This window comes from Marmota flaviventris, chromosome 3 (assembly GCF_047511675.1).
Source record: "Marmota flaviventris isolate mMarFla1 chromosome 3, mMarFla1.hap1, whole genome shotgun sequence".
Classification (NCBI taxonomy): domain Eukaryota; kingdom Metazoa; phylum Chordata; class Mammalia; order Rodentia; family Sciuridae; genus Marmota; species Marmota flaviventris.
Window position 1 is genome coordinate 55,437,525 of NC_092500.1, and position 72,089 is coordinate 55,509,613.

The 72,089-nt window shown below is 32.7% G+C and overlaps 1 pseudogene; it reads left to right on the forward strand.

Annotated features, from left to right (window-relative positions):
* Positions 1 to 17,274: 17,274 nt before the first annotated feature.
* On the forward strand, positions 17,275 to 18,981 carry LOC114088083 (glycerophosphocholine phosphodiesterase GPCPD1 pseudogene; annotated as a pseudogene).
* Positions 18,982 to 72,089: the final 53,108 nt, after the last annotated feature.

The window sequence follows — 72,089 nt, forward strand, 5'->3', positions numbered from 1 at the left end:
ATTTATGTACATACTGAATTTAGGGTTCTGTGGAATGTACAAGTGAAAAATATCTTTTAGACTGCTAGCATTGAGAGTAAAGACATAGATGTTAAGTGGATATAGTGGAATTAATATCATTGCATAGAAATGTATCATATCAAGACAGACTTAGACCACACATTTACATGTAATAGGTAGAGAAGAATGAATTTGTCCAAAAAGGAACAGCTAGAAAGGTGGAATGAAGATCAGGAGGGTTTATTACAATTTAAGAAAGGTGGGTAGTTAAAAATGCAGAATTAGTTAACAGGATTAAATATTGCTGAAAATTTAGTGAATTTAAAAGCTATTAATTTGGCTTTGTGACATGGAAGTAATGATTTTTTTCCAGAATAGTTTGAGTAAACTTTTAATGTCAAATTTATTACCCCATGTAATGAGAATTTGAGATAATGAACGTAGATTCTCCTTTTGAGAAATTTGTTCAGGAAGGATGGCTGGGGGAGTTGACATGGTTAGACTAAGCCAGTATGCACATTTTTGCCAAGGATGTACGATACCTAATTGTTTTGGATAGAGAGAGGGGAAAAAAAAGAGGGGTTGAGGATACAGGGGAGAAAGTAATTAATCAAAGAAATGCAACCCTTTGTAGATGAAAGGGATTGTATCCATAGCACAAGTAGAAGATTTGAGTTTAGATTAGATATGGGACCTCTGTTCAAATGAAAATAACAAAGGGTAAAGGATTATTTCAGATCCATATAGATTTGAAGGTTTTCTGTTGAGAAGGTGAGCCAATTTTCTTCTAATGGAATTACTCCATCTACTCCCAGGGAAGTAAGAGATGCAGTCAGATGCCAAGAATAATTGTTCTTTGTTCTGTACTTATGTTTTTCTAGTGTTTACTGGACATTTAATTTATTCATGCATTTTTTTTATTGTTAACATGCCAGGTATGTAATAAGTTTCATGAACAGCTCTCTAAGCAATAGATACCATTCACTTCAAATTTCATAGTTTGTTAGAAGTTAAATTTTGGAGACTATCATAAAACATAGAATGTAGTGATAGTGTTATAAGCTCTGTTTTATGGAAAGGCATATAATCCATCCTAGGCAGGATCAGAAATGAAAAGAAATGAGAATTGAGCAATATGGTGGTTAGGAATGAGTAGGTGACTATAAAAGTGTTATGGATTAAATTATGTTCCCTCAAATTCACATGTTGAATTCTTCCCCCACCACAACTTTAGAATGTGACTGTATTTGAAAATAGGGTCTTTAAAGAATTTATTAAGTCTCAAATTATCAATTCAGATGATAATATAATTCAATTATTTTTTTAAATTGACCATAAGTGGTGTATTTATTACTCAATTGAAATTGTCTAGTCCACAACTGGGATGAAGAGACAACATGGGTTAACTTAAAATGATTCCCTTAAGGTGGGGTCTCAGTCCAATGTGAATGCTGTTTGTGGAAATAGGAAGAGATGCTAGAGATGCCTACACATAGACGAATGGCCATGAGAAGGTGGCTGTCTGCAAGGAGTGAGGCCTCATGACAAACCAGATCTTCTGACATCTTGATCCTGTGCTTCTATCTCCTAGAATAGTAAGAAAATAAATTTATGTTGTTTAAGTCAGCTATGGCAGATGGTCTTGCAGTGTAACATAGGAGGGAAAGCTCATTACATGTAGAAAAGCAGCTTAAGCAATGGTATGTGCTTCTGAAACTTAGAAGTCGCCTGGAAATCATATTAAAATGCAGATTTTGAATCAGCACATCACAGGTAGAGCCTAAATTCTGCATTTCTTGCAGGTCATGCCAAAGTTACTGCTTTAATGACCACTTTAAGTAGCAATGTCATCCTTGTTATTAATAAATTAATCTCTAATTGCAGGTGACTAATGAGTACTTTAATGATCGTGAGTCTGAATTCAATGTAGTGTAATTATAAAATACATTCCAGATTTTGGAGACTCTAAATGAAAAAGGATAAAATATTTCATTTAGAATTTATTTTTATTGATCACATATTTAACAGATAACATTCTTAGGTGTATTGAACTAAACAAAGTGTATTACTCAAATTAATTCCCATTTTTATTCTTCCAACTTTAATGTGGCCATTAGAAAACTTTATAATATATATTGTACTCATATAGTATTCCTATTGGATGATATGTTAATCTAAGGAAACAAACTTTCTATTTTTGTTGACTTTATTATTATTTAACATTTTGTAATGCTGTTTATCCTGGTCCATTGCCTCACTTTAAAAATATAAAACTAATTTGATTCTTTTGGAAAGTATAATTTTATTTCCTTTCTAGTTTCCTTAGTTCATTCACCATGATGTTGTGCAATCTTCCTTATTTTATGCACCACTAGTTAGTTCAGACATTTTGTGTGTGAAAGAGACGTGGCACATAAAAAGCTTCTTTTTTTTCCCAACCTGTTTTCTTTACCTTCTGAGGCAATTTCAATATTTTCTTTGCTATTTCTCCCATTGAAAGATGGATCCTAATTCCTTCTATATCATGTTGATCTTAATGACTTGCTTGATCCATGGAATGAAGCAGAAGTGACTTTCTTGGATATTTGCCACTAGGTCATAAGGAGTCCTGCAACTCCCTATTGAATCTCTAGAACCACTTGTCTTGGATCCCTAGCCTTACAAGTAGAGTGTAGACTCCTCATGGGAAGAAAATCTTAGTTCAGCCAAGCCATACAAATATTCCTTTGGAAGAGCATATATATACATATACCCATGTATACATAAACACACTCTAGACCCCTGAATAGATCAGCTACTACCTGAACAGCATGGAATGACTTCCAGTTGACATCACAAGAGGCCAAAGAATCACCATGCCAAACCTTTTTGGATATGTTGACTTACATGATGTATAATTAAATGGCTATTATTTTAACCAGAAAATATTAAAACAGTTACTCATATAACAATAGCAAAACCAGAGCTTCATTTTCTAAGGAGACTGTTATACTTAGCTAGTATGTTTTTATTTCATTAGATAGCACAGTATGTGAATAAACAGAACTCAAGTAGTGAGAGATGTTGTCTTTTTTATATGAGAAAATGTAAGAGAGAAATACTCAGAGAGGCATGGAAGGAGCAAGTAGATACTGAAGAAAGGGCAAGAAAATATGTGGTTGTGTGAGCAGGGAAGATGGAATGGGAGGAAGATTTAAGAGGCTGTCATGATGAGTGGAACTTGGATGAGAAAAAGTAATGTTCAATGATATGTGTGAAGAAGTTATGTTGTGTGCTGTGCTATACCATTGTTTTCTTAGTGTCCTGACAAAACACCAGTGAAGATTTCTATAGCTTTTCAATGATTTTTGACTTCAGTGCTATATCGATGTGAAGATATGCTCAGGCCAGATTTAACACATGTGTGAGAAGATGATTTTATTTGTGTTATATTTAACATTGTAAGTCAGGATTATAAATAATCAGAAATTCACTCTTATAGAACACAGAATTGTACTAGAACTAACAGTTTTAACTGAGGGTTGGAAGGTATGGACTTAAAACAACTGTTATTTACATTTCCTTGATTCATCTGAAGTGCTTGATTACTGCCATACATATGTGGGAAAATGAAATGTAGAACATATTTATCCATCCATTATGTGCATATATTTTACATATTTCTGTATGTACATTACAGAAACACACACCTTTTACGTTTTTTCTGTAAATTCTTTTCTGTCTCTACTTATGTTCCTACTAAGATTTTAATTATAATTTTAAGCAGAATAATAATTATATTGTAATAAGCTTTACGTTTTAAGATGTGTCTTTAGCTTGATAACGTCTGTGTCTTTTACTATATTTTTAGCACCACTCTTGCTTTCCCTTGGACCTAGTTCACTTTTGGCTGCTGTTTTCCTTCTTATTGTGTGCATATAAAGCTCATCACGGCATTTGAGCAGAGGGGAATAGATTCCTCCTAGTATTGCACTGGTTAAAATGCTGCTCATGTCCCCTGTTCAGCTGTCGCAGCCCATCCTTTTCCTAACATGCATTCATCGCTGCCAACTTATCTCCCACAGCACCTTAACCCTCCTTATCTCACCTACAAACCTTGTCTTTGGGCTTTGCTCCCTCACCTATCCCATTTAGCTACATGTCGAATTATAAGGTAGGCTTTAGATTTAAACAATTTTTTTAATGAATAAGTGAATCACATATACATTCAATCTACTAGGTAGCTTTATCCATAGGAATTATGAAGAGAACACACACACACACACACACACACACAGCGATGTACACATTCTGCACATTGCTTTTTTTTCATTTACAATTCTCTGGATTGTAGCCTCCTCCAGTTTTAAAATTTGGATGTCTGCGTGGATGGCCTTTTATCTCAACCTATTTACTCACCAAAATAGGAATAGAGTGCTTCTGCAATAGGAGTAGTTCACTGCCTTCTTCACTGTGAATAGATTAAGATTTTTACTTTGAGGATAAGAGGATTTGTTGAGGATTTCTGTAGAAATAAATAAAAGTCTGTACAAGAATATTTTTGAGATTTCTGTTAGAAAAATCATAATTTATGAAGTCTAAATGATACCACAATGTCATCTATTACTAGTGCTATTTCCCTGGCAAGGAGATTATTCATGCATATCTCAAATATATGTAAAATCCTGTACCAGAAAATTATCTTGAGGGTCTATTTCCTTAGGGTACTTCTGGTACCAATGACTGTTTCAATCAAGATCCAGGCAGGTTCGAAAATGGAAAAGACTGCTTGGCAGAGGTGTGCTTAAGTTGAAGAAAGCAGCAAGAGTATGAAAGGCTTTGGGATGCCCAGGATTGAAAGAACAAAAGGAGAAAACTGTACAGAAGAGCACTGAGAGCTGCAGGAGTAGAAAGGGGGATGTCTGGTGGAAATTGAAGTTCTTATCGAAAATAGCTACTTTGAGAAAAGCACTTAAACAGTTGTGTTGAGATTTTAAATTTTTTTTCATTTCATCCCTCATAAATTGAGTTACGAAGTCCATGGAGGAATACTTTGTAACTAGCTTTATTTAAAATATATAATTTATTGAGCTATATGACATAGTTGGATTCAAGTCAGATATTGACTTTGGTTTCACTGATCATTTCATGTAATTCATGAACAGACCTATAAAAACATAAATTAGTAAAGGAGATTTTGTTTTGTTTTGTGTTATTTTTTGTTTTTGTTTTCCCTTTCCTGGAAAATATTGGTAAAAAGAATTTTAAAATATTCATTATTTTAGGCTGTAACAAGATTGTCCTAATTTTATCAAAACATTTAAAAAAGAAAATGGGATTATATTTTGACATGTCAAAGAAATGTATTTTGCAGATTATCTTTGTATTGATTTCCAAAAATCATTAATGATTAGGAAGGGTACAAACATTCTTTCATTCCCTTGAAATGGAAGACTTTACAATGAAGATTGAAAGAGCTGTCCCTATCACCCTTTTCTTTTCTCCTTTGAAACACAATAGATACATGAAAGAAGAAATAATAAATACTCCGAGTAGGTCAAACAAAAGTTTGTAATTTGCCTTGCCTTTCAAAATTCAAACTTTATGATAATCATACTGCTTCCTCATACTTCTTTAAAATGTGGGGTCTTTAAACATGTTTTCATTATATAAATCAAAAAAGAAAATTTTTTCTTTCAAGCTGTGAAATAAATATATAATATGTTCTAGGAAACCAGTATTGATCTTGGAAAAGGCTAAGTTGAATTTTAGTTCACTTAACTTATTTAGCTCATTTAAAGATGAGAAGAAAACACAACTATTTTAGTCAATAAGCAGACTTGCTTAATAGAGAAAAACATGCAAATTGATAAATTGGAGACAAATGATACCTACCCAATCTTAAAAATTGTTTCTTACTAATTATTTTATTTTTTATATCACCCATCCCCCAACACACAAAACTTCTTTCTTTTATTTTTGTCCAGGGATTGAACTCTGGGATGCCTAAGCGCTTGGAAACATCCCCAACCCTTTTTAATTTTGAGACAGGGTTTCCAAAGTTGCTTAGGTCCTTACTAAATTGCTAAGGCTGGCTTTGAACTTGTGATCCTCCTACCTTAGTCTCCAGAGTTGCTAGAATTACAGGCATGCACCACCACAACACCACACACACAAACTTTAACTCACATTTTATTAATTCTGTTTATATTCAATAAATAACAAATAATTTGTTTAATATTTTACATCAAAGACAAAGATTATACTGATCTTACTAACAAATATTTTATATACCACGAACTAAGGACTGGACTGGTTACCAAGGGATAAATTCTATCAGTACAGAATTTAGCAGAATTATCATAAAATTAAGTTGGGTTTGTGGGTGTACTGTCTCTAGAATATTAAATTTTGTGAATCATCATTTTCTTATTTGCACTTGTTCTTCTGCTAATCCATGTACATTTCCATAAATCATCTATATGTCAAGGTACCTTTACTGATACTCATGTTTACTAATAGAAATCTGGACAAAACAGAGCTTTCAGATCAGTACACTTCTGTAAGAAATTTTCTTATACCAGCATCTTAGCAGGTCTGAGAGTCAGGAGTAAAATTGTGTTGATTTCTCATTCTTTCCTTTGACTTTGACATCCAGTACATCACTCTCTGTCACTTTGCCCTTTGGGACACTGCTGATGTGAACTCATTATTCACACTGCCACAGTCTTTATCTAGGATTCATTTACCTTGTGCCAGGCCTTCTGGGACAGCATTCAAGGTAGAGCCCTATCTTCAACCTCTCTTCTTTCCAATTTATTCAAACCTTGGCACTGAGAATCATTTCTCTCAAAACAAAACAACCTTGTTTCTCATTATCCTCAGGTAGTTGCCAGTTGTGTTTCTTCTCAAGTCTAATCTTTTGATCCTTGCCTTCAAGGTCCTTGGTTATTAAGTCCACTACCAATTTTTCACGTTTACTTATATAGTCAGCTTTGTTAGGACGGACTGATGTGCTAACATCTAGGCACCCACTCAACTTAGTAAGGTATTTTGGTATTAGGAATTGGTTCCTAACAATTAAACTTTGTCATCTCTTTTTATTTCAAAATTCTTCTCTGGGCTCATCTTCTTCATGTTTTTCCCTCCAAAAGACTTGTATAGTTTAATAATTTATTCTTTGTTCAAATTTCTATTTCATGTATCTTGAAGATTACTGAGTTCATTTTACATTTACACACACTGAAGAAATATTTCAACTAATGGAATTAAAACCAGCATGGAAAATTTAAACAGGTTTGTTGAATTCTGAACAGCTATCCATCTTGCCCATCAATGATTTATAATGTCCTATCTATCTCTAATGTGGGTCTGTATCCTAATATCAATTCAGTACTCTCTTAATCGGAGCTTTCCTCTTCTATCCATTGCTTGTAAAGCTTTAATTTTAGGACTTTATTACCTAGCAATATTTATATATCTTGGTAGTTGTAACATTTTGAATTCCTTTGTTTGGGTACTAAGTTCCAGACACAAAGTCTACATTTTGGATGTAAGTATATGAAATAGCATCTTTCATCCATGTAGTGGTGTTTTTCAAGGATGGCACATGTATGGAAGATACACAAAGCTTCCTGGGCCTACTTTTTCTGTCTATTTTTATGTACCAATTCTTATGTGCTGGGTTAAATTCAGATTCTCTAAAACTGCTATGATTCAAGTTAGATGTTGAAAGAAAGTCTTGTATAGTTGGAGGGTCTTATTTGGCAACCCATCATTCCCTCGCCTTGACCTCTGCTGTTGTTACTAAAGCAGCCTAGAAATTGAATAGAACCTTTCATTTTCTCTATAGTTTAAGGTGATCATGTGGTATGAAGCAAAATTTGAGAAATATTCTTCTGGAATTGTATGTTACATCTGGCTGTGAGTAGCTGAGTAAGGTGTTTTAAATAATAATGATGCTGATGATAAGAAGAATAATTACCATTGATCACTCACTTTCTATACAAGGCTCGACCTCCCATAGAGAGTTTTACAATGAAGGTTTCTGGCATTGCACTATTTACTTTGCACAGATTATAACATTTAATCCTTATGAAACTTCTAATGAGACCATTTAACAGGTAAAGAAACAGAAGTGCTGAAAGGTTAAGTAACTTAGAAAAGATTACAATGTAAGTGCTTAAACCAGGTTTATCTGATTCCAAACCCTGGTTCATAATAGGCATATTAGAAAGCCAAAATATTGCTCTTCTCTGGACATGATGATTTATGCTGAGAACAGGGAAAATTATTAGAATTTTTTGCTACTGGATATTCTAAGCACTTGGTAACAGTATCCGGAGAGCATAGCAATAAATATTCCATATGGACAAAATTATAACAAATCTAGTTTTGTAGATTTAAATTGCCTTTATTTGCAATTTTAGAATTAGGCAACAGTCTGGACCAGAAATGGTTCATCATGCTCTGAGCCCACTAAATGCACATGCTATATTTATAACCAGAGAAAGGGAAGGACAAAAAAAAAGAAAGAAAGAAAGATACAAAGACAGCTCCACTGGTTACAACTTGCATCTGCCTATTTGAACATGGTTGAACAGCTAGCTGGCTGTTTGTGATTGGCTAATATCCAGATACTTGTTATGAGAGTAGGTTGCAGTCTGTTTACACATCAAATGAGGTTATGGTTTACTACGTACAGAGAAACCTTTAGGCCAACATTAAACTACATAAGGAAACAGCAATAGGCCAAATTTAATATAGTTTAACAGAGAATAATTGCAGATGTGACAGAGGGAGAAAACAGCAGAACAAAATAAAACTAAGTGTAAAAGCTCATCTTTTTAAAAATGAGACATTTATATTAATATCTTTACACAGACATGACCAACAAAATTTATGAGGTTCCTATAATAAAGAATGCATGTTACTTTCATGAATGTAGTGATGTGTATTTCTTCTTTGGAATAATGGGTATTATGTAAACCACATAATGAATATTTGGCTATACTCTGCAAATATTTGACTAATTTCTAAAAATATTATACAGAATATGAGAATTTTCTATATCCAGGTCGGTGAGCATTTTGCTAAATATTTGCTGCCAATAGATGCTGATGGCATAATCTTGTGTTCTGAATCATTTGGAAGACTGCATGTTAAGATTTTTACGAAAACCACCATGAAAAATAAGCATCTCCCAGGAATGACTTAGTGGAATTGAATGAAAAAAATGAGTAAAAATATTTATCCCAGAGTTACTTTTTATATCCTGTAATAAGAAATGAAACTAACCATTAAATTTAATTAGCAGTCACTCTAATGTAATCTACAAGAGTTAATTATGATGTGACCTATGTACAAGTAGAGCACAACTTCTATGTTTCATTCTCTTATGACAAACTTTTTAAATGAACCAAAACCCATAAATGCAGAATCAGTGATTCTGTGTTCTTTGACTCTGAAGCTTAGAGGTGATGTAGGACAAGATATTCACAAGCTTGTAATGGTAATCATTTCTCTGAGTACTCCCTCATACATGGACATAAAGCATTTTTAGATATTCAAAGCTTATCTCATGTATTATAGTAATAGAACTTGAGTTAGTTTTATATTGCTTGATTGGTGTATTTCTGGCTAATTGAATAAGAAGTTCTCAAGGGCTTTTTGTTTGTTTGTTTGTTTTGGTACCAGGGATTGAACCTACGAGCACTTAACCACTGAGCCACATCTCCAGCCCTTTTTATTTTATTTATTTTTTTTATTTTGAGACAAGTTCTTGCTAAGTTGCTTAGGGCCATGCTAAGTTGGTGAGTATTGCTAAGTTGGTGAGAATGGCTTGAATTTGTTATCTGCCTTAGCCTCCCAAGTCATTGGGATTACTGGTGTGAGCAACCATGGTAGACTAAGTTCTCCAGTTGTAATGGATATAACTCCTTTTTAAATTCCTGGATAAAACAAACATACCCATTATAATAAAAATCTCTCCTATGTTTCTCTATCATTATTTCTGTCCATTTCTTTATGTTGGTGTCTGTGTATATGTATTTGCCATCTATGTAGTCAAATTAGAACAAATCTATATGCTGCAGTTATTTTTTTTAAAGGCATTTCTTAAAGTAAGTAATTTTAAAAATCTCACAATATCAGCTGGGGTAGGATGAAGGAACATGGGGGAGCCAACTGAATAAGTCAAAGAGAATTATTTGAGCCAAAAAATTAGTGCAATAATATTGAATTATAACTCATAAAATAAAATATAAAAAAATTATAACCCATAATATAAAATATAAAATAAATTCATATGTTTATGATTGAATTAATTAATAAAGGTGGACAAAAGACAAATCTCCAGTGTAAATTAATTCTAAATAAAGTATGTAGATATAACATCTTAATTGAATGGGAATATAATTCTTACTTTTTAAGTGTGGGGCACTGTAAATACTGTAATTACTGACATATTTACAAAGAGTACAAAATGGAAAGGTAGGGGAAATAACTTTAAAGTGGAAATGGACAACTATTACTTTAGCCAGATCTCAAGGTCAATATCAATATTCATAAGTCATCTTGATAGTAGACGTACACTTGACTCATGATGAAAACGGCGCTATATCTTTGTGATATTCTTACCCCAAACCCATATTCCCAGCCTAATAATAATAATAATAATAATAATAATAATAATAATATATCAGGCAAATTCTAATAGGGGGTCTTGTATAACGTTACCCAACAAGAGTATATTAATAATCAAGGTCATCAAAAGCAAAGACAGTTTGACAAATTATGACAGTTAAGAGCATAAAGCAAGATAACTAGATGTGATATACAGTGTCCTGAATGCTGGATTTAAAGGAAATATGAATAAACTACAAACCTTAGTAAATATATAAATATTGGTTAATTAATGATAAAAAGCACCATATTTATATAAACTGTTATAAATGAGGGAAAGTGGATGTGGGAAAAAAGATATTTGGAAATTCTGTACTATGTGCCCATTTTTTCTGTAAATATTAGTTCCTACTACATGTCCTTGGCTGATTTTTAAAAAAATTTGTTGATCTATAAATTGTTATAAACTACTTAGTAACCAGTGTCCTATAATTTGCTTTCATAGTTTTCTTAAATGAGTTCTTAACTAACTTGAGCTTGAATAAAAGCACTAAATATACCAAAGTAAATCATAGAACTTATGAATCTTTCCAGGCATTGTAAATTAGTGTGGAAATAATATTTTTTGACAACGGACCTAGATATTCTCTTATTTAGAAGATATTTAGTGATAGTAAATGTCATTGATAAGCCTCCTTTGGGTTGGATGCAAGTATGAAAAATTAGATTTTTTTACTCCCTCCAAGGACATTGACTTGAAGGGAGTAAATAAACAAAGATAGAAATATTGGAGTTGAAAGATTAAACAGCAAAATGGGAAAAATGAAAAAGTCACGTAAGCACAAGAAGAAGATTGAAAGCAAGAGAGAAACTCACATCCTGGGCTATAGGCTACTTTTAATGCTAAACAACAAATTTTCTGAGCAAGATTGACAAAAATTTATCAAGAAAGGCAACAAAGTAATACTATTTGAAATGCCCTGGAAAATACCTTCTATTTTCATGAATCTTTAGTGCAAGTCGACCATTTTGGCAAATGCAGACACTGGAATTTTGGTCTAGGAGCAGGCAATCTGTAATGACAAATTCCACAAGCCATATTCTGTAACTGTAATTACCCAATGGCACACAACCTATTGTATCTATTAGATATTCTTTTAAAATTCATCTCATTTTAATAGTATATATAAAAGATAAGTACCAAATCTGTACATTTAAATGTGTTTGTGTGTGTGTATGAACAGATGTTTCATTGAAATCAAGTTCTACAAGAATATCATATGATCCCAAATATATATGTGTTTCTGTGGCTTTCATATGTCTGATTGTATAACTTCAGTTAGTTTTATGACCATTTCTCTGCATTAAGATGCCTGTAAACTTTATGAAGTCCACAGTGCCACACTGTTAGACTTCTCTTGATTTAACTGCATCATTTGCATGTTAAGTTCACTTTTGTTCTTTCTTTATTTTACCATAACAATTAACAATATTGCATTGTGGTCTTAAATTATTTTTTCAGGATCATTATCAAAATGATAAGTAAAAAAAGAAAAAGGAAAATTAAAATGGGAACTAACCAAACACTTGAAAATAATCTTTAGAAATTTATCTCTTTATCTCAATCTTGAGTGATGACACTACTCATATAATTAAAAAGATTTTCCCCTAGCTGTTCTCATTCATATTTAATTATAAAATTATGTTTATGAGAATTTTTGTATATTTTGACTTATGGTAATTAGTGCATTAATTTAATCTTGAACAACACTAGTCTTCCATTTAAAAACCACTAAGATAGTCCATGATGAAAAACTTCTTCAATGACCTTAGTTTTGTTCAGACTTGTCTTTTTACAAATGCAGTGGGCTAGTACTTCCTTAAAAGCTTGTAGGTTTTATTTTGGGAAAGGTAATTGAAATAACTTCTATGAAATAAAAGATTGGGAAAAAGTATAATTTTCTTTACATAATTTAATTGTGATTCCACACAAAAAAAAACTGGAAATAAAGTGATTAAATATCTTACGTTGGAAGACAAAGTTATATTCTATTAACATAATCATGCAATGTCATGCAATATGCTTTTATTTGTTAGACATTCTTTTAAAATGTGATACATTTGAATAATATATGTTGAAGATAACTATAGAAATTTTCAGAGTATATATTATTCATTCTTTCTCATGGAGTAGATTAATACATTTTCTTACATATAATCAAACCTCATTATATTTGTTGTTGTCTCATGTACACCCCAGTTGTGCCAGGACAGTGGGGTATGTTGTGGGGAAGTCAAATAAATTGCCTGAGGATGGCACATGAGACCTATGGTTATTGGGGAAAGCTTATAAGAAATCCATGACTGCTCCCAGCAGTGTTCAGTGGTGATAGACTGAACAATAGACCCTCGATCCCCCATTGTGTATTGTCTAGTAACACCCAGCTGGATGAGTGACACTTACCCTTTCCTTCAGTTCCACACTCATCCAAACTCAGAAAGGGTTTCATGTGTTAGGCTGAAGAAGCAGTGATATCATCAGCATTATTTTGCTTAGTTTGCTTGTTTGACCAGAAACCCAAGGAGCATCTGTACAAGAGTACATGCAAGAAAACGCCTTTCAACACATAACACTAACTTACCTTCTTTCCTAGTGTGCATAAGAGAAAGCTGATGTCCTCCATGATAATATGTATCTGGATTTTTCTGGCCAAGCCTTCTCTTATTTTTCCCTTAACTTAGCAAGATTTGTGGGAACAGAAAAGGGATATTCAGGGAGATGATGTTTTACAGTTCCCTTTTTCTTTAGGAATGATACCTTTGCTATCGTTTAAGACTTAAGATTCTTGTTGTTAATACACTTGAAATTTTTTTAAAAATGTTTGTAAAAAGAACAAATGTTAATCTTTTTTTCTGATTATATACTGATACTTTTTTTAGAATTTTACATGACATTCAGAAACTCAGAGAGTAGGGAATCAAAAAAAGGGCAAGGGGACAACTTGATTCTCCTTTCTCAGAATTTTCTCTCATTTTGACCTTTTCATAAAAGAACATGGAACAATCTCTAATGACGTATCCATTTCAAATGCTGTAACTCTGATCAGGATTTGTTGTAAAAATATAGGAAGTTCAGCATGCTCTTTATGGGAGAAGAAAATGTATGCTAATGTTAGGTTCCCTTGTCTTAGTCTGTATTATTTTTTCTACCAGAATCTAAACTATTATTCTAAAACTTTGAAATTGAAAACATTTAGTTTATATTTAAATGATGAAAATAATTAGACCATTCTTTATGAGTCCTCTGTAATAAACAAATTAATAGAAAACAGTAGTAATATAAATTTCAATAAATTACTTTTGATTTATAAAAATTTTAGGGTAAAATTTGATCCATTAGTATCAAAATTCCATTTAGTGTCTCTGAATTGTAACATGGTACAAAGTGTAAGTTTCTAGTAAACCTGTTTCTGAAGGCATATTCAAAGGTACACAAGCTTATGCAGAAATCTCATAAATTAGCTGAATGGCACAAAGACATAAGGCCTTAGTCATTCCTTTAGTTATCAAACAAGCAAAGTCTTGTCTTACATCTTTAATATAATTGTTTAACAACCTAAAACCTGATGTTTTGCAAAATCCTAGTGCAGTATTTAATTTTGTTGAGTAAATAATTTGTTTTCCTTATATATTTTTCTGAATTTTTAATTTATGTGAATTTAGTTTATTTGAAATCTAATTCTTTTTAAAATAGTGATAAGCTATATACAGAAATGTGCAGTTAATAAATATAGAGGTTGATGAATGTTCTTATATCAAAGACATAGGCATAACACCAATCCAATATATCAAACACTCAACCCCCAGAACTTTAATCTGAAGACATTTACTAAATCTTCAAGGGTTGAAGATCAGGACACAAACAAAAAATAGCATCAAATAATAAAGTGTAAGGTAAATATATTTTTTTAAACCCGGAAGTACGAAAATACCTCATAGTAAGTATAAAATGAAATAGAGCAAGAAGAGATCATTAATCATTCCACAAGTCAAAAATCCCCAGGAACACATCCATCTTAATAAACACACTCCAGGTGACATAAAAATTAGACACGGCAAAGAAAGAAAACAGAGTGTATATGCTACAGGAACAGAGCAAAACAAAACCTTCTACTCCAATGAAAATAAGGCTTTTGAACTAAAATACTCAGAATTTAATTCAAATTTTGGGGGAATATGAGTAAGATTAAATAAAATGAGGACTATTTTTCTGCTTTCTAATCCTACTAATTATTTATGATAAAAGCCTTTAATACAACTGAATAATGAATTTTAAAAATTAAATATTGAGCTTTTTTTATTTGAATAGAATTTTATCATAAAAACTTAATGACTCTGAAAAGTCATGCAAACTCAAAAGCAGAAAACATGACTTTTATTATTTAGAAAAATAAACTATCTTCATAATATTTTATTTTATTCATTTTCAAAGTGCTTTCATCCTAGGAGCCCTTTCACTATGTAACAGAAACCATATTATCATGTTTTGGTACTTATGATAATCTTTGTGTCCTCTCTAGTATCATTTTGTGCACACACATACATACATATATAATATGGCATTATAAAAATTATAATAGCACAATTTTTGTCAGATAGGAATCAGCTAATAAAAATGACCTATCGATTATACTTTACCTATAGTCAGACTTCCAGATGTACACAGACACACTACTCAAATTCTGGGGTATTTTGAAGAAAGAAGAGAATAGTTCCTATGTTAAAACTAAATTTGTAGAAGACAGGTTATGCCTTACTAGCTTCTCAGCATTCTATGCAGTTTTATACCTGACATAAATACATACCTATGTAACAGATATTATTTACCAAATTGATTTCTGAGAGCACCAATTTTTATCTACTCATTATTTATTTATTTTGGTGGTACTGGGGATTGAACCCAGGGCACTCAACCACTGAGCTACGTCTCCAGACCTTTTTACTTTTTACTTTGAAACAGTATCTTGCTAAATAGCTCAGATTGGCCTGTAATTTGCAAACCTTTACCTCAGTCTCCTGAGTTTCTGGGATTACAGGTGTGCATTACCATGCCCACTCCAAGAATCAATTCATGTTATTTGGCAGCAGGAGTTTATGAGTAAGATGTAAAGTTAATTCATTTATAGACATAGTAGACAGATATAGATAGCAGCCACTTTATTTTTAGTGTTAGATGTAAGTTATAAACAGAAGTAAGTTTAAGGATTCAAAATAACGACAATATTTTCTTAAAAATATAAATAACCTCATATTCTATATATTATATAATCCCTGTTTTACCCCTAACAAGTGTATTTGATCATTATCCACAATATTTCTAAGGCAAAGAAAGGCATTATGATTGAAATAAGAGAATAATAATCTTTAAAATATTGAAAAAATATAAATATATGGAAAAAGTCTCATAGATTTCAATATGGTAAAAGGTGGAATAATTTTCTCTTTAAAGTTCACTCATTCTCTCTTTCTCTACCTCTCTCTCTCCCTCTCTCTCTCACACACACATACCACAAGAACAAGAATTAATCAATCAGTTAATAATGTGTGGGGATTCTTTAATTTTCTGTGTTATTGAGGAAGTGATCATCTCAATTCTTGCTTTTTCTTCTTCCTACTCGTGTATGTTTAGTTACAATTCCTTACCCTTTCCATCTCATATATGCTTTATGTTTCATAGCACTATCAGAGGAGGCCCTCCAGAGGAAAACTAATCATGGTACATCATTGCCTAAGTTTCCTCTGTAGTTTCACAAATTTTATGAATTAAATTCCAGAACTTTTAATGCTAGGTGCAGGGCTATCCATAATTTGTAAGAAAACATTATCTACCACAGTGATTTTCTCCCCAAATTGCAGTCTTTGGCCTCCTAAAAACAGGTAAACTCATAGGCAAAGTCTTAGAAGTTCCCAAGATCTAGGCCAGTTACGAATCTTCTAGATGACAACTTAACACTATCAATGGACTAGAAAATCCTTCTATCCGTGAGCTAGGGAATATAGCAACTGAATAAATCAAGGTTGATGAAAATATTTGGGAGCACAAGTCTTGAACTGAAATTTTAGATTTCAGGGGTCAAAAGTTACTTTTGGAAAAATCATATTTAAGGGGTAATAAAAAATGTAGGAACTAGCTAGGAATAACAGGGAAATGATGATATGATGGAGCATGTTCTAAGAAATATAAAACATTTTTATGAGTAATAATTTGCTATTTATGTATGTGGGCAGGTTGTTTTTATACTTGCCTTTGTAAACTTTTCACCTTATAATAATTCATATTACTCTTGCATAATTTGGATTAAAAGCTCAAAATTCCTTAGCAGATGGAAGCTTGGTTCTTCTTAAACAGGTGATGATTGCTGCTGTGATCTCCTGAGAACATTAGACTCTAGTTCCTTCACTCTTCCAAAGTAGACTCTGCCAGTGGTTCTTCAGGGACTTTTCAGAAGCCTTTAGTCTCAGACTGGGGTAGCATCATTGATTCTTCTTGATCTGAGGTTCAACATCTTGGACTGTGCCATTGCTGGTTCCTCCAGCTCTCCAGACTGCAGAAAGCCATTGCGGAGTATCCAGCCTCTGTTTGTCAAGACATCATAAAACAAATCCATCAAAATGACACCTTCTCAAGTTACCTCTGAAATAAGAAGAAATCTTTTACCAGGCAAAGTTTTTTGTGATATGTGGAAGTTATGATGCTTTGGGAAACTGGAATCCACAAAATGCTGTGGCTCTTCTTCCAGAGAACAAGACTGGTGAAAGAAAATGAAATTATTATTGATGATCGTCAATTTGGAATCCACAGTGGTGTTGAAACTCTGAATTCTGGGTGGCTGACGTGACTGAAATAACATTACATTTGCATTATTCTGAAAAACCTTCAATCTCAATAACCAAGAAAAAATTTAAAAAGTCTAGATTTAGGGTAAAGCTTACACTAGAGGGTCCATAGGAAGATGATAATGATAGGATGTCTCCCACTGTTCTTCACAAAATGTCCAATACCTTGGAGATATCTTTAATGAGTGACAATGAGTTCAAGTGCAGGCATTCACACCCAGAGTGTGGTTATGGCTTACAGCCTAATCTCTGGACAGACTATAGCATGCAGACAATGGAACCAGATAACCTGGAATAAATCTTTGACTTTTGGGGGTAAGATCTCAGTGAACATGTAGTTCAGGGTGATGCCCTTCCTGGACATGTGGGTACAGCCTGTCTCTTATCATCCACCATTATAGAGAGTGGGAAGAGTGCTGGAATTCTTACTCTTCCCATCATGAGCACAAATTCCAGGAAGACAATAGGCAAAGTGAGAGTTGACTTTATCATTATTAAGCCATTACCAGGATACAACTGTGACATGAAATCTTCATTTTCCAAGTATTAGAAGCCAAGAATACCACGGAATGTTGGACACAGAGATTCAGGGAATTCAAAAACAACTTCCCAGCTGGCTAAAGTTCAAGAAAATACTATTGCTTCTTTAAGAAATGCTGCTAGTCATGGTGCAACCTTTGTAGAATTTAATGTTTGTCTTTCAAAAGACGTTGTGCCTGTGGTATATCGTGATCCACCTATTGTTTGACCATGAAGAAGAGGTTTGATGCTGATCCAGTTGAATTATCTGAAATCCCAATAAAGGAACTAACATTTGACCAACTCCAGTTGTTAAAGCTCGCCCATGTGACTGCATTAAAATCTAAAGATCAACAAGAATCTGTGATTGAGGAAGAAAATTCCTTTTCTGAAAATCAGCTATTTCCTTCTCTTAAGATGGTTTTAGAATCTTTCCCGGAAGATGTAGGGTTTAACATAGAAATAAAATGGATCTGCCAACAAAGGGATGGAATGTGGGATGCTAACTTATCAACATATTTTGACATGAATATGTTTTTGGATATAATTTTAAAAACTGTTTTAGAAAACTTTGGAAAGAGGAGAATAGTCTTTTCTTCATTTGATGCAGATATTTGTACAATGGTTCAACAGAAGCAGAACAAATATCCCATATTATTTTTGACTCAAGGAAAATCTGACATTTACCCTAAACTTATGGATCTCAGATCTCGGACGATCCTCATCTCAATGAGCTTTGCACAGTTTGAAAATCTTCTGGGGATTAAGGCACATACTGAAGACCTGCTCAGAAATCCGTCCTATATCCAAGAGGCAAAAGCTAAGGGACTAGTCATATTCTGCTGCGGCGATGATACCAATGAAAACAGAAGGAAATTGAAGGAATTTGGAGTTAATGTTCTAAGTTATGATAGGTATTTGGTTTTCATAAAAAATTTCCATGAGATGTTAGGAAAAGTGTAACTTTCATCTTATAAAATTATAAATAAAATTAAACTTAGTTAAGTTTAAAAAAAGCTCAAAATTCCAAACATTGTTTACAGAATGAATATACAAATCCAATTTCAAGTTCAAGCATCCTGTTTGTAAATTAGGGTACTACTATTTCAGACTGCCTACAATGTCATATTTTGAGGCCTTTTATTAACCAAAATATTTAAATTCAAAATATTTAAAATTTATATAAATTTATATAAATTTAAATATGATAATTACATTTAAGAATATGTAAAACTGAAAGTGTTTTCAACTTTAATAAGAAAAAATTTATATTTTCTAGTTGGTTAATAATAATAATAGAAAGAGTTCTTTAACTTTGATTTTCATGTTCCTATCTTGATATCTCTATGACTTATAGTTGTTGAATTGTGAAGACATCAGTAAATACTTAGAAATAAAGACAGCCTTGGGAAAAGAAATGTTAAATGTAAAAATGGTAGTAGTAAGATATGCTCTAAAGTGGTTGATAAAAATGAAACAGTTAAAATGAACGTTATCTTTGGAGGGAAAGAGTTTGATGAAGACGGCAAATACAGAAGTGCAAATGGAAATGGGAAAAAACGAAAAGAGATTTGTAAATCAACTAATTTACTTTTCAAATGGAAACTAATTTATTTTATTTAAAGTTCTGAGGCACCTTTCTTCTACTGGTATTTGTTTTTCCAGCTCATTAAGTTTCTGAATGATTAATCTTTGCTCTCTAAGGAAAGAGAATGAGATTATTTAGTGAAGTGTAGGAGAGCCAAACCCCTCAGGACAAGCTTAATCCAGCAAGAGGCAACTCAGAGCTAAGGTTGTCATGACATTCTTGATAACAAAACCAATGACAATGTTTCTGTCTTATTTTTAGTACAGTATAAACATAGACTGAGATATGCCCATTTATCTAGTGGTCTGATATATATGAATATTTTTTCAATATAATATGCTCTAGTGACTCATTTGATAATGGAAACCAAGGCAAACTTCTGTAGAAAAAAAAAACACTAGAATTAGGATAATTTATAGTTATGCCTCATTTGTAGGGAAAAATTAAAAAGTTAACAACTTCTCATAAGGGACATATTCATGTAATTTGGGGATAGACCTATAAGTGTCATATAAATCATAGTTTTAAAAAGAATTATTTCCAATAAGATTATAAATTAATGTGCCTTCTTTGGAAAATAATAAAGAACAAATTCAAGATATATTGAATTATCAGAAGTTAATGTCTCTCTGCAGTTAAAAATCACTTATACCTAGTTGTTTCCTTACTACTAAAGTTTTGAGGATGCAAAAATGGAGGAACCCTCAGTTGAATGCACATTTTACTGCCATATTTGCAGGGTTTGAGTGGAGTACTTTTTCCTTGTTTTAGTAGTTCTCTATACAATGAAATTCTTTAAGGTTTCTCTGGCTCGCTTTCTCTCCCACCCAATGTGTCTGTCTGTCTTTCTGTCTGTTTCATGAATATAGTGCTCACTGTCTCTTTCCCTTTCCCACTCTTTCCTTCTCTCTTTTTTTCTCTTATACAACAAATTATGATATAGCCCTAAGGAGCTTTTCTTGCTTGATTTCCTCTGGACTCTGTAACCACTGCTACTTCTTTAAGCCAAAGGCATTTCTCGAACACTGAATATACTGTATACAAAATTTTCTATTTAAAATGTTTGTGTCTCAAGCTCCTAGGTAGCACAGGAGCCAAGCATTCTTTAACCCATTAATAACCAAGAAGAAATTCAATTTCTTGAGAGCTATAGAAGATTTTTAAAAACTCATTAAGTGTGTGGGGCTGGGTTTATGGCTCAGTGGTAGAGTGCTCGCCTCGCACATGCAAGGCCCTGGGTTTGATCCTCAGCACCACATAAAAATAAATAAATAAATTTATTTTTAAATGATTATATATATATATATATATATATATATATATATATATATATATATATAAATGATATGTATCATTAAGTGCTAGAAATTGAGTCAGTTGTCTGATATCAATCAAATCATTTATTAAGCACAAAACTGTATTGTGTATACGTCTCTATTGGGTATATTTTTCACAATAATTGAAACTGATCAAAATATTAAAAATGGTAAGAAAGGTACAACATTTTTTTTCAACATTAGGAAGAACCCAAGAACAAGATAAGACAGCATTGAACTCAAGAAGTTACCTTGGGGCACCTGACTGGTTACCTCTTAGTATGGAGAACTATGCAGGTTCCTCTTGGCTGACAGTTTTTCAAACTCTCCTTGTTTTTTATAATCTTAACAGTTTTGATGAGTGCTGGTGAGATATACTGTAGAGTACCTTTTAATTAGGGTTGGTCTGATGCTTTTCTCATTGGATTATGGGTTTTAAAGGCAGTCCATATAGGTAAGTGGTCATTTTCATCACATAATAGGGATGTGCCATCGAGATGGATTAGCACTATTGATGTGAAACTTACCACTTGGTTTGCTTTCTCTAGGTAATATTTATCAGGTTTCTTTAGTGTAACATTACTACTTTTCTCCTTTTCTATATTGGACCTTTTAGAAGGAAGTCACACTTAAGGAGGAGGGGTGGGCTATTGTCCACCTCACCTTGGATCAACATCATTTATTTGGAATTTTTCAGTATGAAATATTTTCCACTTGCCCTAATTTACAAACTTATTCCCCATCATTTATATTAGTTGGATGCAAGGTGATTTATTTTAAACTTTGGCTTACATTCATATCATCTATACTTGTTCTATAATTGTTCCACTTTGGTTATTGGGAGTTGAATTCGCATGTATTTCCCTTTAACATACTTCCAATGGGATGGTTTTTGTTTCTGTTTCTGACATTCATTTATTTATCTTAATTTTATGGCACCAAATGTGATTTCGGCTTGTGTATTTGCTGTCAAAGTCTAAAATCAGCCATATGACCAAAAGACCCTAGTTTCTTTTATTGGAATACTATTTGAAGCCAAGATCCGGGCATCATTGCTACTGGGTTGCCCTTCCTTCTAAGTTCTCTCAGATAGGAGAGAAGGGAAATGTGTAAACTAACCTGTGCATATATCCATTCTATAAATTTTTTTTGTGTGTAACTATAATTATAAAGCTAAATGAGTTCAAACTGATGTCTCTCTCCATAATTAATTTCTATCACCCTATGAATTATTATAATCGTTTCTCCTTGCTTATATGTAGAGCCCAACTCCAAAATTGAGAAACTTGATTTTAGCAATCCTTTGTTCATTTGCTTACTTGATTAACTCCAATATAAGTATATAAAGGTTCCATAGCCATCCTTTGTTCATTTGCTTACTTGATTAATTCCAGTATAAGCATATAAAGGTTCCAGAATCAATAACTCATATCCCCATATATTAAAAAAAAATTATGAACTAGAGTATAGCACTTACATACCATTTATTTTTCGTTTAGACTTGTAGATTCTGTTCATTTCAAAGGTTACATTTTTAGCCACTAGCCTCAGCAAGATTGCTTTATATATTCATATAGCAGTTTGTTTTGGTATATTCAGCACTGCTTTCTGGGATAACCTTATCTGTTAAAGGATTTTAAAAACAATTGCATACAGTAAGATTCACTCTTTCTGCTATAAAGTTCTATAGATTTTTTCGCATTTTATAAATCCTCCATTATATGTCCTACAAAATAGTTTTGCTAACCTAAAAAATCATCTATACTTCACAAATTCAACCCTTCTATGGCCCTGGAACTTTCCAACTCTGTCTAAATAGCATGAGTTAGGGTTTGGCTCAGTGCTTAACAAACAACAACAACAACAAAACCAAAAGCCAAACTACCCCCCAACAGAATAAGTATGATTCTTAACCCTGAAGTGATTGGTAGAATTTACCAGTGAACTTATATGGGCCTGATGCTTTCTTTACAGGGTTGTCTAGTATTGATTCAATTTATCTGATTTCTTGGCCTATTGAAATTGCTGTTTCTCCTTGTGAGTTCTGAAAGTTTGTGTCTTTTAAGTTATAATCCATGTATGTATAACATGTCAAAATATACTCTATTGTCATGTATATCTAAAAAATTGGCCTATAGTTCTATTATTTTTTAATGCCTTTGTTTCATATGTTAAGGTAATGTTGGCCTCATACAATGAGTTTTGAAGTATTCTGCTACTTCTTTTTTCTGAGAGTCATTGTAGAGTCTTGTATTATTTTTTCTTTAAACAGAAAAATTCATCAGTAAATCTAGCTGAGGTTGGTGCTCTGTGTTTTGGATAATTAACAATTACTGAAAAAAATCCTATTTGTATTACCTAGTTTTTCACGTTTGTTTTGGTAAATTGTGTCTTTCAAAAATTGATCCATGTTATTTAACTCATCAAATTTGCAGGCATTGAGTTGATTGTAACGTCTAAAACCCAATGTTCTTATCATCATAATACTGATAATGACAGGTTCCCCTCTTATACAATGCAGCCTTTTTAAAAAAGGAAATTCTGACATTTGTGACAATATAGGTGAACTTGGAATGAAAGAAGTCAAGCAAGTGAAGCACAAAATGACGAATACTATATAATATAACTCATACATAGAATTTATAATAGTCAAACTCATGTAAACAGAGTAGAATTGTGGTTATCAGTGGTCATGGGGATATGGGAAGTAAGGAAGATGTTGTTCAAGGTATATAAACACACACATATAAAATGCATAAGTTCGGGCTGGGGATGTGGCTTAAGCAGTAGCATGCCCACCTGTCATGCGTGCGGCCCTGGTTTGATCCTTAGTACCACATACAAAAACAAAGATGTTGTGTCCGCCGAAAACTAGAAAATAAATATTAAAAAATTCTCTCTCTCTCTCAAAAAAAAAAAAATAAGTAAAATGCATAAGTTCTAGAGACCTACTGTGCAACATGGCAGTTGTAGTTAAAAATAACATGCTTGAGATTTTCAGTCTCTCTCTCTCTCTCTCTCTCTCTCTCTCTCTCTCTCTCACACACACACACACACACACACACACACACACATAAAGTAACTATGTGAAGAGATATATGTTAATAAGCATGATCATAGTAATCAGTGCACAATGTATATCACATTGTATGGCTTGATTATATATAATTTTTATTTGTCAATTATACTGAGGAAAATAAAAATATTATTTCCTACATATAAACAGGAACCTTGGGAGAGAACACAACTCTTAGGAACAATTCATAAACTAACATAAAAGATGTATTGGTGTATTTTATTTATCATACTGTCTTCAACTTTTATCCATGTTATTGGGAATGACAGAATTTCCTCATTTTGTAAGGCAGAAAAATATTCCATTTTATGCATGTACTTCATGTTATTAACTTCTTTTTCATTGAGTTTTTGATGAATGCTTGAGATGTCTCTATATTTTGATTATTGTTAATATGCTGCAATATACATGGGATCTTGATTTCAAGCCTTCCAGATAAATAGCCAGAAATTTTATTAATGGGGCAAATGATAATTCTATTTTAATCTTTTGGAAAAACTCCACTACTGTTTCTCATAGCAACTGCATCATTTTCCCACCAGATGTAAAAGAGAGTTTCTTCAAGTTGTCCACTTCCTAACCAACACTTTTTTTTTAACAGTACCCATTCTAACAAGTTTGCAAAGTATGACTTTGTAGTTTTTATTTGTATTTTCCTGATAATTAGTGATGTGGATCTTTTTTTTTTTCCATGTGTCTAATGGACATTTGTATATCCTCTGAAGAAATGTCTGCTAAGAAAATTAAGCTCGTGAGAGAAGGACAAATACGGTGTGATTACATTTAACTGAAGTATCCATAATAGTTAAACTTATAAAAGAGAAGAACACTATAGTAGTTACCTGTGTATAGAGCATGGGGGACATGAATGTTGTTTACTGGGTGTGAAGTTTCAGATATACATAATGATTAAGTTCTAGAAATCTGCTGTACAATTGGCTGATGTTATTGCTCTGACCTTATATGTTCCTCAGAGGCTCATATGCCAAACACTTGGTTGCCTTGGGTTGTGGTGGAATTTTGGAGGTGAAATCTAATGGATGGAAGATAGATAATTGAGAGATGTTTTCTTGAAAGAAGTATTGAGATCCAGACCTTTCCTGTCTCTTTCTTTTTGCTTCCCAGTTATCATGAGGTGAGCATCTTCATTACACCACCAAAAGTTCCCCATCAAAAGTTCTGCCTTCCCAAAGGAACAAAAGCAGTGAAGCCAAACAACCAATGACAAACTTCCAGATCCATGACCCCAAATAAAGATTTTTTTCCTTTTAAATTGCTTATCCCAGGAATATTCATCACAGTAATGGAAAGCTGATTAACATAGTTAACAATACAATATTACACACTTCAAAATTTGTTAAGATTTTATATAACCCAGTGTTTACCAACAAAATAAACCAAAAAATAAAAAATGAAAGGAATATAAGAAATTTGAGTGGTGTTTGATATGTATTTCTTTGATTATGGTGAGAGAATATCACAGATGTTAGCATATGACCCAACTTATCAATTTTACATATCAAATATTGGCAGTCTTTGCAAGTTAATTATATCTCAGTACAGATGTTAAAAATGTTGAAGTATGTTTTCAGGTTGAAGACAAGTAAATACCCTACATGTGTAGCCTAATTAATACAATGTCTTCCCTAATTAATCAGTCTTTTCTTGGAAAGAAATAAGTAAGAAGAAAAAAAGAAGGCTGATATTTCTTTCACTTGGTGGTCTGTTGAATGAGTTTTCTTATTTATGTTGTAGTAAGAATAGGGTAAAAGAGGAAAGACGATCTATTCTCCCTAGTCCTCAGATATTACAGCCAGTAAAAGCCAACCTAAAATAAATATAAATGTAATATATTTGTATATATCTATTTATATAACATCTTTAGATTTTACGGTGTTTCTGTAGATATTAGAAAGTCATCAATTCACCCTTTCTGTGACAGTTCAAGTATATTTTTTATGTTTATTTACAAGTGGATAACACTGATGATTGCCAGTTTAGTGAACAGCAAACTTATTTGAATTTCTTTGTTAAGTGTCTTTTGCACTTACTCCACTAGAATTTATGGAGGCAAGAGGGTTGGCTTATGAACACATTAGCATTTGTGCACGTAGGGCAATCAGGCATAAACAGAGAACTTTGTGGTATACATAAGGGTCATTACTACTAGTAATTGGAGGTGGCAGTTTATGAACAGTGAATGTCCTTCATTTACACTGATGGGTAACTGGATCAGTAGTATGCAACAAATCTTATATTCCATATAAACTTATCATTTTGGATTTTTCTTACAGTAGCTCCTTGGTAAAGCCATTTATCTGGTTCATCCTGAACCGTAGGCTGCAATATACTTTGTACTGCATTCTGGTTTCTTAGTCCATCTCCCAAAGCATAGCATATTACCACAGAACAAAGAATTAGTGAACAATAGAATTGATGCTTATTTGACTCATGGTTCTGGAGTTTGTGAAGCTCAAGAGCCTAGTGTTAGCATCTGGCCAAGGTCTTTGTGCTGCATCATCCTATGGCAGAAGGCAGATAGGGCAAAGAAGCACATGAGGGAGGAAGGGGGATTAACTTAATCTTTTTTAATCAGGAATCCATTCCTACCATAATGGCATCAATCTATCACATTCAAAAGCTACACTTTTTGATATTATTACAATGGCAATTAAATTTCAGGGTGAGTTTTGATGACATTCAAACCATTGTACACAGGGACTGTTCAAAAATCCAATAAGTCTATAGGTAAACTCATTACAACTGAAAAACCTCTTCTACATTCTTAAAGATTGTTGAAAGGACTAATATTTAAAACCTCCTAGGAGTATATGGAAAATACTTGTGCTTGATTTTACTGGTGCAAAAAAGTAAGAAAGAATAAAAAATTGTTAAGTTTTCATATTAAGACAATCATTTTATCACATGCTCATATTAATAACTACAATCTTAGAGTATCTTTTCCCAAAGAATAAAACAACTATAGATATTAATTTTTAAAAGTGCACATTACTTTTTCCAAGCTACAAAAACAAACAAAAAAAAAAAACTGATGAGATCTCCATGCATTGTGCCTTTAAATTATGAAGCAGTGATACATTTTTGAAGTGTAGAGGACATTGTTTTACAAAATGAAGACTAAACATATAATTTCAATTTTGCTATATTTTCTTTTAAAAATAAGTTCTGTAAATGATTAGACATACAAAAATGCCTATCTGGTACTAACAAATTAAAGCTTTTTAATTGTAAAAAATATTTTATGAGATTATCATAGATCCAAAAACTTAGCATATGGTCTCCACATGCAAATGTAAAAAATAAAATAAAATTACAGAGAGGACACTTAGTATACCTATACTATTGAAAAAGATTATAATTGCTATTTATAAATTAAGGAAATATAATAAACTCAAAATTATAAATGTGCATGATTTGGATGTACATAGGGAAAGCAGCTACCCGGACAATAGTATAACTTTTTTTTTTTTTTTTTTTTTTTTTTTATTTTTTATTGTTGGCTGTTCAAAACATTACATAGTTCTTGATATATCATATTTCACAATTTGATTCAAGTGGGTTATGAGCTCCCATTTTTACCCCATATACAGATTGCAGAATCACATCAGTTACACATCCATTGATTTACATATTGCCATACTAGTGTCTGTTGTATTCTGCTGTCTTTCCTATCCTCTACTATCCCCCCTCCCCTCCCCTCCCCTCCCCTCCCCTCTTCTCTCTCTGCCCCCTTTACTGACATTCGTTTGTCCCCCTTGTATTATTTTTCCCCTTCCCCTCACTTCCTCTTGTATGTACTTTTGTATACCTCTGAGGGTCTCCTTCCATTTCCATGCATTTTCCCTTCTCTCTCCCTTTCCCTCCCACCTCTCATCCCTGTTTAATGTTAATCTTCTTCTCATGCTCTTCGACCCTACTCTGTTCTTAGCTACTCTCCTTATATCAAAGAAGACATTTGACATTTGTTTTTTAGGGATTGGCTAGCTTCACTTAGCATAATCTGCTCTAATGCCATCCATTTCCCTGTAAATTCTATGATTTTGTCATTTTTTAATGCAGAGTAATACTCCATTGTGTATAAATGCCACATTTTTTTTATCCATTCATCCATTGAAGGGCATCTAGGTTGGTTCCACAGTCTAGCTATTGTGAATTGTGCTGCTATGAACATCGATGTAGCAGTGTCCCTGTAGCATGCTCTTTTTAGGTCTTTAGGGAATAGACCGAGAAGGGGAATAGCTGGGTCAAATGGTGGCTCCATTCCCAGCTTTCCAAGAAATCTCCATACTGCTTTCCAAATTGGCTGCACCAATCTGCAGTCCCACCAGCAATGTACAAGTGTACCCTTTTCCCCACATCCTCGCCAGCACTTGTTGTTGTTTGACTTCATAATGGCTGCCAATCTAACTGGAGTGAGATGGTATCTTAGGGTGGTTTTGATTTGCATTTCTCTGACTGCTAGAGATGGTGAGCATTTTTTCATGTACTTGTTGATTGACTGTATGTCCTCCTCTGAGAAGTGTCTGTTCAGGTCCTTGGCCCATTTGTTGATTGGGTTGTTTGTTCTCTTATTGTCTAATTTTTTGAGCTCTTTGTATACTCTGGATATTAGGGCTCTATCTGAAGTGTGAGGAGTAAAGATTTGTTCCCAGGATGTAGGCTCTCTATTTACCTCTCTTATTGTATCTTTTGCTGAGAAAAAACTTTTTAGTTTGAGTAAGTCCCATTTGTTGATTCTAGTTATTAACTTTTGTGCTATGGGTGTCCTATTGAGGAATTTGGAGCCCGACCCCACCGACTGTAGATCGTAGCCAACTTTTTCTTCTATCAGACGGCGCGTCTCTGATTTGATATCAAGCTCCTTGATCCATTTTGAATTAACTTTTGTGCATGGCGAGAGAAAGGGATTCAGTTTCATTTTGTTGCATATGGATTTCCAGTTTTCCCAGCACCATTTGTTGAAGATGCTATCCTTCCTCCATTGCATGCTTTTAGACCCTTTATCAAATATAAGATAGTTGTAGTTTTGTGGATTGGTTTCTGTGTCCTCTATTCTGTACCATTGGTCCACCCGCCTGTTTTGGTACCAGTACCATGCTGTTTTTGTTACTATTGCTCTGTAGTATAGTTTGAAGTCTGGTATCGCTATACCGCCTGATTCACACTTCCTGCTTAGCATTGTTTTTGCTATTCTGGGTCTTTTATTTTTCCATATGAATTTCATGATTGCTTTCTCTATTTCTACAAGAAATGCCGTTGGGATTTTGATTGGCATTGCATTAAACCTATAGAGAACTTTTGGTAATATCGCCATTTTGATGATGTTAGTTCTGCCTATCCATGAACAGGGTATATTTTTCCATCTTCTAAGATCTTCTTCTATTTCTCTCTTTAGGGTTCTGTAGTTTTCATTGTATAAGTCTTTCACCTCTTTTGTTAGGTTGATTCCCAAGTATTTTATTTTTTTTGAAGATATTGTGAATGGAGTGGTTGTCCTCATTTCCATTTCAGAGGATTTGTCGCTGATATACAGGAGTGCCTTTGATTTATGCGTGTTGATTTTATATCCTGCCACTTTGCTGAATTCATTTATTAGCTCTAATAGTTTCTTTGTAGACCCTTTTGGGTCTGCTAGGTATAGAATCATGTCATCTGCAAATAGTGATAATTTAAGTTCTTCTTTTCCTATTTTGATGCCTTTAATTTCTTTCGTCTGTCTAATTGCTCTGGCCAGTGTTTCGAGGACTATGTTGAACAGAAGTGGTGAGAGAGGGCATCCCTGTCTTGTTCCAGATTTTAGAGGGAATGCCTTCAATTTTTCTCCATTCAGAATGATGCTAGCCTGAGGCTTAGCATAGATTGCTTTTCCAATATTGAGGTATGTTCCTGTTATCCCTAGTTTTTCTAGAGTTTTGAACATAAAGGGATGCTGTACTTTGTCGAATGCTTTTTCCGCATCTATCGAGATGATCATATGGTTCTTATTTTTAAGTCTATTGATGTGGTGAATAACATTTATTGATTTCCTTATATTGAACCAGCCTTGCATCCCAGGGATGAATCCTACTTGATCATGGTGCACAATTTTTTTGATGTGCCTTTGTATCCGAGTGGCCAGAATTTTATTGAGGATTTTTGCATCTAGGTTCATTAGAGATATTGGTCTGTAGTTTTCTTTCTTTGAAGTGTCTTTGTCTGGTTTAGGTATCAGGGTGATGTTGGCCTCGTAGAATGAATTTGGAAGTTCTCCCTCTTTTTCTATTTCCCGAAGTAGCTTGAAAAGTATTGGTATTAGTTCCTCTTTAAAGGTTTTGTAAAACTCTGCTGTATACCCATCTGGTCCTGGGCTTTTCTTAGTTGGTAGTCCTTTGATGGTTTCTTCTATTTCCTCAATTGATATTGGTCTGTTTAGGTTGTCTATATCCTCCTGACTCAATCTGGGCAGATCATATGACTTAAGAAATTTATCTATGCCTTCACTATCTTCTAATTTATTGGAGTATAAGGATTCAAAATAATTTTTGATTATCTTCTGTATTTCTGAAGTGTCTGTTGTGATATTGCCTCTTTCATCCCGTATGTTAGTGATTTGAGTTCTCTCTCTTCTTCTCTTCGCTAGCATGGCTAAGGGTCTGTCGATTTTGTTTATTTTTTCAAAGAACCAACTTTTAGTTTTGTCAATTTTTTCAATTGTTTCTTTTGTTTCGATTTCATTGATTTCAGCTCTGATTTTAATTATTTCTTGCCTTCTACTTCTTTTGCTGTTGTTTTGCTCTTCTTTTTCTAGGATTTTGAGATGAAGTATGAGATCATTTATTTGTTGGTTTTTTCTTTTTTTAAGGAATGAACTCCAAGCAATGAATTTTCCTCTTAGAACTGCTTTCAATGTGTCCCATAGATTCCGATATGTTGTGTCTGTGTTTTCATTAATCTCTAAGAATTTTTTAATTTCCTCCTTGATGTCTTCTATAACCCATTGATCATTCAGTAACCTATTGTTCATTCTCCAAGTGATATATTCTTTTTCCTTCCTTCTTTTATCGTTGATTTTCAGTTCCATTCCATTATGATCAGATAGGATGCATGGTATTATCTCTACTCCTTTGTATTGTCTAAGAGTTTCCCTGTGACATAATATATGATCTATTTTTGAGAAGGATCCATGTGCTGCTGAGAAAAAAGTGTAACTGTTTGATGTTGGGTGGTATATTCTATATATGTCAATTAAGTCTAGGTTATTAATTGTGTTATTGAGTTCTATGGTTTCCTTATTCAACTTTTGTTTGGAAGATCTGTCCAGTGGTGAGAGAGGTGTGTTGAAGTCTCCCATGATTATTGTATGGTGGTCTATTAGACTCTTGAACTTGAGAAGAGTTTGTTTGATGAACATAGCTGCACCATTGTTTGGGGCATATATATTTATGATTGTTATGTCTTGTTGGTGTATGGTTCCCTTGAGCAGTATGTAGTGTCCCTCTTTATCCCTTTTGATTAACTTTGGCTTAAAATCTATTTTATTTGATATGAGTATGGATACTCCTGCTTGTTTCCGAAGTCCATATGAGTGATATGATTTTTCCCAACCTTTCACCTTCAGCCTATGTATGTCTTTTCCTATCAAATGCGTCTCCTGTAGGCAGCATATTGTTGGGTCTTGTTTTGTGATCCATTCTACTAGCCTGTGTCTCTTGATTGGTGAGTTTAAGCCATTAACATTTAGGGTTATTATTGAGATATGGGTTGTTCTTCCAGCCATATTTGTTTATTTATGTTACTAAACATGGTTTGTTTTCCACTTTGATTATTTTCCCCCCTTTAGTGTCCTACCTCCCACTGTTGGTTTTCATTGTTATTTTCCATTTCCTCTTCCTGTAATGTTTTGCCAAGGATGTTTTGAAGAGATGGTTTTCTAGCTGCAAATTCTTTTAACTTTTGTTTATCGTGGAAGGTTTTAATTTCATCTTCCATCCTGAAGCTTAATTTCGCTGGAAACACAATTCTTGGTTGGAACCCATTTTCTTTCAGTGTTTGAAATATGTTATTCCAGGATCTTCTAGCTTTCAGAGTCTGTGTTGAAAGATCAGCTGTTATCCTGATTGGCTTACCCCTAAATGTGATCTGCTTCCTTTCTCTTGTAGCTTTTAAAATTCTCTCCTTATTCTGTATGTTGGGCATCTTCATTATAATGTGTCTAGGTGTGGGTCTCTTATGATTTTGCACATTCGGCGTCCTGTAGGCTTCTAGGATTTGGGGTTCTGTCTCATTCTTCAAGTCTGGGAAGTTTTCTCGAATTATTTCATTGAATAGATTGCTCATTCCTTTGGTTTGAAACTCTGTTCCTTCCTGTATCCCAATGACTCTTAAATTTGGTCTCTTGATGTTATCCCATATTTCTTGGATGTTCTGCTCATGGTTTCTTAACAGTCTTGCTGAGCTGTCTATGTTCTTTTCAAGTTGAAATACTTTATCTTCATTGTCTGATGTTCTGTCTTCTAAGTGTTCTACTCTGCTGGTAGTATTCTCAATTGAGTTTTTAAGTTGGCTTATTGCTTCCTGCATTTCTAGGATTTCTGTTTGTTTGTTTTTTATAACCTCTATTTCCCTGTATAGTTGATCTTTTGCTTCTTGGATTTGTTTATGTAATTCATTGTTGAAGTGATCTTTCATTGTCTGATTTTGCTGTCTGATGTCTTCCTTGAGACTCCAGATCATCTGAAGCATGTATATCCTGAATTCTTTATCTGACATTCCATCAGCTGCAGCTATTACCTCTTCTAAAGATGAGTTGACCTGCAATGCTTGTGGTCCTTTCTTTCCTTGTCTCTTCATACTGTTCGCGTTCCTTTCTTCTTGGTGAAACTGTTGTGCTATTGAATTTTCCCCCTATATATTTATATTGGTCTTGTATAGTTGCAAAGTCTCCCTCGCAGGCACGAGCGGCGGCTCTGCCCCTCCGCCAATTGGGGCAATGTGCCTACCACGCCGGCAGGCCGCTGGGCCTGCTCTGCCAGTCGGTAGCAGGTCCGCCGTCCTTGCAGGCGCGGGCGGCGGCTCTGTCCCTCTGCGGGCCGCTAGGCTTGTTCTGTCGGTGGTCGCCGTTCTGCCTACTTTGCAGGCGCAGGCAGCGGCACTGCCCCTCTGCAGGCCTCTGGGGCTGTACTGCCAGTGGGTCGCAGGTCCGCCTACTTTGCAGGCGTGGGGGGGGGCGGCTCTACCCTTCCTCAGGCCACTGGGCCTGTTCTGTCTCTCAGTTGCAGGTCTGACCTGTTCTGATGGTGGTCTCAGTTCCGACTACCTTGCAGGCGCGGGGGGGAGGGGGCGGCTCTGCCTCTCAGCAGGCCGCTGCTCCTCTTCTGCCGGTGGGTCGCAGGCCCGCCTACCTTGCAGGAGTGATTGGAAGCTCTGTCCCGCCGCGGGCCACTGGGCCTTTTCTGTCGGTGGTCACCCTTCCCCTACCTGGCAGGCGAGGGGGGTGGGGGGCGGCTCTGCCCCTCAGCAGGCCGCTGGGCCTGCTCTGTCTTTGGTCCCAGTTCTCTCTACTATGCCGGCACAGGGGGAGGGGGCCAGTATAACTTAATTGACCATTTTTATGGCTTTTTTTCATGGATGTTTACTTCTCCATTGAAAAGAACTAGTAGATGCTGAAGAAGGTTATCAATAATTTAACTGAAAACTGCCTTGTTTATATGTTTGTAGATACATTGTGAAGCTAATAAAGCCAATTTGAGTTATTTTGATATGTGATGGCTTGCATATTTATTTTGAGCAGGAGTACCAACAAGAATTGAGAACAATATTCCTAGTAAATATAACTATATTAGTTTCATGCTTGAAGACAGAGAATTTTTATTTAAGCATGTCACATCACTACTAAAAGTCAGACAGTTTGCAATAGCATGTATATAAATAATTGAAGACCATTTTTTCACCCCAAAGTATGAAGAGAATCATCTATTATCTTTTGAAACTTTGTACTATATAAAAACTGTTTTATTTTTAAAATTTACATGTGAAACTTACTATAATATCTTATATTTGATTTGGGGGTATTTTATATAAAATCATTGAGATATAATGATAATTGTACCTCACTTAGCATCACTGGACATCTTTGTCATTAAAGGCTGTACAGAATGTATACAAGTAACAGAAACCATATTGAAATATGAAGTATATCTGTGTGTCTGATGTTGTGGGTAAAGTATATATATCAAGCCCAGATATGTGACATGTCATCAAGGGATCAGTACCTTCTGGACACCTCAATTAAAATACATTTTTTAAAGAAGGAAAAATTAGAAAGGATTCTTATTATAATAACTGATCTAATTTTTGTGAACAGAAATGCATGAGACAAAAAATATTAAAATTGCAAAATTATGACTATCACAGCAATAAAAAATAAATGTATGTGAGAGATAGTATTCAACTCATTATTTTATGCGGGGTTTTATCTGATGTTACAGCATCAAAGGAAAATTAAAAAGTCACACATATATACACAGAAAAGGAATGTTGAAACAAATATTTAAACAAACAGGTTTGTACACAGGGAAATAGCTAGTACACTGGACAAAACTTATTAGCTTCCCTGTAAACTTAACAAATTTGTATTGTTTTCAAATTTCTACAATTTATAGCATCACAAAACAGACAATGAAGGTGGTTATGAAACAGTATGCTAGAACACACTTAATTTTCCAATGAAAGATACTGAATCAGACATTCCAAAGTCTTTCACTATTCTTTCTGATAATAATAAAAAATCCATTCCATTAACAAATACCATGGTTTCATAGAACAATCTAGTACTACACAGCATCTTTTTTCTCCAAACATTATTCTTTGTTTGGAAAATTTGTTTATCCAAATTTTCCCATACATCTGGGTTTGAATTTCTACGTAATTTTGTCATATTATTCTGGTATTCTTTAATGTTAAAATTCTCACAGAGGCAACTGCAACAGATACCTGATATTGTAAACAGACAAGCACCTTCCTCTTATAGATAAAACATGTAAAATAAAAGAATATAATTGGGTTGCATTGGATTAAGCTTGTGGATATCCATCATTTATTTAATTCTGTGGGCCATAGTTTACGACAATAAACTTTTCTATGAAATTTATTTACTAGAGTTGTTTATTTGATTAACAATTTAGAAAACTTAAAAGAAAAGTATATTTAAATTTTGTGGAGGAGTCAATAAACATAGGAAACTCTAGAGCTAACAAAATTTCATTAGATAGTTCCTAATTTTCATTCTGTTCATTAAGAATGAAAAAACCTATTTAAGCCAGAGATTTTCAACAAGTTATTTCACAATTTTATTCTAACACATAAAAAAATGCCTAAGACATGATAAGTGCTTAATGAAATTTTTTTTGAATTTTCAGTGGAGTTGAAAAGTCAATTGACTTAATCTCAATCTAAACTTCTGTCTCCATACTATATTAGATACAAAACATTATATTTTGCAAAATATTATTTCTCAAAAATATTGAGGAATCTGGGAGAATTAAATATTTTGATTTCTCAAAATAAAAGCAATACATGCATCTCAGGTATTATTATGAAATATTTCAGTATTATTATTATACTACATCAATAAATTGTTAAAAATTTCAACTTGGGGTTATTTGATATAGTAAGAAGTGTCATAATATCTCAACCTATTTTTTAAACAAAGTTAGAACTTTCTATGTTAGTGTTCCTTCTGGAAATATGCAGAATATCCCTAAAATGCACCAAACATTCTGTGTCCAAATGTGGCAAGCACCATCCTCATAATGTGATGTGGGACAAAAAGTTCAATGATCCCCATTGCATTCCATAAAGCAGCAATATGACAGCATACACAATAGCCATGGCTGTCAGAATAAGAGGATTTTCTGGAAGAAGGACAAACCACAAAGGGGATTCTGAGACCTACTGACCATGATAGATATGAATGTTTTCAATGGGGAAACAAGGAGAGAAAAGGGCAAGTCGTCAAGTTCTAAGCTCAACTTTTTTTAAAAAAATATCTAAACTAATAAATATAAAAATCCTAAGATTTATTTGAAAAAAAAAGATGTAAAAAGTTTATTCAATTATTATTCAAAAGCTTTTTCTACTAAAAAGAGAAACAGTTTCAGAAACATAAGTATAGCAAACTAGTGTTTTATAACCAGAAAAAAACAGCTTGATTAAATTAAATTAACTGTTTTGCTAGCTAGTGGGGATTGGTTTAGGTTATATGTTGTAAAATTGCATGCATACATATATATATATATATATATATATATATATATATATATATATATATATATATTCTAATTAAAATTAATCATATATATATTAATGACTAGAAAGATGAAAACACTAATTATCATCTGAATATCATATCTAATCCCTCCATGACCAACTTATATTTTTAAACAGATGAATACTTATATTTAGTATTTATCTGTTGAATATTTACTACATAATAAAACTTTTATTATATTGTATGGTTGCTTCATTTTTCACTTTGTAGAATGACAGGAGTATATTATATTTTATAAAATGTTATTTTTAAATTTCCACACTGTGTTCCATTTTATATAAATTCATCTCATACATTTTACAACAGAAAATATTTGTTGATCCATCATTTTGGGAAACCAACCTTTTCCTAATTTTCAGAGATTGGAAGACCAATCCTGTTTTCCATATATTCCTCCCCTACAAAACCATTCCTAACCCCTGTGGCTAGTTGAAGATTTGAAGAGTACATCCCCATACTTACACACATTAGCCTCTGCTCTGGGTTCTAGCCATACAGCATAGCATACAATTTAGATAGTCAAAGTCAGACCCAGACAACCTGTCGTGTAATTTCAAAAATACTTTCTGACTTGGGACAAGGAGATTAGTCTGTCTGTATCTTAATTTCCTTGAAAGCATAATGAGGACAATTTTATTCCTAAACTTATATGTTTTAATGTGAGAATTAAAAAAGATAACATTTTCAAAACACCTAAATACTGACTGATATATTAAACAAACAGCAACTATTTGCTATTACAATTTTAAACTATTAAAAATATTTATGGATACTTTGTTTGACAAATATCTTGAATGGGTCTCTTGTCTTATGTATTTATTAGGGAATATTCTGTGTAATGGAGAAAATAAGTTGAAATTGCCCTTTTTTTTTGTAACAGAATAACACTGTCTTTATATAGACTGTGGAGCCTTATGGGTTATATCACTTTGTACATGGTTTTTCCTATTGTTCAGATATAGGTATCTGAAAATTGTAGTGTAAATCAGAAGACAAGAGAATAGCTGAAATAGCTGAAATACTGGCTGCCTTAGAAATAAAACCAAGTAAAACTTCTCATGTGGAAAAAATGTATGGGTGTGTTGCATCTAGAAATCTGATGCATGAGGAAATCAGCTCCCACTTTCCTCCAGATACATCAAAATTAAAAGCAAGCATTGATTTAAAAACCTTCTACCTATGCAAAATGCATGTATTATTTATCTATCTACCATGTCACTGTGTCTTAAAGTACTCAGGTCAAACATTTGTCAAGAAGAATCATTAAAATTATACCTGCCAAATTTGGAATATAATGTTCAATCAAAAATATCTTATTAAACTGCATCTGATAAAACAAAAACTTAAGCAGAATATTTTTTTAAAATATTGACTTGTATAATAAAAACTAATGGAATAGTAATTTTTCTACAGACAATGTAAAGATTTCCCTTTTATATATTAAAATGGGGACAATAAAAAGATGTGCATTTCCTATAGATTATCTACTTTGCTGGCATACACTCGTTTACCACAGAACTGTGGTTTTAACATGACCTCCAAATCTCACGTTTTGTAAATTTAATCCTCATTGTTGAGGAGGATCCTGAAAGGGGTGATCAGAATGTGAGGCTCTTGCACATGAATAGACTAATGCCAACTCCTGACAGTGGGTTCATTATTGTGAGACTGAATCTGCTTTGAAAGTAAGTTTGACTGCCTCTTCCTCTCCCTATCATGCATGTTCTCATGTGCTTCTGCCCTTCTGCCTTGTGCCATAAAATGACACAGTAAGAAAAACTTCACTAGATTTCCTTTAACCCTGAACTTTTCAAAAAGCCTTGGGTACTGTAAGATGAAAGTCTCTATCCAGTAAAACTTACTCTGTAACGGTATTCTATTTTTATGGCACAAGATGGACTAAGGAGAGCACTTTATGATCTCTCTATTTCTGTGCAATCTGTTTAATTTCTTCTCTTTCACTTTTTTTATTTGATTCTTCTCTCTTTTTTGCATAGACTACCTGTTTGTTCATTATTTTTTTCACAAACTCTTAATTTTATTGATTCTTCTATTTTTTATAATACTTTTTTTTCCCTGATCTTTATTACCTTTTACTTCTTTCAACTTTAGATTTAGTTGGTGTTTTAGTGACCTTTTGTGCTGCAATGACTAAAAAATTGACCAGAAAAGTTGTAGAGGAAGAAAAGTTGATTTAGGAGATAGCTCCATTCCTTTGGGCTCAAGGTGAGGCAGAACATCATGGTGGAAGAGTATGGCAGAGGGAAGCAGCTCACATGATGATCAGAGAGCAGAGAGAAAGACGGACACTGCTTACCAGTTATAAAATATATATCCCCAAATCCTGTCCCCAATGACCCATCTCCTCCACCTGCCTTTAGTTACCACTCAATTGATAATTCACTGATTGGGTTTCACTGATTCATTTCTCCTCTAACTCTTCTTGTATTGTCTCACACATGAGATTTTGGGGACACCTCACATTGAAACCATAACAGTCTCTTCTTTATTTGCTACTTCTTTCAAGTGTAACGTCATTTGAGATCTTCATTCTTTTGGATGTACTATTTCATTGCTATAAATTTCCCTTTAGAACTGCTTTGTGCTGCATCCCATAGGTTTTGGTAGTGTGTTTCTTATCATTTGCCTTAGCATAATTTTGATTGAATCAAAAATAAATGCAGAGCTCAAAATTACCAATGAAAAGAACAATGACAAGAAAAGTTTAAAGGAATAATTAAATCTTCCACGGAAGAAAAGTTCATGGCCAAATGGCTTCACCACTAAATTCTATACAACTTTTTAGAGAAGAATTAATATAAATACTTCTTAAATTGTTCTAAAAAATATAGCCATAAGGAACATTTCACATTTGAATCATTTTGATACCTAAAACCAACAAAGGAAAGAAAACCTCAGGCAAATATCACTGAAGAATACTGATGAAAAAAATATTCTTAGTTAAGTATTAGCCAACTAAATGTAATAACATCAAAATAATTATATGTCATGAACAATTATAATTAATCCTTGGCATGTAAAGCTGGTTTAATATAAACAAATAAATTAATATGATATATCCTACTAAAAGAAATTAAAAATAAAAACCACATGATCATATTAATTGACCAGGAAAAGCACTTAACAACATTCAACATTCTTTCTTGACAAAATTGCTCAATAGTTTAGGAATAGAGGAAAGATCTTCATTATTATAAAAACTATCTATGAAAAATTCACAGCTAACATCCTATCGGTGGGGGAAAACTTAAAACTTAAAATCTTTTGCTATAAGATTCCGTGTAAGGATGCCCACTTGTGCCACTTCCTTTCAACATAGTATTAGAAATAGTACCAAGAGCAATCGGAAAAAAAAGGAAACAAAAGCCATTCAAATCAGAAAGAAAGAAGTAAAATTATTCCTATGAACAGATGACATATAATATGTAAAAACCCTCAGACTCCACAAGAAAACAAACAAAAAACTGTTAGCACTCAAACAAATTCAGTAAGATTGCAGGATATTAAATCAACATATAAAACTCAGCAGCATTGCATATATACATGAAAATATAGCTAAAAAATTAAGAAAACAACTGCAATTTCAATATCATCAAAGTATACTTAAGAATACTATATGTGTAATAAGAATTGTAATGCTTTCCACTGCTGTTTTATAGTTTAAAAAAAAAGTTAGATATCCACTTTGGAAAATAATTTGGTTTTATATAATAAAATTGATAAAGCACTTACCCTAAACACTATATATATATATATATATATATATATATATATATATATACATATATATTTTTTAAGAAAAAAATCTAACCAAGGAGATAAAACACCTTGTTCATGGAAAACTATAAAACACTGATTTAAAAAAGCTTTTCATTTATTTGTGTCTTCTGAGAAAAATAAAGTTAAAGGCAACTTACTTCTTAATTTAAAATTATGTTTAAAAACTATAACTAAAGAGCAGAAAGATCACTAGAATAGAGGGAAGGGAAGAGTAAGAGGATGAAAGCAAGGGAAAAGGGAAGTTCTAGGGACTGAATTAGAACAAATTATATTCCATGTATTTATAATTTTGCAAAATGAGTCCTAATGTTGTGTATAACTAAAGAAAACCAATAAAAATAAATAGAACTTGATGTTTAAAAAAGAAACCTATATTACCAACCTATGGTAACTGTATGCAACTGATATAAAAAGAGACAAATATGCAAGTGTAGAACAGAACACAGTGCCCAGAAATAAATCAAAACAAGATAAGACTGATTACTTTTTGACAAAGTCACCAAGATTTTGCAATGGAAAAAAGATAGGATCTTCAATTACAGTGTTAGAGACTGATTTTTATAGGCAAAATACTAATTCTTTTACTATACATAAAAGTAAATTCAAAATGGATACAAGACTGGAATATAAGGCTTGAAAACCGAACGCTCCTGGAAGAAAACATAGGAGAAAAGTCCTGAACGTTGACTTAGCACTGATTTTGTGGACATCACATAAAAAGCTCAAACTATAAAAGTGAAAAGGAATGTGACTCATCAAATAAAATGTTTCTACATAGCAAAGGTAAACAATAAAGAAAGTGGCCTATGGATATGTAAAAATATTTGTAATCTATGTATCTGATAAGATGATAGTATCCAAAATTAGCAAAACTCATACTATTGTTTTTAGCAGAAAAACAAATAATTCAAAAATTTTTTTTATTTGGTCTAAGGACCTGAATAGATAGATGTTTCTTAGAAGAAGATATAAAATGGTTAAGAAGTATAAAAAGGTACTCATCACTAGTCATCCAAAAATGACAATACAAACCACTAGGACATAGCATCTTATATTCTTTATGATAACTATTGTTAAAAAATCAAAAGATACTAGATATTAAGAATGGTGTGAAGAAAAGAAACTCATACACTGTTGGTGACATTGTAGATTATTGCAACAATCATGGAAAATGGTATAGAGGTCCCCAAAGAATTAAAAACAGAACTTTCTTATGACCTAGCATTCTCTTTTTGAGTATAAACCCACGGGGGAATAAAACAGAACAAAACAAACAAACAACAACAAAAAACAAACCACTCCATAATGTTATTTGTACTTTGATGTTCACTAAAATGTTATTTGAAATAACTAAGATATAAAAACTACCTAAATGTTGTTCAGTGAACAGATGGATAAAGAAAATGCTATATATATATATATATATATATATATATATATATATATATATATATTTACATCATACATATATATATATTATTCAGCCTTATAAAGAAAGATCTTATCATTTATTATACCATGGATAAACACAGAAACAATCTGTGAGGTTAATAGAGAGCTTATATCTTGGGAGAAAATCTTTACCCCTCCCACGTCAGATAGAGCACTAATTTCTAGGGTATATAAAGAACTCAAAAAGCTAAGCACCAAAAAACAAACAAACAAACAAAAACAACAACAAAAACACAAATGACCCAATCAATAAATGGGCTAAGGACCTGAACAGACACTTCTCAGAAGATCATATACAACCAATCAACAAATATATGAAAAAAATGTTCATCATCTCTAGCAATTAGAGAAATGCAAATTAAAACTACTCTAAGATTTCAGCTCACTCCAGTCACAATGGCAACTATTATGAATACAAACCAAAAATAAGTGTTGGTGAGGATGTGGGGAGAAAAGTACACTCATACACTACTGGTGGGACTGCGAATTAGTGCAGTCAATATGGAAAGCAGTATGGAGGTTTCTTGGAAAATCAGGAATGGATCTACCATTTGACCCTGCTATCCCTCTCTTTGGTCTATACCCAAAGGACTTAAAAACAGCATATGACAGGGACACAACCCTAGATGCCCTTCAATAGATGAATGGATTTAAAAAATATGGCATATATACACAATAGAATATTACTCGGCAATAAAAGAGAACAAAATAATGGCATTTTCAGGAAAATGAATAGAGTTGGTAAAGATAATGCTAAGTGAAATTAGCCAAAAAATGCCGAATGTTTTCTGTGATATATGGAGGCTAATTCATAGTAGGATAGGGAGGGGGAGCATAGGAGGAATAGATAGACTCTAGATAGAGCAGAGTGGTGGGAGGGAAAGGGATGGAGCATGGGATTATAAATGAGTTAGTGGAAGGTGATGGACATTATTTTCCAAAGTACATGTTTGAAGACACAAATTGGTGTGAATATACTTTGTATACAACCAGAGATATGAAAAGTTGTCCTCTATATGTGTAATATGAATTGTAATATGTTGCTGTTAATAAATAAAAAATAATTAATTTAAAAAAGACATTCTGCTAAGGGAAATAAGTCAGACACAGAAAGATAAAATATTGCATTATCTAATTTATTCATGTAAACTTTTTTTTATAAAATGCCAAATATACAGACATGAAGAACAAAATGGTAGGTATGAGTGGTGTGTTTTGAAAGAAAGGGTTGGGGAGAGGTAAGTTGAAGGATACAAATCAGCGTGCATGTTGGGGGAACAAGTCTAGAAATCTAATGTGCAGCATCCTGAGGACTGTAGTCAATAAAACTGTATTCAGGATGTTTGCTAAATGAATGGATTTTGGCTGCTTTTGCCACACCAAAAAACGGATATTATGTGAGATGATGAATACGTTAATTTAATTTATTTCACTAGAATAACCATTATTTTTCTATTTATATGTATCCCATAATATCATCTTATCTACTTAAATATACATAATAAAGTTTATTTTTAAAAGGGCAAAGCCCTCAGAAACTTAGAATCAATATCAAAATAAAAAATAAAAATGTGTGGGAATGTGGCTAAAAGGTAAAGTGCCTCTGAGTTCAATCCCCATTAAACTGCCCCTTAAAAAAGGGTAAAATAAAAATAAAGTTTTTAGATTATGTTTTTAAATTGAATTGCTCATGATTTTACTTTCTTGTTTAAATACATATTATATTCACTTTTGTACTGATATTCCAAGCACAATAGTACAAACGATGGGAATACTTTCTGAAAAATGCATCACTAGGTAATTTTGTTATGTAAACCTCATAGAGTGTACTTTACACACCTAGACAATATAGCCCATTACATACCTAATTATATCATATGGCCTATTGCTTCTTGGCCACAAATTAACATAGCATGTTATTCTACTAAATATTAAAGACTTTCATAACACAAAAGTATTTGCATTTCTAAACATAGAAAAGTAACTATAAAAATGGTGGATGGTAGAAATTGTTCAGTCCAATTGTAAGTTTGTGGAACCACCATCTGTGGTCTCTTCTTGACAAGAGTATCACTATACTGGCATAACTTCATTTTTCTTATGTAAATAAAGAGAGGGATAGTACTAAAACAGAAAGAGAACAGAGAGGTAGTTATAAAGCATGACATTTAAATGAAAAATATTTAACCTTGAGAAAAGAAGAAAGTTAAATACAGGATGATATATTATGTGAAAAGCAAGTATTTATCAGAAATATCATAAAAGCTAACCTGTGAGATGTGATCATAAATAAAAGCAGACTTATAAAATCAGAACAAATAAATTTAAATCAACTTATTTCTCAGTTAAATTAAAAATACAAAACATAATTTTTATATATCATTATACCACACAACACATGCATATGAATTTACCTACACACACACAATCACATAAAACACTGGAAGGTTTATATGTACATGTATTTTATTTTTTTGTTAAAATTTTTTATCATATCTGTATTTCCTTCAATGGCAAATATTCTTACTTTCATTAGAAACATTGGCTTTGCAGTCACAGATTTCTGCCCATTACTTAAGGACACTGTATTAGAACTCTGTGCATTTAAACCGGAAAATAAGAACAAGTTAGAATATCAGTGGTAGCATGATATTCAAGAAAAGAAATAATGCACTTATGAGTTCATAAATTGAAGAGAAAAAATTGTTAGAAGCAAAGTAATAAATGTCAAAAGTTGCTATTAAACAAAGGCTGCCCTTTATGGGTCTCATAAGATTTTTTAAAAAGTCAGTGGTGTGTCTGCTAACATCCCTGGAATGATTACTGCAATGTAATTTTTATCTACAGACTTCATTATATTTTGTTGGATACCTACATTTATTAATATAATGGAATTTGAGGTAACAGAATACTAGAAAAGTAGATAAAACAAGATATTCAGCTCTGAGAAGTCAGCAAAACTGATGCCAATAACATATCTATCCTTCCCACCACCTATTGTTTTCTTTAGAAAATTATGTTATAATATCTAATTTGGAAGGGATATACAACTACACCTTTATATAACAATTTCTTCATTATCAAAATACACAGGCAATATTCTTATTTAGAAATACAAAATTTGGGGATTTTTTTTATTAAATGATTAATCTACTTAAGACTATATCGGCTAAATGCATATGTATTTCCCTTCAATGAAAATTAGATTCAAACTGATTTCCATCTATTCACACCCTTTTTATAAGTGTAAGAGTAGATATACTTTTAAATAAGGAAAGAGAATTTAATTCCACACTGGTAAGTACTTTAAGGAAAATATATATTCAGGTGTATGTTTTTGTTTCTTATTGAAAGAATTATAGAGGCATTTTGTTAAGAAGTGCAATATTTAAAGATATTAATATTTCACCAGTTTCTGACCTAGTTTTAATTTGTATAGGTAAAAATTTCATCAATCATTTTTAAAATTATTTTTTGTTTTAATTAGATATACATGACAGTAGAATGCATTTATGCACTTTGATATATTATATATAAATGGGGTGTAATTTCTCATTTTCCTGACCATACATGTTGTCAGGATTATTGATAATAAATTTATCATTAATCATTTTAAATTTCTCAGGAATGTTTATATGAATACCTGGTTTTTGAATTTTTAATTTTATCCATACAGATACATGATCACATGTCATATCAAGTCTTTTAAAAATTTGTTATATGGATTTATTTTTCATAATATTTTCCTAAGTATTTTACTTTTGATTGATTGTTTATATTTTAGTCACTATAGAATGAATCATTCCATTTTGCATGTAGTCTCAAATTGTTTTAGAGTGGGCATTATGTCTTAGGCAAAGTCATTTTTTTTTCTCCTTTTCTCCATTTTACTGTTGAATCACTCATTTCTAATGTGCCAGTGGAGTAAAATAATAAACATACCAGCCATCTGCATATATGAAAAAAGATATTACTTAAGTTAGAGCTTGATGGTATCTATCATCCTATAAATTTTCCAGATTTGTCTCCAAACTAGGCAACAATAATCTGAATTCCAGATTTGTCTCCAGACTAAACAACAATAATCTGAAAGTTTTATTAAAAAATTACAATTCATTTTTTTACCTTGAGACATATATAATTGATATATGGAATTTTTAATATATTAATATATACTTTCTCATGAATTTGGAATATGTATATAATTATCCAATCAATATACTAAAAATATAAATCATCCCCTAAAATTTCCTTGCATTTTTCTGTTTGTTGTTTATATTAAGTACTTTTTTTCCATAAATTCTAGTCTGTTAACTTATTTTAAAATGTACAGTGTTGTATTGTTAACCATAGGTATTATATTGTACTGCAGATCTGTAGAACTTATTCAGCTTACCTATCTGAAACTTTATATTTATTAAGCAACAGTCCCCACTTCCTCCACCCAGTCTCTTACAACTACCATTGTGTTCTCTGCTTCTATGAGTTTGACTATTTTAAATAACTCACATAAGCAGAATCACGAATTATATGTCTTCCTTTGAGAGGCTTGAGTTTGCCTCTTATTTCATTAGAGGAAATTGTTATCCTCTAGGTTGTATTGAGTAGGGTGTGGTTGGAGAAGGAGGTCACTGGTGTACCTTTGGGGTACATATTTTGTGCCTGGAGAATAGAATGTCAGTCTCTCTCTCTCTCTCTCTCTCTCTCTCTCTCTCTCTCTCTCTCTCTCTCTCTCCTCTCTCTCTCTCTCTCTCTCTCTCTCTCTCTCTCTCTCTCTCTCTCTCTCTCTCTCTCTTTATCTTTCCTAGTGCCTTATTCCCAGAGTCTTTCCTCCTCCATTCCCTTCTTCTATAATGTTCCACCTCATCTCAGGCCCCAAGGAATTCATTTGGTCATTTATGCATTGAGATCTCTAAAACCATGAGGCCCCAAATAATTTTTTTTCCTCTAATTGTTCTCGTCATGCCTTTTGATCACAGCAGTGAAAAAGCTGACAAAATAAGGAGTTTGAAAACATTTTCTACAATTCCACAGGTAGCCTTTTAAAACTTTTGTTTATGATTTCCATTGCTATATAGAAGCTTTTTAGTTTGATGTAGCCTCACTTGTCTATTTTGGGTTTCATTACCTGTGAACTGCAGTTTATATCAATCCAAGAAATCATTGTCAATACCAGTATGAAGATTTCCTGTGTGTTTTTCTTTATGAGTTTTATAATTTTATGTCCTTTATTTAAGTCTAAAATCCAATTTGAATTTATGTTTTTGCATCTTCTATGGCAATGGTCCTAGTTTTTACTGTTTGATGGGGTAACATTTTGATTATGGAACATTAAATATACATTAATTTTTATTTGAATTTTTAGGAAAAAAATGTTATTTTTTAAATAATAATACTATAAAATGCTTATAGAATTCTGGTATTTAACACAAAATAATCTTAGAAGTCTGCCATGAAGTCAGTTGATTTATTTTCCTTTATTAAATATTATTTATAAACAGTGTGAAAAAGCATCTCAACACAAATAATGAAAATTTTTAAAGAAAATGACCTGAGGATAACTTACTTGTATAGGAAAGTGAATTAGATCTGCATCTGCTTTCAAAGGATCTTGAAAATATGGTAAAGACTAATAGAGAATGAGAGAGACAAAAATTGTAATTGCAAAAATTATGTAGCAAATGGAAACAAAGTTTAAAACTGGAAACGATCATGTGTTACAGAAGTCCTCTCTCTCAGTTTTGCTATGTCTGATCTTCATGCATTTAGCGATTTTTAAATGATTTTGAAAAACAAAATTTTATTTAGAATAATTTCAAATTTAAAGAAAAGTTGAGAAAGGAGTACAGCAGCACAGAAATTTTTTCATACTCACATCCAGTTTTCTATAATTAATTAAATGGCATATCTGATTCAGTTAATAATCTAATTTTGATACTTTATTATTAACTAAAGTGTTAATTTATTCATTTTTTACGGTTTTCTTTCTACTGCCTTTTTTTTCTTGCAAGCTACTGATATAGGACACCTTGTTATATTCAGTTATTATATTTCAGATTAGACTGGCACTACATGCTTTTGAGAAGAAGACCATAGAAATAATGTGCGATTTTCAGCATATTGTATCAAAAATATTTAACTGATATGATTTATTTTTGATATTAACTTGATCAGAAGATTCAGATACTATTTGTCTGTTTTTCCCACTGTATAACTTTCTGTTGCTTCTCCCATACTGTAATATTTGGAAGGAAGTTACTACATGCAGGCCACATTTAAGAAATGGTAGAGGCTCCTCCTCCTTGAAGGCAGAGTATCTACAAAAAAATATTTAAAGTATTCTTCATGAGAAATTTGTATTTTCCTAATTTGTTTCCTTATTCAATTATGTATTGAGTCTTATAGAATCATTTATATTTACTTTAAACTTTGTTTTTAATTCTAAAACTACTTTATTTTATTGCTTAATTAGCTCTACCTTTCACCCTTGGGAGCCTTTATGGTTTGTCTCTGTGTTCTCTTGGTATTCTTCATTTTTGTGGATCATTGCTTTATTGCTTATATGAACACTTTATTATATCGTGGAATTAAAACATGTACCAGTATGTTGATTTTTAAGTCCTTTAGGTATAAACCGAGGAGTGGGAGTAGCTGGGTCAAATGGTGGTTCCTTCTAACTTTTTTAAGGAATCTCCAAACTGCTTTCCTGAGTGGTTGCATCAATTTGCAGTCCCACCAGCAATGTCTGAGTGTATTTTTTCCCCAAAATCCTTGCCAACACTTATTTTTGCTTGTATTCTTGATAATTGCTATTCTGACTGGAGTGAGATGAAATGTTAGAGTAGTTTTATTTGTATTTCTCTAATTGCTAGATATTTTGAACTTTTTTATATATTTGTTGATCAATTGAGTGTAGTGTATATTTTCTTCTGTAAAGTATCTGTTCATTTCCTTACCCCATTTATTGATTGGATTAGTTGATTTTTGGTGTTAAGGGTTTTTTTCTATACTCTGGAGATTAGTGCTCCATCTGATGTGCTTATGGTGAAGATTTCTCCCATTCTGTGCTCTCTCTTCACATTATTATTGTTTCTTTTGCAGAAAATAAACTTTTTTAGGTTGAATCCATCCAATTTATTGATTCTTGATTTTATTTCTTGTGCTTTAAGAGTTGTGTTAAGGAAGTCAGGTCCTAATCCAACATGATGAAGATTTGAGCCTACTTTTTCTTCTGTTAGGTACAGGGTCTCTGGTCTAATTCCTATGTCCTTAATCCACTTTGAGTGAGTTTTGTGCATGGTGAGAGATAGGGGTTTAATCTCATGTTGCTACATATAGATTTTCAGTTTTCCCAGCACGATTTGTTGAAGAGGTTATATTTTCTCCGATGTATGTTTTTAATGTTTTTGTCTAGTATAAGATAACTGTATTTATATGAGTTTGTCTCTGTGTTTTCTAGTCTAATTTACTTGTCTATTTTGGTGCCAATGCCATGCAGCTTTTGTTACTATAGCTCTTTAATATATTTTAAGTTCTGTTATTGTGATGCCTCCTGCTTCATTCTTCTTGATAAGGCTTGCTTTGGCTATCTTGAGTCTCTTATTTTTCCAAATGAATTTCATGGTTGCTTTTTCTTTTTCTAAAAAGAATAATATTGGGATTTTAATAGGAAATGCATTAAATATGTATAATGCTTTGGTAGTATGGCCATTTTGACAATATTAATTCTGACTATTCAAGAACTTGGAAAAATCTTTCCATCTTCTAAGGTCTTCTTCAATTTTTCTCTTTAGTGTTCTGTAGTTTTCACTGTGGACAGCCACATCAATTTTTATAGCAGCTCAATTCACAGTAGCTAACCAATGGAACCAGCCTATATGCCTTTTAACAGATGACTGGATAAAGAAAATGTGGTATATATACATGATGGAATATTACTCAGCCTTAAAGAAAAATGAAATTAGGGTATTTGCAGGTAAATGGATGGAGATAGTGAATATCATGCTAAGCAAAATAAGCCAATCCCAAATATTTTCTCTGATATACAGATCCATAATGGGGTTGGGGCTGGGAAAAAATTGGAGGAAATTTGTATTGGGCAGAGGGATGTGAGGGATAGGGAGAGGGTATGGGAGTGTGAAGGATGGAGGAATGAGATGGACATTTTTATCCTATGTACATGTATGTTTGCATGAACAGTATGACTACATCATATACAGCCAGAGAAATGAGAAGTTGTGTTCATTTGTGTATAATGAGTTGAAATGCATTCTGCTGTCTTGTATAACTAATTAGAAAAACAAAAAACAACAACAACAAATATGTTCTAGATCATTTGTTACATTCCTTTCAGCAGTCAGACGTAGAGTCAGCCATTTTTCTAAGGACCCCTGGTTTCTTTTATTGAAAAATAATATCTCAAATTAAAATAAGATATCTCTGTTTTAATTAGAAAAACTAAATACTTAAGGACAACTCAAAAATAGCCTATCAAGTCAAAGTTTTAACATAGTTATTTTCAAAACAAAGCTAAAATTAATAATAGGGAAAGATACACACACACACACCCCTTAGGAATTGTCCATTATGCTTGCTCTAAGGAATCACTATTATTATATAAATAAATGAAATCCCCTTCAAATAGTTTCATAAAAACTCTTGGTCAAAGATATTTTCATAGTAGTGATGTCATATTTCATTTAGCAAAATAATTTCTGTGCTTCCTTATAATACCTCTTCAGTATTTCAAGCCTGAGTTTAGTAAGTAAAATTTACTCTAATTATGCCTTAAAGTTTTAATTAAGATGCACTTAACAATAAAATGACATGAGTACATTTTTCTCAAATGCACACACACATTTTCCCATAGGCACATATTGATAAAATTATATCTGAGAACAAAATTTGGATCAATTTCTATTTCTTCAAAATATGACCTCATGTGCCAAGTCAGTACCTAACTTTCTTTTATAAACAGTATCTTCATATTTATTATATTGATACATTTCACTCATTCTTGCATGCCAAATAAATGAAACCATACTGTATGTACTCTTTTGTGCCTGGATCCTATTGAAAAGCAACATTTTTGTGAGATTCTTTCATGTTGTTGAGTTTGCCAGTACTTTAATATTTATACCCAAATAGTAATACTGTATTGTATCCATTGCACGGTTATAACTGTGAGCATTTTTTAATGCATTCTTTTTGAAATAGATATGTTATTTGTCTCTAGATATTGGTCTTTAAAATATAATGTAGCTATGACCTTTCATTTACCTGGGTTTTGCTAGACAGAGGCATTATGAAGTACTGTGAATTTCTGAGGTGTTACCTCTTTATAAGACAAAATGTTATCCTGCCTTACTTTTGTGGGTTAGAGATAAAAGGATGTTTAGTATAGTAAGAATAGTAGCCAGAATATTAACATTTTCTTAAGAATTCCCTGAGCTTAAATTCCCATGTGCTGTGAAGAGAAACAGTGAGGCTGTTATAGAAGAAGACCCTTGAGGTTAAAAATCTCAACTCTTGTAATGGGTAAGAAACTCGCAGACACTTTGCTTCAGAAGAAGTCTTTATTATTTTTACTATGATATTGTGCAGTAAGAGTGTCTGTTTTTGAAGAAGTTATTACCTATACTTTCTCAGGATGCTTGCAATACAAATAACTCTGTAAAGATACTCTAAGACAAAGGGAAATCATAGCTTTTATCTGCAATACATACCCCAATGCAAGAAGCACTTGAAGAGTTGTTCCCATCAACTGTGTCAATCCTTATTTCTATACCATCTTGGTTGATCATGTATTTTCTGGTGATTAATCTGAATAACAGAGACTGAAAACAAATCCAGTATTTTTGAATCTACCATCTATAGAATGAACAATAGAATGAGATCAGTATACAATATTAACTTCAATAAGACTGCCCAGAGGACAGGATTCAACATGCACAACAATTTTCATAAATCACCAGTGTCTACCTTTAGAATTACAGATGGCTGTCTCCTTAAGTTTCTATATTACTTTTTCCACTGGACTCATGAATGAAGACCCAATATATAGAAAGGTATATTAGTGGTTGAAAAAACTCTACATTGGCCTGTAGGGAGAAAACTGAGGGTAATTCTTTAACCCATGAGAACACTGGAGAGGGGGTCCACGCTGAATGGAATGCATTTCAGTGCCCTATTGGAGTCATTGATCACTTTAGAAACCAATTTTGTACTACTCTTTCTAATTGGAGATTTGTTTCGTCATTAGAATTTGAATAATTCCCTGAAAGATCTTCATAAATAGAAAACCAATTATGAGTTAGTTTTCCCTTACATGATCAACTATTACATAATTTTGGTCACTTCTTTTTAGTTGTCTAATGGCTACATGATCTACTGGTGATATCTTCTTCAACAGTTAAAAGAAATTATCTACTAAGCGACAAGTCACTGTGTTTTCTGGATAAAAGCAAGTTAGTGTCTGGCTTCCATACAGGAAATACAGTAGTGAGGTAGAAATGATGCTCACAGAAAGAAAATATTACAGTTGTGGGGGCCCCAGGAAGGGTCAACATCTTTGAGAGGGACAGATTGATAGTAACTACAATCTGTGCTTCCATCTGGTTAGTAAGCCTTCGGGTGTTTAGTTCAGTTCAAATAATTGAATCAAAGGCTTTTTTGAAGGCACTTTCAGAGGGCAGTTAGTCCGATTTATTTTCTCTGTCCATGCAAGCAGGCAGAGGCATTCCTTTGCCCCACAGAATTACTAAGCAATGGCTATGAAAATGGGAAGTATAAAACACATGAACTGGGGCTGGGATTGTGGCTCAGCAGTAGAGCGCTCAACTAGCACCCGCAGGACCCGGGTTCGATACTCAGCACCACATAAAAATAAAGGCATTGTGTTGTGTCCATCTACACCTAAAAAAAAATAAATATTTAAAAATAAAATAAAACACATGAACTTGACCAGGGGTATGTAATGTATAAAAGGTATTGAAAAATCGCTTTGCCAAAGAAAGTATTAAAATGCTTGAGTCTTAAAATGGCTGAGTACATAGAAAGATATCCTAAGAAACTATTTATGAGTTAAAGCCAATTATAACCACTAGGGTGAACAAACTACAAAGGGCGACAATACCAAGTATTGAAAAGAATATGACTCAGTGTGAATTTTCATACATTGTTGATGGACTGTTAAATTGTAAAACTGCTTGGGGAATACGTTGGAAGCTTCTCATAAAGCAAGGCATATGTTTATTCATTTAACTTAGTAATCTGGAACCTAGAATTTTATCCAAGTAGTAAAAGTATACATTCACACAAACTTATACACAAACATTACTTTATTATTCTGAACCCAAACTGGAGGCAGTACAAATAGCCATTCATGTGAGTGGTCAAGCAGGTTATTACCTACTCATGGAATGGAATACCCCTCAGCCAAAAAAAGACAAGAAGCTCACAAAAACCAGTTTATGAACTTTCAAGCTTTTTATGGCTTGTCATTGAATGAAGGAATTAGTAAAAATTGAATTATTTAGACAGGATTAAGTAAAATGACTACTCAAAACTCATCATTTATCTCTTTTCAGTTTATTTTTATTATATTTGAAAGGTAGAAATACTATAATAGAATATAATGGTTTTCTAACACATATTTTTTTCAAACTGCACATTTAGTGATGTCACCTTAGTAGTTCAATATCAATCCTAATATCATAGTAGGAATAGTTACTCTTTCAAAACTGGCCAGCTTTCTAAACAGGTTGTTTAGGGAATTGATCTTTTTATTTTTTATTTTTTGAGAAAGTAGTTTACCATTAACCAGCATACCACTGAATCTAGTCTGTAGTGATAGAAATCATATATTGATATGCCTGAGAAAGTGACAGGCAAGATTAACTGGTAAGGGATGCAATATCATTTTGGGGCCTATGAAAAGTTCTCAATTTTGGTGAGCAGGTGGATAAGTGGTGGCATACATTTTTCAAAACTGATCAGAACAAGGAGGGGATAGATAACAGTGGTGATACAGCAATAAGATAAAAGACAAGACCCATCTGCTTGATTTGCATAACTTCCTAGAGTTACTGGAAGAATTATATAAAATAATATGCTTGAAGTGCTTAAAAATGACTAGGGACGTGTAGGCTTTTGGGGATTTTCCCAGATATGCTTACAACTGATTCTGAAAGTACAGCCAATTTTGACAAGGAAACATCTGGGAAATGCATAAACATCCATCATGTTCTTAAATGGTTGTGACTAGTCAGATTCCTAATTAGTTAATGGGACACCCCACCAACACCACCCCAGATTTGGCTGAAACACATAAACCTATGTATTGCCTGAACTTTACTATGAATTTCACTAATGCAATTATATACTACAATTGATAGATATTTACAGAGGTAAGCACTTAGGTAACTAGATTTGGGTTGTCAACTAGGTTTGACATCAGAAAAAAAGAGTAAAGCCAAAATCCTAGTGTTCATGTACCTGTCATTATAGCTATATAATACTAAAAATTAAGTATACAGTACAGAATATATTAAAAAACAATTTACCCAGGACTATAGGCAGTATTTTAATATTTTCTTCATTTTCATTTATACCTTAGAAGAGAAAATATTGACTTTAAGAGCAAGCACTGCACAATTTCCTACAAGCATTCCTACAAGCAAAAATATACTACTGTAATAACAAGCATTGCACTATTTCCTATGGGCTTAAATATAGTTTTCTTTAAGGGCTCTGACAAGAATAAATATTATTTGGTTGGAAGAAACATTTGTTATGGATTAGTCTTTGGTTTATGAAAAGTTGCAAGCATTTAAGAAACAAGGTTCCCTTGTTGCTTACTATCGTTGAAACATCCAAAAGTAATGGTAAAGATTTTCATGTACTTGATTCACAGCATTTGTTTGGAACTGTATTACAGAATACTGATTACGTGCATACTACTTGATGCTACAATCTTCATTCCACTCATCCAAGTGACCTTAAATTACACATCTTCTTCATGTCTTAGTTTTCTCATCTGTAAAATGGAGTTAAGAATAAACTGCTTACAACAATAAACACATGATATGTTCTATATACTGTTATTTATACGTATTAGTGTTATTCACTTTTTAAAATTATAATTGTAAGACACTTATTTTGATGATTAATTTCATGCCTAGTTAGGATCAAATGCTGAAAATTGACTCATTTAAAGGCCTAACTCTTCATTAGAAAATTGGGAAAGAAACCCTTTTTAAATGTAGGAAAGTTAGTGAAAAGAATAATATTAACTTCATCTGGATTTAAAATGTAAATATTCTGATCAACCAACAGTCTTGTAAATAATTGTCCTTTGTAATGATTCAGAAATAGATTATTTTTATCACAAAGCAGATTATTGGTTAGTTTCTATTTCCTAATGTGAATTTTCAATTACAAATGATTTTAGAAAAATTTAGTTTTGGACATATCCAAATGAAGCATTTGGAATTACTAGTTTGACATCACTTTGCTTTACTGTCAACTTTGTTTTTTCTGTGAACTAATTTCTTCAGATTATCTTTGACAGGTATATGGTATCTCCCCAAACAACTGGAATAAAATGTTCATTTAAATATATTATAAATTATACATGATTCTGTTTGTACAACAAATATTTGATAATAAAATTACAGATATAATTTGCATTGGAAGAGTTATTTGATTAAGCATTAGGCTAAAGTTCATTTACTGTTGTCTAAAACTAGAAATATAAACCTGTATTCATGAAGGATGACAACATACTTCCCTGTAGAATCATTTCTTTGAACATCTGGCTTTTTAAGTTCAGAAGACTACCCCTTGAATTATTTCATGTACCTCTCAGGGTTTTGTCTTTTTTCATATATACAGAAAAAAATATTACCTCACGGTTGGAAGTGATGGAAGCAGAAAACAGAAACCAGAGATGGAAAAACCCATTAAAGCTCATGCTTTGCTCTGCTACCACTACAGGGAGTATAACTGATCAACAATGAAGCACAGAAAGAGAAGCAGGATGGGGTCGAGATAATAAAGGTTTACAGAAAACCCAGTCAGCTGGTAAAGTATTCAAGATGGCACACTCTAGAGCTAAAACCCTTGTTCATACAGGTTGATTGGCATAACAGACTTTAGGGATCTGAGCCACCACTTGAGTCAAAATCAGAGAGCAGTTTAGCTTTAGTTTTAAGGCATGCTGGTTTCACTTGCAGGCACAAATAAGCCCTGTGAAACTCTACTGTAGGAAATGACCAGTGTGTTAATTCATTCCATTAGTCCCATGTACTTTTTTAAATTTTCAAACACGTAGCCAAATAAGATGGCTAGAAAAATCGCTGTCTTTGTTTAGATTTTTTGTTTTTGAAATTGAGGCATGTCATCAATGATCTGTTTTCTTTTTCATTCTTGCCCAGTAATCAAATTGTATGAATTTTAAAGGATTACCGCAGGATTCATTTATATCATCTAATTATGTTCTTTAACTTAAAATTCATAAAAAAGAATACTAAATTTTAAATGTTTACCCAAATCTCCCTTTATTATATAGCTCAATAATTACTTTTAAGTATATCTTATGAGGATAACAATGTATTATGAACTGGGAATGCAGGAAGAGTGGAACAGATATTGAACAAACAATGTTCTTAAAATAAAGGGATAAGGGAAGTGATGATAACCAAGTGCCCTGAATATAATGAAATACAGGGAAAGAGGAAACTAACTAGGGGACTTAGCTAGATGAAGAGTAATCTCCATGAGTGAGTCATGAACCATCATATAGGCTTATTTTTAACATTAAATTTAATAACACAACCCAAAATGCTGTACTTAAAAAAGTTTCTGGCATGTAAGTTCTTAAATAAATGTTCATTTTATGGGTATTTTTGTTAGCCAAGCTATTGTAAAGATGGGAATTTGAGTGGGACATATTAGAAAAATGTTAGGAAGTGGAAACTAATCTGATATTTTTACTTGGTTCTCAGAGGTAGTATTTAAGAATACATGTGATACCTTCCTTTAGAAAGTAGAAATGACATATTTATTTTTTGTTTCTAAACAAATCACTGTTTTATATATCAGTACATAACATATTCCTCAGCACAAATATGTTGCTGAAGTTTCTGTGTCATACTTTTTAGTGGGGAGCTTGAACATATCTTTGGTCACTTCTTTATAGTCTCTTAATGTTTATTGATGAACCACTCTCATTAAGTTACTTGTTGGGCCTCTTATTATATTTTTTGGTAAATTAATTTAACATTTCATATCAGAACATCACTAACACCTTCAGTAATATTGAATTTGACCATGCATCTTTGAATGAGGGTCTTGCCTTAATTTCAGGAGTCTAATCATTCTACAAAAAAATATCTTCAAATTTAGCAAAAACCATAATATACTTTAAAAATTAAATTTGAATTTGTCATATTTTTAGAAAACTGTAATCTGATATTATTATTATAATGTCCATGAGAACTGAAATATTTTCTATTCTTTTTCTTCCTTTCCTATCAACTGAATCCCCAAATGCATACAGAGCTGCATTCTCCAGAAATGCCAGAGGCAAAATTTGTATTACATGCAGGGATCAGTAATTAAAATTAAGGAGGGGGTCCATTGGGTTTGATCTCAGGGATAAATGGATACCAGTACCTAAGTTCCACTGTAATTCTATTTCTAATATTGAATTCAAAGGCTTATTCTGTGAAAATAAAACAACTATGTTTTTAAAAGACAAAAATGATAAATAGGATAGGTCCAATTATGGTAATGAGCCAATTAAATCTCATATCTTACTAGAGCCCAATCATGTTTGCTGTTTAAGGCTAATTATAGTAATGAGACTGTTAAAACACAATTTAAATAATCAAAATGTACTCTGATGATTTAATTAAATTATTATTATTTTATGATTTCATGCAATGTTTATCAATGAGCCATAAAAGTCTATTCCCCTGTACCTCACACACAAAAAAAATCTCCAAAAATATCAGTATGGATATTGATGCAAAAATATCAATGTGGAAGAAAATTGTTCAACCTAATCTTCTTGAAATGTTACACATTTCCTTCTATCATTAAAATATAAAAGTGTGTTTCCATATTTACATCCATGAATGATTAAGCCTGGAGTATAACAAGGTTTTATTCTTTATAATAGATGATATATTAAATTGCTATATGGGCAATGAGCAAACAGACTCCATTTTATCCTTAGACTCCATATCATGTAAGGAATGCTTCTCCTAAAGGAAAGCTCTACCTCTGTACCCATTAATAGTTACCTAGCATAGTATACTTGGCAACACAAAATAGCAATTCTTATACAATGTAAAATTGTTCTCTTTGGTTTCCGTTTTTCTTGGGCAATGTACCTTATCAGAGATTGATTGTCCAGAGGTTAGTAACCATCCTTTAACATGTACTGAACTAGGGTTATTTTGACCCAATTCCATTTTGCCTACTTGCTGCTAAGCCAACCTTGAAAGTCCCTTGGGAAATACCAATGTATCCATTGCATTGTCTTGCTAATTCCCAGTTCAGCTTCTGTACCTGCTTGCTTGCAGCTACATCAACCCAGATGTGGTTTTTGCCTTTACATATCTTAAAATGCTCAGGCTCAGGGCTGTTCCTTGCAGAGAGTTATGGGTCTTGGATGTGAGGGGGTAGTCGTTGGCCAGCCGGCTAAATAAAGACACTGCAAGTGGGACAAAACTGGGACGTGGTGTGTTTTCTAAGAGACCTGTCCCACAGCAATAGATAAATTGTAAAGCTTCACTTGCTTAAATGTTTTGTCAAATAGTTTTTGCTAATTATACATTTCTGGTGCCACAAAATTATATTAATTTTATGACATTAAATTTTATTTAAAATATTCTGGATTATAATTTTTAGATAAAGCAAATATTATAATATATAATATATATGGAAATTTTCTCAAGAAACTGAAGTTCTTCTTTCTAAATTCCCTACTATGATGCTGCTTTTGTACTCTATAATAGGTACATATGATTTTGTTTTCAAAATTTTAATAATTTTCATTGCTTTCATTTTTTTATGCTGCAACTTTATTGGATTTGAATTCTTCAAACTTGAGGTCAGTGAATGGATTTTGCATTTTTATCTTCACATAAGCAAATTATCTGCATGTTAGTGTCATTAATATTTTGTTGAATGAAAAATGGCTATATGAGTAAAATGTGCCTACATATTTTCATTATCGTTTTTATCCTTTGTGTTTGAAATCGATCTTCATAAATTTATTGTTGTGGTCTTATCTGCACCATCATGACAACTCAGCACATGTTTGTGTATAGTATTTTACTATAAATCTTTAGCCAAGATTTTGAACTTTGCTCCATTATATTCAGTAGAAAGATGTTCCTGAGTGACTCCTATATAGGGATTGGTTCAACTGTTGGCAGAAATGGTACAGTAACATTTGAGAGTATCTGAAGCAGTTTGAAGTCTTTATCTCGTCTTCAGCTATTGCAGACATATTTAACTTTCTACCATCCTAGTAGCATAGTGAGTGATCTTATTTTCATCCCTAGAAGGAAGAATGGATCCATCATATTTGGTTTACAAATTCAAATTCATTTTCTCCTATGAGAATCCCATGAGCAAGTAATAGTCATGAATGGGAAAAATCTTGTTGTATAATGGCAAATAATATTAAAACATGATGATGGCCAATGTTGAAATCACATGACATTTACTGTTCTTATTATTTAAAATATTACAATGTATACAAACATTTTATTTTTACAGGAAGCAAACGATCAACACATCCATGAATGGGATCAATATTAAGGAACTTCAGAAAATGAACAAATACTGTCAAAATTTTTGTGTACATTTTATCTTCTTAAATACTTGATGTCATCTTCTTTACCTTAGAATACATTATATCCAATATTTCACTGTTTTGAATGCAGAACTCAATTTCCCACATCCTAAGAACTTTTATGATTAGATGGCCCAACGATTAATAAATTTTAAATTCTAACTTTCATGCATAAGTCTTTATCTAGGATAGACAATGAATTGCATGTAGAAAGAGATTACATTTGATGATTTTATTATCCTCCTCCCCACTTTTTTTTTTTTGGTACCAGGAACTGAACCCAGGGTTACTTAACCACTGAGCCACATTCTCAGTCCTTTCTTAAATTTGGAGATAGGTTCTCACTAAGTTGCTTAGGGCCTCGCTAATTTGCTGAGGCTGGCTTTGAACTTGCTATCCTCCTGCCTCAGCCTTTCTAGCTGCTAGGATTACAGGCATGTGATTCAATGCCAGGCTTATTTCCCTAAATGTATAAACAACCATGTGATCAAGTAATTTTTTTTAAATCACTATACTATAAGATTGTTTTTTTCTTTTCTGTCCTTACTTTTCTTATTTTATCCATGTGATTTCAAAGCTTATTTTTATCTCAAGAATCCAATTAGTTTATAGGATGGTTTCTTCTATTAATAAATTTCATAAAAAAATGTATAATTTATGAAAAGACTCCTTACCCCAAAACTACATAGCTTATCTTTCACTTTATTTTTTCTGCCTGGACTTACTCCTATTTGAGTGCCATTTGACAACTATTGAAAAACTTATTGCTGAGTCATCTTTGCCTCAACCAATTCTTCTCATTAGGTTATTTCTCAAAGTTCCTTTAGCTTAGTTCTGCTTCTTGAGGAGATACTGTTGCCAAATGGTCAAGACTGTGTAGGGATGAAAAGTAATATCCTCTTATTAAAACCCATTTCAATATTTAGAGTGATACCTTTAAAACAAAATACATATTGACAAGAGAAGAATTTTAAAAATTGCTGAAACAAAGTTCTACATGATGTGGGAACTTTGAAAAATGAAGACCCACAGACCCAGGGACAAATGAATATTTTTATGCTTAGTTTTGAAAAGGTTAACTTAATGCTGTGCAAAAGGAGTTTGATCTAATGGGAAAAAAACTGGGAGTACTGACTGAATCCTATTTCTTCAGATTATTTTTGGCATCTCTGTCATAATTTCTTTCCTTCAATATAAGGCAAAACATCTGCCACATGAGAGTCTTTTGACATAATTCCTGAAGAGGTAAGTCAGCAACAGGTAGGTTACACACACACACACACACACACACACACACACACACACAGGCGTGTGCAAATATAATTAAACTCTGAAAAGCAAAAGCGTACTTGAATAAACAGAAGAAGCAGGAAGCCTTATTTTATGCATATTAAAACATATTACAAAGCTATAGTAAGCAAAACAACATTTTTATAAACATTGTTATAAACAGACATATAGACCAGTAGAATACAATAGAATCCTAGAAGTAAACCCAAGCATTTGAACCTGATTGATCTTCAACAAAGGTGCTAGGAACATACATTGGAGAAAGGAGGGAAAGAGTTCTTTCAGTAAACGTTTCTGAGAAAATTGAATATTCACATGCAGAAGAAGAAATTATTATGGCCCTATCTGACACAGAAAGCTGGAAATCAGTAATTTTTCCATTGTTGATATGTCACAATTTCCTTTAACTTGAAATATTCAGAATGCTAACATGCCATATTAGGGGTTATAATTATCTGTGTCCCAGCAACTCTAATCTCTAGATTCAATTGCCTGCACTTATATTCTAGTTCTATTATTGGCAATATAACTTGAATTACTTGCTTAATGTATCTAATCCTCAGCTTCCCCATAAGGATGGTGCTGCTAATAGTACATACTTTTTATAGGCTGATGTAATTGAATGGTGTCATGCATGTAGAACATATTCCTGGAATGCAGAGATTCTTTGTTAGTTAAGAAAATTATTTTTGTCAAATGATTCATTGCTCTAAAAACTATGCTTAAGGCATCCAAAATTAGTAAATGTTCCTTCACACCATACTTTTCTTCAGACAATTAGACTATAAATGCCTAAGACCTCAAATGTCTGTTTTTTTGAAACTGTTTCCTGGGTTGCTTATTTCTGAACTTCAGATTGTTGCAGGTAATGATATCCACCTTTGTTTTTTTCTTATTTGCCTAGCTTTTAGGGACTGACAATATTCAAAATCTCATAATCATATCATATACTAGAGTTCTGGTCTAATTCTAAACAGAAATAATCTCATAATATAGGAAATGTTTTTGATATGATTCCTTCTTTTCTACTCAATATTGTAAACTGTTCTCTAAGAACTTTGAAGGTGTCCTTGAGCTTCTGATAGGTTGTATCTCTGCTCTCTTTTTTTCTAAGCATTATTTTTCCCTTATTTTTTCTACAACTCACTCCATCATTCAATATATATAGTTGAATCTTCATGATCTGAAATTATTTCTGGAATTTTTCTTGCTGTTGATTTCTAATTTCCATCTATTATGTTCTGATAAGATGCAAGGAATAATTTCAATTTTTTGTTTTTGCCAAGACATACTTTGCATCCTAACATATGGTCTATTTTGGGGAAAGTTTCATGAACAGCTGAGAAGTTAGTAAATTTGGTTCTTGTTGGATGAAATATTCTATAGATGAATGTTAGGTTCATTCAATTAATAGTATTTATTTAGTTTGAAGAATCTTTACCAAGTTTATGTTAGAGATGATCTATTTATTGGTTAGAGATATATGATGACATCATCTAGCATTATTGTATTGGGTTCCATCTGAATATTTAAGTTGAACAGGTGACCTGAATAGGTGTTTTTATGTAAGTAGGTGCCTTGAAGCTTCAAGCATAAATATGTATTATCATTACAGCTTCTTGCTGCATAATATAAAGTACCAATATAAAGTAACCTTCTTCATCTTTTCTGAATAATTTTGATCTGAAGTGTACTTTGCTGGATATAAAAGTAGCTATTCCTGCTTGCTGTCAGCCTCCATTTGCATGGTACATCTCCTTTCTATCCTTCTATCCTCCTTTCTATGCATATGAGGTGAATGTCTTGAAAACAGCATATTGTTATATCTTTCTTTTCAATGAACTCTGCCAGATTATGTATTTTAATTGGAGAATAGATATCATTTACATTTGGTGTGATTATAGAGTGATGATTATTTTTTTCCTGACATATTAATCTATTTCTATTATTTCACTCAGACTTGATTCTCCTTTTGTTAGCTACACTTCTGATGAGATTTGTCCATTTCTTGGCTCTGAAATTGTCTTTAATTTCTTCTGCTCGAATATTTCTTTAAGTATATTTTGTAGTTTTGTCTTAGTAGTCATCAATTCTTTTAGTGAATGTTTATCTTGAAGGGTTTTTATTTCTTTTTCTTCAATTATGAAGATAACTTTGCTGGACTTTGCTAGCAATTATTATCTTTCAGGCTTGATATATATTGTTCCAAGTTCTCTTGAATTTTAGAGTTTACACTGGGAAATCAGTGGTAATTTGTATTGGTTTAACTCTATATTAGACCTACTGCTTTTCTCCTGGGGCTTTTAAGATTCTATATTAGTTCTGTATATTAGACATTTTAATTACAATGTATCTTATAGAGGATCTGTTTTTAGTCTTGTCTATGTGGGATTTTGAATGCCTCCTATATTTGGATTTCCATCTCATTCCCAATATTTGGGATGTCTAAATTTCAATACTCCCACTCAGTGTGTACCCACTGCTATGTCCAGTATCTAGCACTACTCTGAGGGGAGATATTAGGCCTCAGTAATTTCAACCACTTCAGAACAAAGCTACATACGAATAAACCTTTAAAACCATTGTGGATATTCGCCAGAAGTCTACTGATCTGAACAGAAATGAGATGATGCTCTTGATTAGGTTGAGGAATAAGGCATTACAGAACATAAAATTGCTATTAAAATAAATTAGATTTTCTGGCCAATTGTTCTCTTACTGCTTTGATTCTGGGCTACAGAGGAGGTAAGAATTATTGCCTAGTTTCCCTTCACCATCTACCAAGAAATTTATTTATTTTTCTTGCTGAGGTTTTTGAAATAGAGTCCTTTCTTTCAGGCATTTCAAATATAGTGCAGTCTGTTTGTTCTCAACTCTTACTCAAACTGGTTAAATGTATTAGGGAGTCTTCCTTCCTTCCTGGCTAACTATATTACATCCTTCCTTCTAAAAGCCTCAGTTAATGTGTTGGTGGAAAATTATGTGAGATGTATCATCCTATCCTCCAGATCCTCATAGGCTTAGGAGAGGTGACTCAGTGGTCACCAAACTTGGTCTGACTTTAATTAATCTCAGTTCCCCACCCTCCAGTGTAAGCCAGGTTCCTTAACTCAGAGCTCAGATCACCAATTTCATGTGAAAGTAACTTCACTCTTCTCAACTCTGTGGGCTCAGTTTGCCACTGTGAAATTGCTATTTTTAATTCCCTCTAGGGAACTTGCTACTCTATTATGCATTCTTCTGATACACCCATTCCCCAAAGGGATAAACTAAATAGATTAAAAGGATGTTTAAAATATCATTCTTCAAGAGTAAAGAAAATGGTTTAGGAAGCCAAAGATAGACTATTCAAAATGTAAGCAAAAAGAAAGCAGGAGAGTGGTAGTGTACATGAAGACCATAAAGAGGAAGAGAATGAGAATAGAGGAAGAGAATGAGAATGAAAAAGAGAGACAGAGAAAGAGATAGGGAGACAGGGGACACAAAGTAATTTGACTACTTTGGGAGAGGAGAGTAAAGTAACAAATCAAACAAGTAAAATAAAAATAAAAAAATACCCCCCCCCACACACACTATTCCTTTAAAAATAAAACAAAAAGTAAAAGGATAATAAGAGGGAAAGAAAGAATTAAAAATGTCAAAAAATGTATAAAGTGTGTATATTTATGTCTATATATGAATCAATAAATACATACAATCAAAACAATATATTTTTTTGTGATGAAAGAATTTTCTCCTTTGAGGTGGCTGAAATTGTGGAGAGGACTGGATATTCACTAGGTATTTATGTCCTTCTTTCCCTTTATTATTGGTCTGTATGCCTTTTAAGAGGGAGGAAAGGCTGGTGTTAGGAAACCTATGTTCTTTTTGTTTGTTCACCAATCTGCCTGCTGACATGGCCTGGAAATGTCACTGGTTAAAATGGCTGTTAGCTTCCCTGCTCACCACTACAATGTAGCAAGTAAGTGGAAATACCTTCTACTTTAGTTTTGTCCAGACAGCTGAGATTGCTGTATATCTAGGGTGAGACTGATGTGAAGTTCTACTTGGGAACTTCCAGGGGCTGGAGTCTAGCTCTAAATGTAACTTTGGAACTTTGTTGGATACGCTGTACTCCAGCAGAAATAAATCACCCCTGGGGCAGGAGCACCCTGATCTTTGCTATAGTTTTGGGCCTTGAGTGTATCCCAAGAATTCTATTCACAGCGTGTGGTACCAACCCCTCTCAATGAAGGGCAAATGGCAGTTTTCAGGTAGCCCGCTGTCTCTAGGCTATATTTGGAAACTTCCAAGGCTCAGTTTCCAAATATAATCATGACCACCTATTCTTTTTCCCAGTCCTTTTCAGCTGCTCTTATATGAGTCATTAGACTCAAAGGGAGAATAAGTTTTATTCTCCTCTGATTCTCTGTCCTGAACACCCCCTGAATCCATTCTTCTCTATGCCTGTTTTAAAACAGATCTGCCAGGTGCATTCTCGGTCACGTGGTACTTACTAGCCAGAAGAGAGTGGCGATGTTTGTTCCAATCTCTTGTGTTCCCACAGTAGCAAGATGCAGTACAACCTCTTCAAGTTGGATCTCAGCCTCAGGTCTTCACTTATGAATTCATAAGAACAGAACACTTTTTAAACATCAGTTCACTGTGCAACTTGGTATCAGCTAAGTTCAGACTGCCTTCTACACATGTATGTTGTAGGCCAAATTTTTCCATGGTGTCTCCTCTTCATTTTGTGTTGTCCCTCTTCTTTGCAGAGACACAACACTGATGCTGCCAGTAACCTTGTTACAGGTTGCAGTTTGGCTCTTATCTACTCCTTCTTATCTCCTGTTTACAATACCAGAATTTCTGGGTCTCTCTAATACTCTGTCTAACATTGAATTATACTGAATTTATTCAGATATCCATCTTGTCAAGAAGCATTATTCCTGTTACTTCAATTCTGAACTGCAGAATAAAATGGGAAATACAGTCTTTCTCTACTTTGCCATTATTTCTTCTCTCTTCCTTCCTGACTTTGTTTCTGAATGGTCTGTTCTGTCATCCAATAAGGACACATTTATAACCAATGAAACTCAGAGCCCTATTTTTCAGTGAAAGTTTTCTTCAACATTCTTCAATTTTCTGTTATTTTGCTGATTTTAGGTAACTTTTAAAACTTAAAAGTGAATTATTGTGTACAAATGGGAAAGGTACAATAAATTTTAAAATTTACAGTAAAAACTAAAACATATATCTGTTTAATATTTGAATTGAAAAATAAAAGAAAATGGGGCACTATGGATGGAGGCTTAAATCTTAGAGTCATCCTTTTACTTTCTTCCTATCACGTCTGCTTGGTGCCAAAGTAATATTGTGAGGTTAAATGTAAATTCTAAAGTCATTTCTTTTTTACTCATTTCTTTATTGTGTATTTCCAGTCGTGCATTCTTCCCCCAACTAAACTTTTCTAATAGTCTAATCACCATAAACTCTTGAGATCTAGAATTAATTACAAAAGCAACACTGTCAATACATTTACATCACCTAGTAAGCTAGGCTTATGAGCAGCAAGGACCAAATTATACATGAATATGCAGTTTCTACAATGCATAACATTTGTGAATACTCAGAAAGTTCTATATAAAAAAAATTCTATTTGCAAGGAACCTCAAAATGCCTTATATTCAGCATTGCATTAATCCATACAATGAATAAACCTTTGCAACAAGCAGAGGCAAAAATTAATATTCCCTAGGAGCTAAAGCTAACAGTGTCGAGCTGGTTTGCAAATAATAGATTGATCTAGAGACTAGGGAAAAATATCAATTTTTTTAACTGTTATTAGTGTGCTTCTATGATAAAACCTACTTTTCCCCCTGCCAGGATGGTCATTAGAACAGTCTTAGAAAATTTAAAATTGTAACATAATTGTAAATATTTTAGAAACTTTCAAAATTGGTTTCATTAGATTAGAATACTGCTGGTAATATTTTGAGTACACTTATTATTTTATTAGTATGAGTCAGCTTATTCTCAAATTCCACATTGAAAAAGGCAATCAATATTTTTGTGTATTTTATTAAATTTATTTATATTCCTGTTAATTTTAATTTAATATTTAATGCATAGTTTTCCATAGAATAATTTAATGTTTTAAACTTTGTTATCACTTTGCTTCTGTAAATAAGAAAATGATAAATACCAATATAATGTGATTAAATTTTCATTATATATCAAGTCAGTAGAAGAAAAAAATCTAGTTTTTATAATTACAATCTTTTGTTACTATAACCTACTACACTTGAATTATTTCTATTATCAACTTATTCTACAATAATATTTTAACTTTCCAGAGTACAGTTATACAAATCGTTATGATTTTCATCTGATTCTTTATGTTATAACATTGTTAAAAATGTTCACTAGGATCTCCACAAAAACACAGATAGGTAAGTAGGTCGAAAGGTATCAGACTATTAAATTCAAAAAAATCTCTTATGGCAGTTTGCTTGGCTAACTTAAGTATTGTATTTATTATTTTCACACTCTAAATAGGTTAGCATAACAATACAGTAGCATGTGAATAATGTTTTCAAAATTGTTTAAGCATTATTACATGGAGAAAACTTGAGACCAAATTGGAACTTTATACACAGCATTGTGACAAGCTGGTGATTGTCATTTAATAATTTTAAACTCCCACACACATTCACACTCACACACATGCACAGACACAATGCACATTTTGTAGTACCTTATTTGCTCTACAAGCTGGTTTGCAGAGTTTCATGGAAAACCATGACTATCTAACATTTAATGAAGAAAAAATAAAGAAATTCAAGGTTAAAACTACTGAGTTTATTTGGACCTTGCATCTCAATTTGCTCTTTTAAAACAATTATATTAGGTCTGATACTTCAACATTGCTCATGTCATCACTCATAATTTGAGTGAGCTCATGAGCTGAAAGAGCCATTAAACAAACAAATATAAGCAAATTCAGAGCTTCACCCAGTCAAATGTGGACTTTGAAATATAATTTTTGTTTTCAGATGTGGATTAAAATAGATTCATTTACTTAAGTTTGTGAGGCAGTCATTTTATTCTTGTTTGAAAATAATTTATATTTAAAATATAAACTCTCATATGTAGTGAATAGTGGTAATTTATTTGTACAAATTTCAATGGATAAAATGGACAATATTTGCTTCATATCTTTTCCCCAATTACTCATTATTTTCATTTTTATTTGGAAATGAATTCTGGTATATATACAAATTTGCTTACTTCATACTTTGCTAAGACATAACAATACTTTTATGGACTAGACTTGATCAATGCTGCTACCCTCTTTTTGTCTCAGGAATCAGTGAATCTATTGCAACTGTTGCTCATTTCTTATCGATTTTCCTTTTTCACATTGTATTTGTGATACTTGATGCTTTTCTGTGGCATTCATTTTTAAAGAAAAAGTTAAACGACTTAAAATATAAATAAATATAAAGACAGATCATACAAATAGTTTGTTTATATAACTAAATTATAAGTTGTTTATGGCTAGTCTGTGAAGTTTATAATTTTTACACCATTTGTGTGATTTATTCCAAAACCCAGAAACAAGTGTTTGTAAGTAAAATCATTCTCATTCCAGTTTTATTGTATGCATGATGAGAATTAAACGGTGATTTAAAAAGTCCACTAATTGGAAATTTATATATAAAATTCCCTTTTCAAACTTTTTAAGTTGACTGAATTTAGTTATAATTTACATAAAATACATTTCTACTATAAAGTTTGATGGTTTTTGACAAAAATATATCCAAAAGTAAATATTTCTTATCAATTGTTACAATAATTTTAATATCTAAAAAATTACCTTTGCCTATGTCTAGTCAAAAACCTCCAAACCAGATGACATTTTCTGTCACCACATATCAGTTGGTATGTTTGAGAACTTTAGGTTTATTCAGGCTATAATATTAACATTTTGTTACCTTTTACACTGAGGTATGATTCTGTAATTGTAAGAATGAAAAGACCATTGTGGACGCTTTGCCTGGTTGTGACCGGACTCCTCATTGCCTCCCTCGTGGGATTCATCTTGGCCGATATGCACCATGTGGCCAGCACTTTCTTGGACCTGCAATCTCAACTCGATTCCTTGGCTACAGTAGTCCTCCAAAACCAAAACCGTTGTGGCCTGGACCTGCTTCCACCAGAGAGGGAGGATTACCTGTTCCTACAGGAGGAGCGCTGCTTCTATGCCAATGTCTCTGGTATCATCCAAGACAAGATCAAGAGACTACAAGAAGACTTTGAAAACCTTCGGAATGAACTGCAATCTAGCTTTCTATGGACTGGGCTAAACTAAACAAGTGGCTCCTTTATTGAGTCAGAGCTGTTCAACTGATGATGGTCCAGCAGCAATACCCTGACTGGGAACCCTATGAGGTTGGCCACGACCCCTACCAGGATGTGCAGATGTAAGCCAGGAGCAAAAAGTTTTCCTTCATAGGCGATAGCCATCTCCCTTCCTTGAAGCTTCCCATTGGGTCTGCAGGTGAACTGCCTGAAGAGCCAGACTGGTAGTCAATGACGGGTAAGATCCCCACAGGGGGACAACCTAAGATAGGCATACTCTCGAGTAAGGCAAACATCTGCTAATAAAACAAAATGGGGGATATGTATGGCATGATGTAACATGTGGGGCATGTTGCATCAGAAAAGAGGAAACCTAACTTGCTAACTTGCTACCTGCTCCCTGGGACCACATGTGGCTAAGATGGCGCCTGGCAATCAGCCAGGAGGTAGTACTATGGGTGGTGACAAAATAAATCAGACGACCTCTAGGATAGGCTCAGAAGGCTTCCTCTGCGTGGACAGCTCATGTCTCCCATTACCGTCTGTAGGTTGGGTATACACGTGAACTCTCTCCACCCTGCTGACCTTTACCCTGATTAGCTCCTGTACATTATATTAGCTGTGTGTGTTTTCGCAATAAATTGAGATCCTGCTTTGTCTGGTATCCCTGGCGCCTCTGATTGTCCTCTGGCGAGGGAGGGCTGGGTGCGGGCGGCCAGTTGACCTTTGCCTTTCTTGGCTCATCCTGGTTGGGGCGTGCTTTCCCCATCTCTCCCAAAGGTCAGGAGGAAACGGAAATGGGGGCTAAAAACCCCGACAAATCATCACTTAAATTGTTTCTAGTTTGGAACTATGATAAATCAAACTTTCATTAATATTTATATAAAAGTGCTTCTATCAATATATACTTTTATTTCTCCTTGCTAAATACCAAGATGTGGTAATGATGGATTATATTATAATTTATATTTTACTTTAAAATATTAGCAAAATGTTTTCAAATAATTGTTTCAGTCTACATTCATATTAATGACATAAAATTTTTAATTTATCCATATTCTTGCTAAAAATTTTTAATGTTAATCATTTGAATTTAGATAATATAGTGAGTATGTATCTACGTGTTTTTTTATTTGAATTTCCCCAATTACCAATTATATGCTGGGCCCTGTGGCACATGCATATCATCCCAATGGCTTGGGAGGCTGAGACAGGAGGATTGTGAGTTCAAAGCCAGTCTCAGCAATGTAGCCAGGCACTGAACGACTTATCCAGAGGGTCTCTAGATAAAATATTTAAAAAGGGCTGGGGATGAAAGAAGTTATATTGAGTAACGTTTAATTTTCTTACCAGTAATATCTCTTTTTTGGTAAAGTGTCTTTTTGAATATTTTGCACATTTTTAAATGAGTGTTTGAATTTTGATTGAGTTGTAAAAGGCCTTGTTAGATTCTGAATAAAAAAGTCTTTTGTTAGATTTATGTATTATGAGTATGTTAAGTTTGAAGATTGTTCCTTCATTTTGATATTAGTATCTTTGAATGTCAGAGATATTTTAGTAGAGTAAGCTCAACTTATCATTTTAATTTAAATTTATCTCTAACTGATGCAAAAATTGTGCATACATATTCTTTTTTGAAGGTTATCATTATTTTAATCTTGTTTTTGAAAGCTTTTCCTATTCCAAGATGATGAAAAATCTTTCCTATGTTATTTTTCAATATATTTTATGGATTTAATTATTTTTGCAAGTCTGTGAAATTTTTTGAAGTGTATTTTTTTTGTTTAGACAAAACCAGACCTCTTCCCCCCCTTACAAATAGCTAATTGATACAGCACTATTTGATTAAAAAAATTATCCTCTCTTCTGAAGAATTATCGTTTTGTGTTTACAAAAAAGAAACGGAGCATACTTATGAGAGTCAGTTTCTGAAATCTATATATCTGCATATGTAATTTTATTATAAGTACACATTGTCTTGTTGAATTAGTATGACCTTGGATATCAGGAAAATATTCTATGTTGTTCTTTTTCATAACAACTTTAGTCTAAGTCTTTCATATCTCCACATAAACTTTAGAAACAGCTGATTAATTTCTGCAATAAAATAAAACAACTAGGATTTTCAGGCAGCAAAATTGCATTGAATATATAGGTCAATTTGAAGACAAGTGACATCTTCATATTGAATTTTCCAGTTCATAAAAATAGAGTATTTTCTCATATTTTAGTTCTTCTTTACTCTTTTAGTGATGCTATAATTTTCAGTGTACAGATCTTCATGTTTTTTGAAATGAATTCCTAACCTTCAAAAAACAAATTCTAACACCATTGAAATGCATAATTTGTAATTTTTTATACAATTTTGCTGATTTATGGGCTTTCAGCTCAATTCAATAATTAGTTCTAGTACTTTCTGGTTATTTCTTTATAATATTCAATATATCTAAATTGTTACTATGTACAATTTTGCTTCTTCCTTTTCAATCTATGTAGATCTCATTGCTTTTTCTTGACTTCATTACTTTTTTATTTTTTAGGCTTCTAGTACAATGTTGATTATAAATAAAATATATATCTTATTTTTGATCTTAGCAGAAAAGCATTTTTATCATTAAATTATTTATTTTACTGGTACGTTTGAATTATACATAATAGTAGGATTTATTGTTACATATTTGTACAGAAAAAAACATTTTAACTTCCATCCTTGCTAAAGTTAAATTTGCATTTTTTGTAGATGCTCTTCCTCAGATAAAGAAAGTTTCTTCAAATTGGGTGTTTCAATTGAAATACTTGCTCTGCATTTATTGAGATAATCATATGATTTTTCATCTTTAGTCTGTTAATATAAGACATTAATTAATTTTTTAAATATTAGGCTTTAATTTTTTTTCTCTCTTAAGGATCAGAATTCAAGCATCTTGGAGATCCTGGTGAGTTCTGGAAATTGTTCATCCTGTAACTCCTTACTGATTGCTTTTTCCCCAGTAAAGTCCAAACCAATT